This window comes from Leptodactylus fuscus, chromosome 11 (assembly GCF_031893055.1).
Source record: "Leptodactylus fuscus isolate aLepFus1 chromosome 11, aLepFus1.hap2, whole genome shotgun sequence".
In the NCBI taxonomy this organism is placed as follows: Eukaryota; Metazoa; Chordata; class Amphibia; order Anura; family Leptodactylidae; genus Leptodactylus; species Leptodactylus fuscus.
The window spans coordinates 81,665,806-81,730,741 of record NC_134275.1 but is presented as its reverse complement, the minus strand read 5'-3'; the positions used below and the strand labels follow the sequence as shown (position 1 = coordinate 81,730,741).

Below are 64,936 nucleotides of genomic sequence, written 5' to 3'. Positions count from 1 at the left end.
TGAGGAGTCTCTAGGACTGGACACCGCGCACTGGATGGCTGCCATATTCTTATTTATTCCTCCCATTTCTCACAGGTTTTGCTGATTTTAGGTTTTCTGGTCTTTTCCTGATATTAATAGATGTAAATATTGTGACTGAGAATAATAAGAAGGATAAGAAGACATTTCTGGTGGTCTCCAGCAGGGAAGTGGTTAATAGTGTCTGCCGGCTTGTTGGGTAGGGGGTGTCCGGTGGTCTGTGGTGATGAAAGGGTTAAAGTGCTCCCCTCTCCACATTAGGCTCAGTTCACACCAGGGATTCCGTTCCCCTCTCTGCTTATAATATGTCGCACTTTTCTCGCCACGTTTTTTGCTTTTTTTTTTGGCGGAAACCGCACAGACCACATTATATTCTATGATGGGTATTTTGCAATACATTAGCAGAAAATGCAGAATTTAAAAAAATAAAAAAAAGTGAAAAAATATTTAAAAAAATTAGAAGTTCAAGTCACCCCCCTTTCCGTAGAACACATATAAAAGTACGAAATACTGTGACACCTCCACATTAGGTCTCCCTGTGCCGAAATCGCCGGCTCTACAAATCTAGAAAAATATTTTTCCTGTATAGTAAACGCCATAGCGGGAAAAAAAGGTCAAAAGTGTCAAACCGCTGGTTTTTCACTGATAAAAATTTGAATAAGAAGTGATCAAAGCAATAACGATTCCCCAAAATGGTAGAACTAATGGTAGTACACCCGGCCCCGCAAAAAAAAAGGCGCCCTATATATCCCTGTACACGGAAGTATCAAAAAGTTACGGCTGACAGAATATGGCGACTTTTAGAACAAAAATCTTTTAGCACAGTTTTGGATTTTTGTTAAGGGGTTAAAATGTAAATAAAACTATAGAAATTCCCGGAACCGTACCAAAACACAGAATACAGGGGACAGGTCATTGTGGCTGTGCAGGGAACGCCGTAAAAACGAATCCTGTAAGAATGTCGCACAAATGCATTTTTTCTTCAGATCCCCCCCCCCATTCTGATTTTTTTTCCTGCTTCCCAGTACATTGTACAGAATAATTATTGGCGGCATCAGGGAGAACAATGTGTCCCGCAAAGATTAAGACCCCATATGGCTCTGGGAGCGGAGAAATAAAAAAGTTATGGGGTTTAGAGGAGGCGAGTCAAAACCGAAAATCAAAATATGCCGTCAGCGGGAAGGGGTTAAGGCCCCACGGGATGATCCGCAGCGCTAAAGCACTGCGGGGAAAAACGGGAACGCATCACAGGTTCTTCACGCATCGCAATGAACAGCCACCGGTGTTTCCATAGATATAAAAAAATTTTGTAGATTGTGAGCCCCATGTAGGGATATATATATATATACAGGAATCACAATGTACATTTTTTTTTTCCTATCAGTATGTCTTTGTAGAATGGGAGGAAATCCACGCAAACACGGGGAGAACATACAAACTCCTTGCAGATGTTGTCCCTGGCGGGATACGAACCCAGGACTCCAGCGCTGCAAGGCTACAGTGCTAACCACTGAGCCACCATGTTGCCTGTTTCCATAGATATAACTGACATGTTGCAATTTCCAAAACCGCACTGATTTTTGAAATCGCAGTGTGTCCGTGCTACAGTTTTCACAACAAAGTGGGCATGGAAGTCGCAGGAATCCCATTCATTTTGAAATTACTGTAAAATGTCACGATTTTTCCCGCGGAGTTTCCGAAATGTGCTGCGGGAAAAACTGGTGGAAAGCAGCACTTTAACCCCTTAAGGACGTGGCCATTTTTTGGTTTCACGTTTTTCCCTCCTCACGTTTCAAGAGCCATAACTTTTTCATTTTTCATTTCACAGAGTCACATGACGGCTTAGTGTTTGCGGGACAAATTGTACTTTGTAATGGCGCCATTCAATAGGCTGTGCAATGTACTGGGACGCTGGAAAAATATTCAGAATGAGGTGCAATTGGAAACAAATGCATTTGCGCCATTTTCACATGGGTTTAATTTTTACAGCGTTCACTGTTTGGTACAAATGACCTGTGACCTGTGTTCTACGTGTCAGTACGAACACGGTGATACCAAATTTATAGAGTATTTTTAATGTTTTAATACTTTTTAAAAAAAAAAAAAAAAAGTGTGTCGTCATGTTCTAACACCTGTAACTTTTTCATACTTACATGTATGGAGCTGGTTGTGGTGTCTTTTTATGCGGGACAAGATGACGTTTCTATTGATACCATTTGGGGAAAGATCTGATGGTTGGATCACTTTTTATTCAATTTTTTATAGGAGGCAAAGTATTAATAAAATGCTATTGGGCTATTTTTTATTTTTTTTTGCCGCTACGCCGTTCATAGTATGGGATAAATGTTTTAATATTTTAATAGTTTGGGCATTTTGGAGCGCGGGGAGACCTAATATGTTTATTGTTCTTTATTTACTTTTATATCTGATCTAGGGCAAGGGGGGGGATTTGAACTTTTATATTTTTTTAATACTTTTAAAAACTTTTTTGTTTCGTCTTTGACATTTATGATCAGACCCCTTAGGTACCTTGAAACCTCGGGGGTCTGATCGCTCATACAATACAACAGTATTGCAGTGAATAGCAAATTGACAGCAGTTCTATTAGAGGCGGCCTCTGGCATCCTGCAATTGAACCGAAGCTATGACAAGGCTGGGAGACTTCTATAGGCTTCGAGCTGTCATAGCAACTGATCGCCGCCCTCTGGTGACGTTCAGGAGAGAAGCAATCGGCGGAAAATGGCGGTGCCCGTGCCGCCTGCACAGTTTACACGTGGCAGTCGCATTTGACTACATTTTGTAAAGGATTAACAGCAGCGATCGGTGCTGTTAGCGGCAGGTCCTGGCTGTACTATGTATTATACAGCTGGCATCTGCCCTGTATGGAGTGAGCTCGCTCCATACATCCCCATGCGACCCATGATGTAATACTACGTCAAAGGTCGCCAAGGGGTTAAACGGAAAGTTTGCGGAGTTTTCCTCCATGGACTTTTTGTTGCAATTATACCCATGGGGAAACCGCCAGCATTTCCGTAGATATAATTGACATGCTGCGATTTCCAAACCCATGGCAGTTTTGGAAATCATTACTTCTGGCGTTTTTTTCCCAATGTTCACCATGTAGGTTAAATATTGTTCCAGTTTAATTGTACAGCTTGTTACGGACGCGGTGATACCAAATAGGTTTTATTAGTTTTTAGGGGTTTTTATATAGGGAATTTCGGGACTTTATTCCTTTATTACATTTGGTCATACACTTAAATGTTTTGGGTTTTTCCACTTTTTTCTTTGTTATATGTCCCACTAAGACCCCTGAAGCAGTGATGTCCTGATTGCTGGTTCAATAGACTATAGTATACACATGTATCGCAGTCTATAGAGGAGGGAAGCTTATGGAGACATATAGGCCGACGTCCTGCATCGGAGACAAAATCAACCAGGTAACGAGGGCTCTGAGCAGCTGGGGGTCACTAAGCAGACCTGGGGATGCCGAAAGTGCAAAACAGCATCCCCCTGATCTCGCTGCAGCAGCCAAAGGGTTAAAACCCCCGATCGGAGCCCAGTTCCAACCAAGGGTTAATGTGGCGTTAATGTTACAGCCAACATCCACTCCCGATGCTTCGCACTCAGTCAGTGAGCGGCAGCCATGACAGGACGTACTGTTATGTCCATTGCAGAAAGTAGCAGCACTCAGGACTTAATAGTAGGTCACATATTGGCAGAGGGGTTAAGCTGAGCGCTGAGGGTGAGTCTCTGTCCTCGGCTTTTTATAATCGCGTGCCAGGGGCTTAGTGATGTATGAGATTTCGTTAAGTACAGAAAAGCCAGGATCGGCCCTGGTCAAGTCACAAAAAAGAGGTGTGAGCAGGACATTGTGGGTTCAGGTGACAAAAAGGAGCCGCAGGACTTTACTAAAAGTGGCCGTGGCTTTATAAATATTTTTGTGGCCTCCTTTTCACACCAAGACTCCCAGACTTCATCCTTGCCCAGTATGATTAGCGTCATGTGGAGGTGTCCAGTACGTAGCACTGTGAGAGATAGAATGAAGGGGTTTTGCATTTGACAGGGACTTCTTTCTTAAATGGGTCTAGTATGGGAGGGATCGCAAACATAACTTGTACTCAAAAGTGGGTCCTGCCTTCAGAAAGTAGACAAAACAAGCCAATGAACACAATATTGGAGCCACGCCAGCGGCAGGAGAAGAGAGCGGAGTCCTAAGAGCTAGTTCACATGGAGTTACATGAATTCCGCGTATACACATCCCGTCGCGGCATTCCGCTCTGTATTAGGCCCAAATGAATGGGCCGGAGCCTCGTACCGTGGCTGATTCAGCCGTAGAATCTGTGGCAAGATAGTGTAGCTCGCTGCCAAAAGACCCCGTGTGAACTAGCCCTAAGTCCTGAGATCTACGGTCCTGTAGTAACTGATAAGCACTTGGACTGGTAGTGATGGAAACTTTCATTGATTTCTGGCAGGCCTGGCAACCGTTCAGCCAGCGCTCTTCTGATAATGATCATATAGGAGAGCGGTGTCTGCCAGGGTCGGTATGGCGGCTGTTTTCACCATGAAATTAACCCTTTGTGTAAGCCCCTGGCTATGATACTTGTCCTCTGATGCTCAACTTCACGCAAGTGCACCATTTTATTCATGTTAAGTAGAGAGGAGCGAATCGAAGCTGACGAAGTGGAATTTGTTCTGAATTTCAGGAAATATAACACTTGGGGCAAAACATGAAAATTCAGGCTCCTGGGTGACCATGCCAAGTGCTGCCTGAGGAATAAGCAGGTAAGTAGCCTGCAGGAATGGGCATCTAGAGCACATGAGAAAGTGATCATGTGGGCGATACTGGTGTGTACATTCCAGGTGTAAGCGGAGGGTCACCTTAAAGAGGTTCTCGGCCTGTATCAGGTTTTCTAGTTGCTATTTCTAATAAACTTTCACTATATATATATATATATATATATATATATATATATATATATATATATATATATATATATATATATATACACACACACGTAGAGTCCATCTCCAGCACCGAGGCCTACTCACCAATCTGCAAATCCTTGGAGCTTCTGTATTTGCAGATGGTGAAGAAGAAGATAATGATGATGAAGATTTCGGCCACTAGATGGCAGTCACTGAATTCACATTGTGTAGGGAATATATTCAGTGGAAACTTCAGAGTAAATTCACACGGCAGAACTTTTGCTCACTCATTTCAATGAGAGGCCGATGCTGCTTTCTCCAATAGATGACAATAATCCGGTAAAAAAAAAAAAATTGCACTGCCCAAACCTGCCATTGATGGGAATGAGAGCAGGAAATCTAATGGCAGGAGGATTTCCATGCGGAGTCCTATCACAAAATTTACCATGTGAACTTTCCCTTCCAGACAGTTCTCGACCCCCAGATATTGGCCGTATACAAAGCTGGGGGTGATACACAACTCCTCACTAATCTACTGAAAATCTGGGATGAATTATGACTCCTAAGTCAGGACAACCCACCATTATGGGGTTACTGGGACAATTCTTCTAAAATTGGGGTATCCTACGCTTTTACCATGACTGTGAATGACTCCGGCCTGATCCTGGAGCTTTGTATGTAAGACCGTGTAGAGAAGTATTTTATTCCGTATTATACAACCAGATGAATATACTATAAAGACTGACAGCCTATTGTTGTGTGTTCTGTCCTCTGTGTGTCTCATCATTGAGGTGTTTTCTGGATTGACTATGGATAGGTCGGCAATCTCAGATTAATAAGGGTCCAACACCAAGCACCCCCACTGATCAGCATTTGATACTCAGGGACTGGTGCAGGAAGTAGACAGCGCCTCTTTCTATGTAGTGATCAGACCAGGTACTGCGGATCAGCTCTCTGACCACGACACAGAACAGCGCTGTCTGCTGCCGGCTCCATTCTCTGTATCAGCTGCTGAAAACCGCCTATATTTGGGGGTGCGGAGTGTTGGACCTGCATCGATCTGATATTGATGACCCAGCTATAGAACAGATCAATATCTTTAACACTGGAAACCCCTTCAAGAGGACCAGACACCTTATAGCTGCTAAATGGTCAGCAACAGCTTTTCCTACTGATTCCCTGCCTGGCAGACTCCTCTATTAGCAGCTTTAGCTCTGGTCATCACAGGGGTTTAGACATGTTAAGCTTTAAGGGTAAATTCACACTTAGATTTTTATTTTTTTTTTGCAGACAGAATCCACCTCCAAACTCATTCATTTCCATTGGAGTCAGAAGCAGATTTTTGCAAAGCCCAGGTGATGATAAAAAAAAAAAAAAAAAAAAAGGCAAAAAATAAATAAATCCACCATCATTTATTTCCATCTCCCCTTCATTTCAATGGGACTTTCAAGGCAGAATCCTTTTTAAGGGTAAGTTCGCACAGAGTTATTTGGTCAGGCTTTTGAGGCCATATTCACCTCAAAATTCTGACAAAAAAAAAAAAAAGACGGCTCCCATAGAAATCAAGCGAGAGGCTTATTCTTCAGGCAGATGCACCTCGAGATTTGGCCTGAAGACACTCCTGACTAGGCCCATTCATTGGACCTAATGTGGACCGGTGTGCGAGACTGGATTCCCTGCATCGGCATTCACTCGCAGCTACCCAGTTTTTGGATAAAACGTGATAACCAGCTCCATCCAGGATGATAGTAGACAAATTCTCACGGTAAATTAAAATTTAACTTTTATTCAATCATTGAAAATAGTTACATAGTAACTGTTAGAGGTTAACCAGTCTGAATAGCATTTTAAATGAGTGAATAAAAGTTAAATTTTAATTTACCGCAAGAATTTGTCTACTCTCATCCTGGATGGAGCTGGTTATCAGGTTTTATCTGAAGCTTCCCATGTTAAAAGTTCTCCTGCATGCCGCTCTCTCCAGGAGAGGTTTACTTATATGGATATGGTGAGCTGAATACATATTTTTCTTATTGCTGATACCCAGTTTTTGCTCCAGAGCCTGAGGCGGCCTGCGCCTTATGTTTTGGACCAAAAAACCCCCGTGTGAACTTACCCTAACTCTTGCTGAAGGAGAAAAAAAAACATGACATGAACTAGCCTAATTCTTCCTCCTCCCCAACATAAGCCACTAGGGGGCGTTGTAAGAACCCTCCCTCCCCTTTATGCACATTACATGGGCAGCAAGTCCCACAGAGATTGGTAGAATTGGGCTGTGCTGATGTAATGTGCAGAGACTATAGGGAGACATCACAAATAGCTGATCTGTCACCACAATACAGTGAGAAGCTGCAATATCCCCTTTAACCCTTCATTTCTGTAACATTTCTCAGACACTATGGAGAGGCGGTTCCTTGTTTGCTCATATAATCAGTAGACATCTAATATCCCGACAGAGAATAAACTACAAACAGATTTAGGAAAATAAACATTTATTAAATAACAAAACAATCCAACATAAATGTACAAAAAAAATGAAAAGTTTTTGTAGCCATGAATCTCAGAGTGTGGATTACAGAATATGACTCTCTCTGCAGTCTCTTAGTAATAACACAAATATCAGATCCAGGGTGAGGAAGAACAGGAGGCAAAAATCAGTCTACAGTCAGTCTGGGCAACAGCTCAGGAGCAAGTCCATGTCCATTCTGTGTATAGGTGGAATCTCATATAATAGTCCTTAATCCACCTCCTCAATGGTGGGCCCAGAGCCGCTACCTTGTCTGGCCTGCTGACCACAGCTGGAGCCGGGCATACCTCCTGGCATACCTCCCTGGTACATCTTGGTGATGACAGGTTGGCACACCTTCTCCAGCTCCTTCTGCTTATGGGTATACTCCTCTTTCTCAGCCAGTTGGTTGTTCTCCAGCCAGGAGATGGTCTCCTTACACTTGTCTGAGATGATCCTTTTATCTTCATCACTGATCTTCCCCTTCACGTTCTCGTCTTCCACCATGCTCTTTATGTTGAAGGCATAGGACTCCAGGGAGTTTTTGGCAGCAATTTTCTCTCTCTGCACATCATCGTCAGCTTTGTATTTCTCGGCCTCTTGCACCATCTTCTCGATCTCCTCTTTGCTCAGTCGGCCTTTGTCGTTTGTAATTGTGATCTTGTTCTGTTTGCCGGAGCTCTTGTCCACAGCAGACACATTCAGGATACCATTGGCATCTATATCAAAGGTCACCTCAATTTGGGGTACACCACGAGGAGCTGGGGGGATTCCAGTCAGTTCAAATTTACCCAGCAGGTTGTTGTCCTTGGTCATGGCTCTCTCCCCCTCATACACCTGAATGAGGACACCCGGCTGGTTGTCAGAGTAGGTAGTGAAGACTTGGGTCTGCTTGGTGGGGATGGTCGTGTTGCGTTTGATGAGGACGGTCATAACGCCTCCAGCTGTCTCCAGACCCATAGAGAGAGGAGCCACATCTAGTAGGAGAAGGTCCTGCACATTCTCAGACTTGTCTCCCATGAGGATGGCAGCCTGGACCGCTGCCCCATAAGCCACAGCTTCATCTGGATTGATGCTCTTGTTCAGCTCTCGTCCATTGAAGAAGTCCTGCAGCAGCTTCTGCACCTTGGGGATACGGGTGGAGCCTCCCACTAGGACAATTTCATGGATCTGTGACTTGTCTAGCTTGGCATCTCGCAGGGCTTTCTCCACAGGCTCCAGGGTACCACGGAAGAGGTCAGAACACAGTTCCTCAAAGCGGGCTCTAGTGATGGAGGTGTAGAAGTCAATGCCCTCATACAGGGAGTCGATCTCGATGCTTGCCTGGGTGCTGGAGGACAGGGTACGCTTGGCTCTCTCACAGGCTGTCCTCAGTCTCCTCAGGGCCCTCTTGTTTTGGGTAATGTCCTTTTTATGTTTCCTCTTGAATTCCTCCACAAAGTGGTTAACCATTCTGTTATCAAAGTCCTCGCCACCCAGATGAGTGTCACCCGCTGTGGCCTTTACCTCAAAAATACCATCATCAATGGTGAGGATGGAGACGTCAAAGGTGCCACCTCCCAGGTCAAAGATGAGGACGTTGCGCTCCCCACGAGATCCCTTGTCCAGACCGTATGCGATGGCGGCTGCTGTTGGCTCATTGATGATTCTCAGCACATTGAGTCCGGCAATGACACCGGCATCTTTGGTGGCCTGGCGCTGGGAGTCGTTGAAGTAGGCTGGCACGGTGATGACGGCATTGGTGACTTGATGACCCAGATAAGCCTCTGCCGTCTCTTTCATCTTCAGCAGCACCATAGAGGAGATCTCCTCAGGGGAGAAGGTCTTCTGCTCGCCTTTATACTCCACCTTCACCTTGGGCTTTCCTCCATCGCTTACCACCTGGAAGGGCCAGTGCTTCATGTCAGACTGCACCACGGCATCATCAAACCTTCTACCGATCAGTCTCTTGGCATCAAACACCGTGTTCTGGGGGTTGAGGGCCACCTGGTTCTTGGCAGCGTCTCCGATCAGTCTCTCGGTGTCGGTGAAGGCCACGTAGCTGGGGGTGGTGCGGTTGCCCTGGTCGTTGGCGATGATCTCCACCTTGCCATGCTGGAAGACCCCCACACAGGAGTAGGTGGTGCCCAGGTCAATGCCAATGGCCACTCCAGTAGGTGCCATCTTGTGTCAGGACGAGTGTGGTGAAGAGTCAGAGGAATGAGTGCAGGTCACGGAGCAGCTTCTTGGTGAGGGCTCAGCCGGGAAGATCTTCTCCTGAGCTTGTGCTTTACAGCTCTGGTATCAGCGAGTGTTCTCAGTCACTGCTCCTCCGGGCTGCACGGCGGCTATATATCTGGCTACACTCTAGTGACGTCACCTGCCTCCTAACCAATCACAGCGCGCTCCTCACCACGCTCCCCGCATCGCTTAGCAACTCTCCCGAAGTTTCCCGAGTGTTCCCTGCAGAGCCGGCCAATCACAGCGCAGCGTCACTGCTACACGGCGGGAAGATTCGCGAGCCTTCTAGCCGGGCTGACACTGCTCCAATCAGCGGCGGCGGCTGTCGGTGACGTCACAGCTCCGCGGGAACATTCCCGAGAGTTCTAGTCAGAGCTGTCAGTCAGAGAAGTGCCCCGCCCATCAGCGCGAGGAGGAGGGGGCGGGGCGTGCGAGAGACCTCAGGAAGAGTCTAGAAAGTGGCGGCTCCGGAGCTTGTGTGACAGGAATCAGTCAGGGATGTGATCTGGAAGGTTCTGGCTGCGGTGGCAGGTGATATGACTGTAGACTAGTCAGGGCGACCTCTGTGTCTGTACTGGGACATAGATCACCGGACGGACTGACTGCTTTTACCACAAGGGTCTGTTCACACTGAGGAAGTTGCCGCTGATTGTGAGGGCGATTCTGATGTGAATGAGTCTCCCATGTTAATCAATGAGACTGAATAAAAGGAAAAAGGATCCTTTTCAATTTTTCTGCCGATGCAGCTGCAAAACTGGGGCGAGAGACGCAAATCAGCGAGTAAATGGTTAAATTTGCCTCAAATTCCTCTTCATTCTCTGACATTTGAATGTCCGGTGATGTCACCACCCCGGAGTCATGTGATCAGATGCAGCATGCCTCAGCACCGGGGTTTATTGCCCACATGATGGGCGTCCATAGCATGGAGTATCTGAAGGCCTCTTTTATTCATGAAGTGGAGGTTTTTGAGGCTGTGAGGTCATCCTGGGACGCATATTGTACTTTACAAGGTCTCTGACTCCTTTCCCCTTCCCTTGTTCCTTTGTTGTCCCTCCCACGCCCCGTATTTTTTTGTTACCAGTTGTAAAATTTTTGTGTGTATTTATTTCTGTTTCTATATCGTTGGGTGTTCCGGGCGCATGCTGTGGTGTTGCGACGTTGTCGTCCTATTTCATTTTCATTTCGTTGTTGTATAATTTATTAAAATTTCAAATAAAAATTTCAGATTATAATAAACGTGGTCCGCATTCTCAGCCGGCGCTGCATTCCCTCTCATGGGATTTGTGGAACAGTCACCCCTGTAGAAGTGAATGGTGGTCGTGTATGTCCGTTCACATGGAGACAGAGGAAGGCCACGGGTCCTGGTAGGAGAACTCCCAGTCATCAGACTAGGTACAATCAGGTCTGCCGTGGATCCAGTAGGTGGCACTGTCTCATGTGACTCAGTATGAGGCACCACCTGCTGTGCCCACTTGTAACCAGCCAGGTTAGGGTTACAGATAGGAGGGGCAGAGTTCAACAATGTAACAGCTGAAAGGCTTTGTCACACAAGCTAATACTCTAGAACCTGACATAGCGCCACCTACTGGATCCACCTGATTTAAACCACTTCATTCTAGACTCAATCCTGTGGCGGGGGATTAGTGTTACTGATGGCACATGGCGGTGTTATTAGGTGTATAGGCGGGTACATACAGTCCTATGAAAAAGTTTGGGCACCCCTATTAATCTTAATCATTTTTAGTTCTAAATATTTTGGTATTTGCAACAGCCATTTCAGTTTGATATATCTAATAACTGATGGACACAGTAATATTTCAGGATTGAAATGAGGTTTATTAACTTCATTTTCATTTCGTTGTTGTATAATTTATTAAAATTTCAAATAAAAATTTCAGATTATAATAAACGTGGTCCGCATTCTCAGCCGGCGCTGCATTCCCTCTCATGGGATTTGTGGAACAGTCACCCCTGTAGAAGTGAATGGTGGTCGTGTATGTCCGTTCACATGGAGACCTGATTGTACCTAGTCTGATGACTGGGAGTTCTCCTACCAGGACCCGTGGTCTTCCTCTGTCTCCATGTTTATTAACTTTATTAACTTAGGTTTACTAACAGAAAATGCGCAATATGCATTAAATCAAAATTTGACCGGTGCAAAAGTATGGGCACCTCAACAGAAAAGTGACATTAATATTTAGTAGATCCTCCTTTTGCAAAGATAACAGCCTCTAGTCACTTTCTGTAGCTTTTAATCAGTTCCTGGATCCTGGATGAAGGGATTTTGGACCATTCCTCTTTACAAAACAATTCAAGTTCAGTTAAGTTAGATGGTCGCCGAGCATGGACAGCCCGCTTCAAATCATCCCACAGATGTTCAATGATATTCAGGTCTGGGGACTGGGATGGCCATTCCAGAACATTGTAATTGTTCCTCTGCATGAATGCCTGAGGATTTGGAGCGGTGTTTTGGATCATTGTCTTGCTGAAATATCCATCCCCGGCGTAACTTCAACTTCGTCACTGATTCTTGAACATTATTCTCAAGAATCCGCTGATACTGAGTGGAATCCATGCGACCCTCAACTTTAACAAGATTCCCGATGCCGGCATTGGTCACACAGCCCCAAAGCATGATGGAACCTCCACCAAATTTTACAGTGGGTAGCAAGTGTTTTTCTTGGAATGCTGTTTATTTTTGGACGCCATGCATAACGCCTTTTTTTATAACCAAACAACTCAATTTTTGTTTCCAAAATGAAGCTGCCTTGTCCAAATGTGCTTTTTCATACCTCAGGCAACTCTATTTGTGGCGTACGTGCAGAAACAGCTTCTTTCTCATCACTCTCCCATACAGCTTCTATTTGTGCAAAGTGCGCTGTATAGTTGACCGATGCACAGTGACACCATCTGCAGCAAGATGATGCTGCAGCTCTTTGGAGGTGTCTGTGGATTGTCCTTGACTGTTCTCACCATTCTTCTTCTCTGCCTTTCTGATATTTTTCTTGGCCTGCCACTTCTGGGCTTAACAAGAACTGTCCCTGTGCTCTTCCATTTCCTTACTATGTTCCTCACAGTGGAAACTGACAGGTTAAATCTCTGAGACAACGTTTTGTATCCTTCCCCTGAACAACTATGTTGAACAATCTTTGTTTTCAGATCATTTGAGAGCGGGCTGTCCATGTTCGGCGACCATCAAACTTAACTTGAATTGTTTTGTAGAAAGAAATGGTCCAAAATACCTTTATCCAGGATCCAGGAACTGATTACAAGCTACAGGAAGCGACTAGAGGCTGTTATCTCTGCAAAAGGAGGATGTACTAAATATTAATGTCACTTTTCTGTTGAGGTGCCCATACTTTTGCACCGGTCAAATTTTGGTTTAATGCATATTGCACATTTTCTGTTAGTACAATAAACCTCATTTCAATCCTGAAATATTACTGTGTCCATCAGTTATTAGATATATCAAACTGAAATGGCTGCTGCAAACACCAAAATATTTAGAACTAAAAATGATTAAGATTAATAGGGGTGCCCACACTTTTTCATAGGACTGTAGGTCATGGCCCTGGGACTGATCCAGCACCGCGTAGCTCACACTCTGGCGGGCACAATACTACCCGGGGTTATACATGAGTCCCCCTTTGACAACAATAACAAAGGATTATGTCCCGCCCTTCCTATTTCCGGTCGAAGATCTCTTTCCGGTTTTGAGAGTTTGCCATGTCTAGCAGGGGTATAGGCATACTGTTTCGTGGTTACGACGAGCCTGCTGCAGAACCTCATTTGCTGAATGCTATACAGTATATATATTCATTTGCCAAATGCTATATATATGTATAGCATTCGGCAAATGAACACTGATTCTGCAGCAGGCACGTCCTTGCTATGGGCAGGCAAGAGTTTTTCTCATTGGAATGAATAGTCCGATGTTAGACTCCGCCTCCTCAGACGAGCCTCTGGCAGAACCAGCGTTGATTGGCCAAATCACTGGCCACTGGCCAATCAACGCTGGTCTATTCATTTCAATGAGAAAAAGTCAACTGCTAACAGCATACTTACCTGCTCGTAGCAAGGACGAGCCTGCTACACAATCAGCCTTCATTTGCCGAATGCTATACACTGTATAGCATTCAGAAAATGAGGTTCTGCAGCAGGCTCGTCGTAACCCGAGGACCATACCCTGAAGTACATACCCAGCCCTGGTTAATTCACTAAGGACCCGGAAGTTTTCTTGCCGCCCTTCCATTGCGCATGCGTCAACCGGAAGTTCGCAGGGGGACTCATGTATTGGGGGGCTCAGTGATGTCAGTGGGGTCTTATAGAGAAATAACATGAGGTGATGAAGCTTCGGCGGCCTCAGACACTGCTCAGCTGTCACCACCTCTGGGGCTTCACATTCTGAGACTTGTAGTTCTCTACTGGAGATGCATCATGGGAGTGACAGGGTTAAAGGTCATGTGACTTCCAGAGACTTGTAGTTCTCCAACAGCAGCTGCTCCAAATCTCCCGTCACATCCAGATTTCTGAGAGACTGTAATGAATGGCTGCAGCACTACAACTCCTTCCTGCTCCTCCTCCTCCTGGGAGTTGTAGTTCCGGCTATGCAGAGTATATACTGTATACCGTCCATCTAGCAGAGACTCTACCCATCACACATCAGCCAGCAGGGGCCGCACTACACAATGGCGGAGGATGAGGAGATTCTCTCACTTGGTCTCAGTCACAACATCTTCTAGACTCTTCCTGAGGTCTCTCGCACGCCCCGCCCCCTCCTCCTCGCGCTGATGGGCGGGGCACTTCTCTGACTGACAGCTCTGACTAGAACTCTCGGGAATGTTCCCGCGGAGCTGTGACGTCACCGACAGCCGCCGCCGCTGATTGGAGCAGTGTCAGCCCGGCTAGAAGGCTCGCGAATCTTCCCGCCGTGTAGCAGTGACGCTGCGCTGTGATTGGCCGGCTCTGCAGGGAACACTCGGGAAACTTCGGGAGAGTTGCTAAGCGATGCGGGGAGCGTGGTGAGGAGCGCGCTGTGATTGGTTAGGAGGCAGGTGACGTCACTAGAGTGTAGCCAGATATATAGCCGCCGTGCAGCCCGGAGGAGCAGTGACTGAGAACACTCGCTGATACCAGAGCTGTAAAGCACAAGCTCAGGAGAAGATCTTCCCGGCTGAGCCCTCACCAAGAAGCTGCTCCGTGACCTGCACTCATTCCTCTGACTCTTCACCACACTCGTCCTGACACAAGATGGCACCTACTGGAGTGGCCATTGGCATTGACCTGGGCACCACCTACTCCTGTGTGGGGGTCTTCCAGCATGGCAAGGTGGAGATCATCGCCAACGACCAGGGCAACCGCACCACCCCCAGCTACGTGGCCTTCACCGACACCGAGAGACTGATCGGAGACGCTGCCAAGAACCAGGTGGCCCTCAACCCCCAGAACACGGTGTTTGATGCCAAGAGACTGATCGGTAGAAGGTTTGATGATGCCGTGGTGCAGTCTGACATGAAGCACTGGCCCTTCCAGGTGGTAAGCGATGGAGGAAAGCCCAAGGTGAAGGTGGAGTATAAAGGCGAGCAGAAGACCTTCTCCCCTGAGGAGATCTCCTCTATGGTGCTGCTGAAGATGAAAGAGACGGCAGAGGCTTATCTGGGTCATCAAGTCACCAATGCCGTCATCACCGTGCCAGCCTACTTCAACGACTCCCAGCGCCAGGCCACCAAAGATGCCGGTGTCATTGCCGGACTCAATGTGCTGAGAATCATCAATGAGCCAACAGCAGCCGCCATCGCATACGGTCTGGACAAGGGATCTCGTGGGGAGCGCAACGTCCTCATCTTTGACCTGGGAGGTGGCACCTTTGACGTCTCCATCCTCACCATTGATGAGGGCATTTTTGAGGTCAAGGCCACAGCGGGTGACACTCATCTGGGTGGCGAGGACTTTGATAACAGAATGGTTAACCACTTTGTGGAGGAATTCAAGAGGAAACATAAAAAGGACATTACCCAAAACAAGAGGGCCCTGAGGAGACTGAGGACAGCCTGTGAGAGAGCCAAGCGTACCCTGTCCTCCAGCACCCAGGCAAGCATCGAGATCGACTCCCTGTATGAGGGCATTGACTTCTACACCTCCATCACTAGAGCCCGCTTTGAGGAACTGTGTTCTGACCTCTTCCGTGGTACCCTGGAGCCTGTGGAGAAAGCCCTGCGAGATGCCAAGCTAGACAAATCACAGATCCATGAAATTGTCCTAGTGGGAGGCTCCACCCGTATCCCCAAGGTGCAGAAGCTGCTGCAGGACTTCTTCAATGGACGAGAGCTGAACAAGAGCATCAATCCAGATGAAGCTGTGGCTTATGGGGCAGCGGTCCAGGCTGCCATCCTCATGGGAGACAAGTCTGAGAATGTGCAGGACCTTCTCCTACTAGATGTGGCTCCTCTCTCTATGGGTCTGGAGACAGCTGGAGGCGTTATGACCGTCCTCATCAAACGCAACACGACCATCCCCACCAAGCAGACCCAAGTCTTCACTACCTACTCTGACAACCAGCCGGGTGTCCTCATTCAGGTGTATGAGGGGGAGAGAGCCATGACCAAGGACAACAACCTGCTGGGTAAATTTGAACTGACTGGAATCCCCCCAGCTCCTCGTGGTGTACCCCAAATTGAGGTGACCTTTGATATAGATGCCAATGGTATCCTGAATGTGTCTGCTGTGGACAAGAGCTCCGGCAAACAGAACAAGATCACAATTACAAACGACAAAGGCCGACTGAGCAAAGAGGAGATCGAGAAGATGGTGCAAGAGGCCGAGAAATACAAAGCTGACGATGATGTGCAGAGAGAGAAAATTGCTGCCAAAAACTCCCTGGAGTCCTATGCCTTCAACATAAAGAGCATGGTGGAAGACGAGAACGTGAAGGGGAAGATCAGTGATGAAGATAAAAGGATCATCTCAGACAAGTGTAAGGAGACCATCTCCTGGCTGGAGAACAACCAACTGGCTGAGAAAGAGGAGTATACCCATAAGCAGAAGGAGCTGGAGAAGGTGTGCCAACCTGTCATCACCAAGATGTACCAGGGAGGTATGCCAGGAGGTATGCCCGGCTCCAGCTGTGGTCAGCAGGCCAGACAAGGTAGCGGCTCTGGGCCCACCATTGAGGAGGTGGATTAAGGACTGTTATATGAGATTCCACCTATACACAGAATGGACATGGACTTGCTCCTGAGCTGTTGTCCAGACTGACTGTAGACTGATTTTTGCCTCCTGTTCTTCCTCACCCTGGATCTGATATTTGTGTTATTACTAAGAGACTGCAGAGAGAGTCATATTCTGTAATCCACACTCTGAGATTCATGGCTACAAAAACTTTTCATTGTTTCATTTTTTTTGCACATTTCTTATGTTGTATTTTTTTGTTATTTAATAAAGGTTTATTTTCCTAAATCTGTTTGTAGTTTATTCTCTGTAGGGATATTAGATGTCTACTGATTATATGAGCAAACAAGGAACCACCTCTCCATAGTGTCTGAGAAATGTTACAGAAATGAAGGGTTACAGGGGATATTGCAGCTTCTCACTGTATTGTGGTGACAGATCAGCTATTTGTGATGTCTCCCTATAGTCTCTGCACATTACATCAGCACAGCCCAATTCTACCAATCTCTGTGGGACTTGCTGCCCATGTAATGTGCATAAAGGGGAGGGAGGGCTCTCACAACGCCCCCTAGTGGCTTATGTTGGGGAGGAGGAAGAATTGGGCTGGTTCATGTCAGTAGCAGATTTATTTTTTTTTCTCCTTCAACAAGTGTTAGGGTAAGTTCACATGGGTTTTTTTGGTCCAGAACCGAAGGCGCAGGCCGCCTCAGGCTCTGGAGCAAAAATTGGGTAGCCCACGACGTAAAGCTGGTGCAGGACATCCAGTCAAGCACAGCGGTCCACATTAGGTCCAATGAATGGGCCTAGTCAGGAGTGTCTTCAGGCCAAATCTTGAGGTGCATCTGCCTGAAGAATGAGCCTCTCGCTTGATTTCAATGGGAGCCGTCTTTTTTTTTTTTTTGTCAAAATCCTGACCAAATAACTCTGTGTGAACTTACCCTTAAAAAGGATTCTGCATTGAAAGTCCCATTGAAATGAAGGGGAGATGGAAATAAATGATGCTGGATTTTATTTTTTGCCTCCAATTTATCTCCTTGTCTTTGCAAAAATCTGCTTCTGACTCCAACTGAAATGAATGAGTTTGGAGGTGGATTCTGTCTGCAAAATAAAAAAAAAAATCTCAGTGTGCACTTACTCTTAAAGCTTAACATGTCTAAACCCCTGTAATGACCAGAGCTAAAGCTGCTAATAGAGGAGTCTGCCAGGCAGGGAATCCGTAGGAAAAGCTGTTGCTGACCATTTAGCAGCTATAAGGTGTCTGGTCCTCTTGAAGGGGTTTCCGGTGTTAAAGATATTGATCTGTTCTATAGATGGGTCATCAATATCAGATCGATGCAGGTCCAACACTCTGCACCCCCAAATATAGGTGCTTTTCAGCAGCTGATACAGAGAATGGAGCCGGCAGCAGACAGCGCTGTTCTGTGTAGTGGTCAGAGAGCTGATCTGCAGTACCTGGTCTGACCACTACATAGAAAGAGGCGCTGTCTACTTCCTGCACCATTCCCTGAGTACCAGCTGCTGATCAGTGGGGGTGCTTGGTGTTGGACCCTTATTAATCTGAGATTGCTGACCTATCCATAGAACAAGTCATCACTATTTTAAATCCAGAAACCACCTTAATGATGAGACACACAGAGGACAGAACACACAACAATAGGCTGTAAGTCTTTATAGTATATTCATCTGGTTGTATAATACGGAATAAAATACTTCTCTACACGGTCTTACAAACAAAGCTCCAGGATCAGGCCGGAGTCATTCACAGTCATGGACAAGTCATGGTAAAAGCGTAGGATACCCCAATTTTAGAAGAATTGTCCCAGTAACCCCATAATGGTGGGTTGTCCTGACTTAGGAGTCATAATTCATCCCAGATTTTCAGTAGTTTAGTGATGAGTTGTGTATCACCCCCAGCTTTGTATACGGCCAATATATGGGGGGGTCGAGAACTGTCTGGAAGGGAAAGTTCAAGTAGTAAATTTTGTGATAGGACTCAGCATGGAAATCCTCCTGCCATTGGGGTAAGTTCATACAGGGTTTTTTGGACAGGAACTTGAGGCGGAGTCCGGTCCCAAATACGGGTAGCTGCAACTGGAGCATACTCTGCTCTGGATTAGTCCCAAATGAATGAGCCTAGTCGGGAGGGAGTGTCTTCAGGCGGATGTTACGAGGTGAATCCATCTTTTTTTCCGGGAGATAGAATAAACTGGTCTTGGAAAAAAGAACTGACAGTCTCCTATTGATTTCAATGGGAGCCATCTTTTTGGTCAGGATTTTGAGGCGGATACGGCCTCAAAATCCTGACCAAAAAACCCTGTGTGAAGTTACCCTTAGATTTTTTACTCCCATTCACATCAGTAGTAGGTTTGGGCAGTACGATTTTTACTATTGGTAAAAAAAAAAAAAACTATTGAAGAAAGCAGCATCGGCCTCCCATTGAAATGAGTGAACAAAAGTTTTGCCATGTGAATTTACTCTGAAGTTTCCACTGAATATATTCCCTACACAATGTGAATTCAGTGACTGCCATCTAGTGGCCGAAATCTTCATCATCGTCTTCTTCATCTGCAAGTACAGAAGCTCCAAGGCTTTGCAGATTGGCGAGCATGCTGGAGATGGAATCTACGTATAAAATAAAAAGAAATAGCAACTAGAAAATCTGTAAAACCTGATACAGACAGAGAACCTCTAGAGCCCCGGATCTGATATTGTGTGACCCAGGATTAGATCCAGCGCAGAAACCCGAGGTTCATCCCAAATAGAACCAGGAAGAAATCGTTTAAACCCCCCCGAAGAACCCCTTTAAGACTGCCACCATACACCTACAATGGCTGAAGCTGAATACCCAGGAGTAAGTCATATACTTTTACAGTGCACGGCCCTAAACAGACGAAGGGTTTTGGTTTTTGAAGCTTCTTCTCTGCAGACAAATATCTGACGTACCTTTAACAACAGGAGGACAATCCGCTCTGGATTCCTCTTCTGGTCTCTGTTGCTTTTCGTTGCCACTTTCTATGGACTGGATGGCTGTCATTCGGTTTTTCTGGTATAATGCAAAGATCCCTTCCTGCCGGAGAGTTGCCTGAAGGGAAAGTGCAAAAAATGTTTTTGTGTCATCAAAAAACAAACCTAACCTTTTAAGGATGAGACTGGGTTCACTTCTGTGTCGGAATCTCCAGAATAAAGTCTGTATGTAGGACATTTCTCTCTGCCACTTTCCGTTTAAAAACTATGGACACCAGGGGCCACACGGTGGCTCAGTGGTTAGCACAGTAGTCTTGCAGCGCTGGAGACCTGGGCTCGAATCCTGCCAAAGACAACATCTGCAAGGAGTTTATATGTTCTCCCCGTGTTGGCGTGGATTTCCTCCTATACGCCAAAGACATACTGATAGGACCCATTGGGGTCTGCCGGGCTCCACGTGTAACCACTGCTTGAGCAATCTGCTAGTGTGAATATGGAGTCAGCTGTCATATCTGTACTATAAGTTCCATCTCAAATTCTCAGAGCTACAATCTGACCCTTCAATGAGCTGCAGTCAGTCTTGGAAGACCAATAATAAATGTACAATGCACAGATTGCCAGACAATACAGGGAATCAGAAAGAAGAGCAAAGAAGTTTATCCAGTCCTAGTGTGGTGAGGATGACCTGTGTGACCCCCTGGTATCTGGGCCGACCTGTGTGACCCCCTGGTATCTGAGCCGACCTGTGTGACCCCCTGATATCTGAGCCGACCTGTGTGACCCCCTGATATCTGAGCCGACCTGTGTGACCCCCTGATATCTGAGCCGACCTGTGTGACCCCCTGGTATCTGAGCCGACCTGTGTGACCCCCTGGTATCTGGGCCGACCTGTGCGACCCCCTGGTATCTGGGCCGACCTGTGCGACCCCCTGGTATCTGGGCCGACCTGTGTGACCCTCTGGTATCTGGGACGACCTGTGCGACCCCCTGGTATCTGGGCCGACCTGTGCGACCCCCTGGTATCTGGGCCGACCTGTGCGACCCCCTGGTATCTGGGCCGACCTGTGCGACCCCCTGGTATCTGGGCCGACCTGTGCGACCCCCTGGTATCTGGGCCGACCTGTGCGACCCCCTGGTATCTGGGCCGACCTGTGCGACCCCCTGGTATCTGGGCCGACCTGTGCGACCCCCTGGTATCTGGGCCGACCTGTGCGACCCCCTGGTATCTGGGCCGACCTGTGCGGCCCCCTGGTATCTGGGCCGACCTGTGCGACCCCCTGGTATCTGGGCCGACCTGTGTGGCCCCCTGGTATCTGGGCCAACCCCCTGGTATTTGAGCCGACCTGTGTGACCCCCTGGTATCTGGGCCGACCTGTGTGGCCCCCTGGTATCTGAGCCGACCTGTGTGACCCCCTGGTATCTGGGCCGACCTGTGTGGCCCCCTAGTATCTGGGCCAACCCCCTGGTATCTGGGCCGACCTGTGTGACCCCCCTGGTATCTGGGCCGACCTGTGTGGCCCCCTGGTATCTGAGCCGACCTGTGTGACTCCCTGGTATCTGGGTCGACCTGTGTGGCCCCCTGGTATCTGGGCCAACCCCCTGGTATATGGGCCGACCGGTGTGACCCCCTGGTATCTGAGCTGACCTGTGTGACCCCCTGGTATCTGGGCCAACCTCCTGGTATCTGGGCCGACCTGTGTGACCCCCTGGCATCTGGGCCAGGTCACAGCTACGACCCCTATAGATACACCAGTGCTAACAATACATATATCCTGCAACCAAAGTCTCAGTATAGAGCCAAAGAGGAGACCTGCCGAGTATATATTTTAGTAGTCAATGCACCTCACGGATGTTACATATTGTGACCTCAAAACGTTAGTTTATGTAGAGTTCTCCTTTAACAAATCGTCAATGGTTATCAGTGTAGATACATTTGCAGCAGTCACACTCACCATCATCAGATTTTTATCCCTTTCCGTGTCTCGGAGTTGGCGGGTAAGCTGTTCCTCTCGTACACGAGCTGCATCTTCTAAGGTTGTTATGGTCTCCTGGGTCCGTGTCTTCTCTCGTTGCATTTGGCGCTCCGTCTGTCTCAAAGCCACAACTGGATGGCGAAGACCAGTATTACACTTGAATTAAATAATAGCGCAATAGTGTACACTCCATACACACTCTACATAGCAGATTCTGCTTCTAAACAGTAGCATGGAGCAGGCGGTCTAGTAAGGAAGACAACAGTGCTGGATGTGATTCTATAGTGTATGTGGCTAGAAGAACATGGCGGCTCCAGGACCAGGCAATACAGTTCAGTGCCATAAGACTGGGCTCCCATCCATCCTTAATGTGTGACCTAGCAGGTACCTGCTTTAGTGTGCTCTCTTCTGGCCTCATGTAGATGCTTCTCCATCTGCGCCAGCTGTTGTGTTACGATTTCCTCTACAGCTCTGACTTTTTCCTGAAGCTCTTAGAAAACAAAATAGATAAAATTCAATATTCACTCTATTGAACCTTTATTTTCCTGCAAGATGATGACTTCAGACAAAGTGAAAGACGCCCAACAATGACCTAAACCAGCAATTAGTTTTCGCTTTGACATGCGAAAGGGAATGTGATATGGAGAGGATATGAAATGGACTTGCCGGTGTCTGACTACTGGGAACCCCACCAAGCACCAGAATGGGGATCTCTGCGCCCATTATGAATGGAGGGGAAGGCCATCCACGGTCATTGCCAAGCTAGCACTGTACCTGGCATCTTTTCATCAGACCAATAGAGATACACGGAGGTGCAGCACGTATATGAGACCTGTTCTCCGGTCATACAGGACACACGACTGTCCTCATGATCACGGGCGTCCCATTGGTCTGATCCTCACCCGGCTGTTATTCCCTGTACTGCCGATAGAGGATAACTTGTCATTTACCCAAATACCCCATCGGTGGAGGGACTTTGTGGCACATAAACCTACCAATGGTGACATAATGGAGAAAACCCCATGTCATTGCCCCTTCTGCCCTTCCCATACAATGTCTATCCTAAAGCTGCACCCGTCTGCCTCTCTCCCGCTCTGTACCTTTCTCATATTCCTCCTTCTGATCCCGCAGTTGCTCTTGTAGTTGTGTCGCGGTCTCACAAGCTTCCTGAAGTCTCCTCTCAAGGTCAACAACTTGTTGTCTCAGATCTCGCTCCCTCTCTTCTGTCTCATGGAGTGAAGAGCGTAGAAGAGCTGTGGTGCGGTGACAAGTCTCGATTTCTGCTTCCACTGCATATAGGAACACAGAGGAGGGCGATTGTAGCCAAATTGTCAATTTTTCTGGCAAAGACCAAATAGTTTTCACGACTGGCTGCGGGATATAAAGCAAAGCTTGTCTACGCCAATGTCCCACTTACATTTTTCTCTGGTCTCGGTCACTCTTCCCTCTAGGATTAGAGCGCTGCGCTTCAGCTCTGCACTCAGGCGGTCTCGCTCCTCATTTAGGAGATTCACCTCAGCTCTTAAATCCTCATATGATGGACGACATCTGCAGAGAGAATATCCCCTTACGCTTAGCCTTGCTGGTCAGACCCCTATAGGCATAGACGGTATATGTAACTGCTATTCTATCAATGCCTCCCAAACCAACAGCAGTTCAGCGTAGAGGCCTTTAATGCCAGTAGAGACCTTCTTCTATTTCCACCAATGGATGAAGCAATGCAGAGATAATCTTTTTATGGATATGAAAATCAACCTACGAGTTCCTCAGGGGCGGGGCCTGTTGTATGAGATTTGCCTACAAACAAAAGAGACGCAGACAAAGACTGAAAATGTCAATCATGTCTAAAGGGTACGCACTGGGAAGCAATTTTAGAGGACACTCAGAGAAAATCTGGCTATCTTATGGCAAATCAGGGCCCTTCTCCCCTTGCACTTGCAGGCTGATTTGAATATCAATACATTTTTCCTCTCCATCGCTTCATTATATAGTGGCCAGGTATGGTGCTGCTCCTATAGGGCATTGGAATTGGTTGGGAGTAGGGTTGAGCTGATCTTGACTTTTAAGGATCGATTTTGAAATCCGATTTCCGGTCATTTTTCATTCGAACCCGATCTCGATCCCAATTCCGATCCCAATGCAAGTCAATGGGATTTTTTTACTAATCGGTGATCGGATTTTAAAAACAATCCTATTCACTTTACAACATGGAATCTAACAATTGAACGCTTTGTTAGAATCCACGCTGTGTAGTGAATCACTAAGTAGCCAGAGGATTTTTTTTTTAATCCTCTGGATACTTAGTCCCCCTGGTGACCACTTACCTGCAGAGATGGCTGGTCCGGTGCCCGGTGTTCTTGTTCTTCTTCGCCTCGCTGCCCCCGCCTCCCAGGTTAGGAGAGTGTGGGCGGGTACAGGGCGGGGAGACATGACGTTTCCCCTCCAAGTACCCGCCCACACTCTCCTAAGCCACAAGCCCCGCCTTCTTCCTAGCTCTTTAACACTAACCTGGGAGGCGGGGGCAGCGAGGTGAAGAAGAACGAGAACACCGGGCACCGGACCAGCCATCTCTGCAGGTAAGTAGCTACTAGAGATGTTAGCTAGTCTCCCATTAGAATGAATCTACGCAGCCGGCGCGCAGGGAGTTAACGCTGTGTGCCGGCTGCTTCCATTCATTCCTATGGAACCGCAGCGGAGCCTTCACACTGAGTATACAATACTCAGTGTGAAGGCTAACATTGTTAGCTTTTCCCACAATGCTTGGCCAGTAGCAAAGCATTGTGGGAAATAATCATCGATTTCGATCCCACCTAAAAAGATTGTGTTCGGAATTCCGATCGTGATCATGAAATTTTCTCGATCGCAATCCGATCTTTTCCGAACACGATCACTCAACCCTAGTTAAGAGGCATAATAAACCTGACAGGCTCCCTTTAAGTCTATAGATACTACTATAGATTTTTTATATATATTATGTAGAATTTTTTCTTAAATCACACATGGCCCCTGGCTCACCCCGTACACTATTCATCATCACTTACATGTCTCCATCAGTCACAGCATTACTGGGCTCTTCTTCTTCTTGCCTCAGCTTCAGCAGAGCCAGTCTCTGCACCATCAAACCTGACAATGGTGAAATACAACAAACCGTTACAGCGTACCGGAATATCACCTGTAGGTAGATCTCTATATACTATAATAATAATTAAAGGTGATGCGCATAAAAAAGTGAAGCAACTTTGCACAGTCTGGATTACAAACATTCCATCAAACCGTGTACGCTCTCCCATGCAGACTTATGTCTCCCCATGCCGACAGATTACCCATGGATTCAAATCCTGTAGTCATGTGTCACTTCTATCTCGACGTCCTTTTACAGGTTTGCAAAAAGAGGGGTCAGATGGAAGGGTCCAAGGCTCTACTCTGAGATTCCTCAACACACTTCAATCTGTAAAAACAGGTGCCCCAAATGTGCAAAATGGAGATTTTTCATGGCTATTTTGCACTAAGGTTGTCCAAGCAGAGCCTAAATAATTGACCACAATCCTAATCGCCATAATACACCATCCCTTTAAATCTTTATACCCAGTTGTCTGCAATGAAATAAACAGTTCATTCCCTGATGAGAGTTCCCGTCATAAAGCTCTGGTATAGGAGTGAAGGTTATGCCGCCATTTTCATGTTTAGTTTACAGCATCGGTTTGGTTTACGGCACTTCAGCCCATTTACTATGATAGAGAACACAATCCTGCGTATTAGACCACAGTACAGACTGTGGACAAAAACTTGTCATGGATAAATGGAACGTCAGCTCTCTATAAAATGTATAAGCGCTCCTCACCCTGTATAGTGTCCACTCTCTTGGTAGCAAACGTGACTCTCTGTCCCAGTGTCACCAGCCGCTGCAAGGCTCCCCGCAACGAGTTTTCTTGTGTATAAAAAACCTGCACAAAACTGATAATACAACCGCCATTAAACGTAAGTCACTGCTATGTAATGTTAGGATCAGTGTTGTGCAGAGTAATAATGAGAATTGTCCAGGACTATGATATGGATTGCTGTGGCCATACATTATATATGGTATTGGACTGAGTCGCAGCATTACCACATGACCAGTGAATGTGATGTCACTGCCGGTGAAGGTTATATCATAATCCGGATAACTCCTTTAAAGAGGACCAATAAGGAGCACTGGTCATACCTGTCTATCATTTGCTTTAGATGTAGCCCAGTTCGTTCAGCTTTATCGGCTCGGCTGGAAAGAGAAGCGGCCATGTCTTGTGCGGCTGTCAGCTTGTCCTGTAAACACTAGGAAAGTGGACGACATTAGAGATTTCACCCTATATACACTATATAGTCGCTGTAGAGTGCATGAATGAAATATTACAGCCATGAACATGTTAAAATCCGCTGCCTGGCCCTTCATCAGCTGGCCGTCTGTGGGGGGAGGTGTGAGGAGATGGCCATAAAACAGGAGAGCAGTCCAATCCTGCCCATGTTGGTGGGTTAGGCTCAGCGTAAGGTACTTACTTTATTCCGGACCCTCTCCATCTCTAGCTCCGCTGTGTGGTCTTGCATGGCATGTGAGTAGAGCGCCAGCTGCTGACTGCTCTCCTGCAGAGAATTTTCCAGAGAAAGAATCTAGAAAAAAAAAAATGCATAAGAGAACTAAATTAATGGATGACAATGGTATTAACCCCTACTATACATATCCCCCATTGCCTGCCCACACCTGTGTGCCCAATCTGCTCACCTTGTCTTGGATCTTCCTATTGTCGTTCTCCTTGTTTATATCTTCTGATTTTAGCTGAACCATCAAACTGAACACCTTCTCCCTCCAGAGTCTGAGCAGCTGCTGAGTCTTCTGTCCGTCCAAGTGTTTCTCCTTAAAACATATTACATATAAATGTCTATGGAAGCGAATAGGAGGCTACCGAGTCTGACTGTAAGAAAATCATTTGTACATTAAAGTGAACCTATAAGGGGGTTTGTTCTGCCCTATATGATAGCAGGGTATGATAAAAGGAGAGAAGCTGAGCTGTGTGATATATAGGGTTATAGGATAGAGAGAAGCTGAGCTGTGTGATATATAGGGTTATAGGATAGAGAGAAGCTGAGCTGTGTGATATATAGGGTTATATGATAGAGGAGAGAAGCTGAGCTCTGTGATATATAGGGGTATATGATAGAGGAGAGAAGCTGAGCTGTGTGATATATAGGGGTATAGGATAGAGGAGAGAAGCTGAGATGTGTGATATATAGGGTTATAGGATAGAGGAGAGAAGCTGAGCTCTGTGATATATAGGGTTATAGGATAGAGGAGAGAAGCTGAGCTGTGTGATATATAGGGTTATAGGATAGAGGAGAGAAGCTGAGCTGTGTGATATATAGGGTTATAGGATAGAGGAGAGAAGCTGAGCTGTGTGATATATAGGGGTATATGATAGAGGAGAGAAGCTGAGCTTTATATCACAGAGCTCAGCTTCTCTCCTATCTAAGCCTGAAAGGTTCAGTTTAAGTAAAGAATAATGGAATGTCCTAAGCCTAGGAAGACGTTGCGTCTCTTGTAGTCCCTTCTCTAAAGCCTCTTATGCTGATGGACGCCGTTTGCAGTGAAATCTATTTACACATTCTGGAATTCTTCATAATAGGGGATAATTAGTAAAGAGGAGGTACAAGTCGTACTTACTGCTTTTTTGCAGAGATCACTTTCCTGCAGAGATAAAATGTGCGTAAGTGACGACAGTCGGGTCTGGAGGAGCGACATAGAAGTCTGCAGAGCATCTCTCTCTTTCTCCAGAAGCTGAAATCATCCATAAGGACAGATGTAAGTAAAGCTGCGAGCTAACACATGTAACCATCAACCACTCGCATGTTGCCATGACTTCTTCACCTCTATTGTGTTCTTCATTTCGGCCTTTTCCCTCCTCTGCTCTTCCACTTGTCGATTATCCGGAACAAGCTCACCTATGTACGTCCTCAGCTGCAGCACTAAGGCATTCTGGGACTCCAGCGCTAACTGGGACTGACTGGGAGCAAAAGCACAAAAAGGTATTAACAGTTGTATCTACCCATAATTCCTGCTAAAGGGGGCAGAAATATACACTGTACGGAGGCAAAAGCAGAATGTTCCGTCCGCTATGTAACGGCCAGGCCTAGACACTGTAATCCTATTCAGTTGTATGTAGACTTTTTCTGTGCCCGAGTCAGACACAACTCATGATATTATTCTGCAGTAATTGCATTAATTGAGCACCTACATTCTGAAAGAAAGACTACCTGCATACCTCAACGTTACCCCCAGAGCCTCGCTCTTTTCATTGGCCATGTGAAGCTCTTCTCTCAGCCGCTTTACTTCCGATGTTTTCTCATCCCGTTCTTCTTGCAGCTGAGATTCCAGGGCGCACGCTCTGATCTTCATTTTGTCACACTCTGTCTTGTGACTGTCTGCCAACAACTGCAGCTGTTTAGGAGAATATGAGGCGGCATGATAAATGTGACATACAAGGAACTAGATCGCAGCAAAGGGCTTGTGCACTTGGAAAAAATCTATCTGCATTCGGAGTTTTTTAGACACCATAACGAAGGCACCCTGTCACCGAAACAAGCCCAGTCCTTCTGTGGTGGTGAGGATGAGCTAACAGCATCACAGTGCTCCATCATGCTATAAGTTCAGGCCTAAAGACCCACGTGGTTAGATTCAGCTCAATAAGACACTACATATATGACCGGATTAAATGGGTTATTTGAGCTGATGCAAAATGGGCCCCCTGGCAGGAGATGGTTTAATGTAACAGCGGTGTTGGCATTTGTTGGCACCAATGGCACGTGAATGCTGCAGCCCATCACTGGCCTTACAAGTATACAGCTGAAGTCGGTTATTGGCTGCAGCAGTCACATGTCAGAGATACAACATAGCATCGTCAACAATTATAGACAATAAATGAAGCAGTCGCAGTGCTAGCAGCAAATCCGGAGTTTTATGCTGGCGGATTTTGATGTGGAATCCGCCTCAAAATCCACCTAAAAAAAGCCTCCTATTTATTTCACTACCATTTTTTTCTGCTAGCGGGAAAAAAACCCAACATGACCCATCTTCAGGCGGATTCGGTGACGTCCACGGCTCGAGACTCCCTCCTGACACGGCCCATTCATCCAGGCCTAATCAGGAGCGGGAGGCCTTGACGGAATGCCGATGCACTGAGAAAAAGCCGGCGTCGGAAAAGGAATTTCCTCTTCCTTTTCCACTGTGTGAACAGGGCCTAAAGGGGTTTTCCAAGATTAATAGTTAACAACCTATCCTTATTAAGGGGAAAACCCACATCATTACAGCAAAGGCCTCTGGGAAGGTCGGGCATGATGTTAAAGGCAGCTCCCCCTAGTGGGCAGCATGACTGAGGCACTGTCTCCCCTATTTACATCATGGGAGACAGATTTGCATAACCTGGTGATTATGTGACGTTCGGCAGGGGTCTGACACCCAAGACACAGACAATCAGTTGTTGAAGAGATTGCACCAAACACAGCAATATACATTGGTATCACAGGCCATGTGACTGATAAACATGATGTTGATAGTCATGTAACACACTGCAAATTGCTGATTTACGGGTGCCGGGTGTCCGCCCCCACCAATCTTCGATTACTAAATCCCTGAAAACCCAATAATGTGCAAAAATAACAAGTCTTTAAACAAGCAATTGCAGAATGTAACGGGACAGGAGCTCCCAAGTCCCTGTCACTTGCCTCCTGTAGTTTCTGTATTTCAGCTGCTTTCTCAGCCCGTCTTTTCGTCTCCTCTTCTTGTCTTCTTCTCTCTTCCGCCTGCTCAGCCTCACTACATGCACGCTTTATTGCCTCCATTTCTTGCGCCATTCTCAGCATTTCTTCCTCCTTTTCTTGAGCAATAGCTAATGCTTTTTCCAGTTTCTGGATTTCTCTCATCTGATGGGCAATAATTTCTAATGCCTTAGACTCTGATGGTGGATCCTGTGGCGAGTGACGATCCAGAGACCTGTAAGTAACATTAACAAAGGGAATAAGGATATGGCTGGGAATATCTCTTAAATATCTGTCTTACAGCACCTAATACTTAAGATTAATGTACAAGCCTTATCCTTCCACATTGTAAAGGCCAATACACGTATCCATACATTAGGAGTTAACGCTATAAATACCTGGCCCTCGCACCATCCTCTTTGCGTTGTCTCTTTTTCAGCAACTCATTTTCCTGCTTCAGTTTTGCCAGCTCAGTTGTCAGTTCTGCCAGGAGCTCAGGATCAGTAGATGGAATAGGTGAGGAGGTTGGAGGAGGCGATGGCTGCCGACGGGCTTCAAAGTGAGAAGGTGGAATCAGTCCAGTGGCCGCTGTGCAAGAAAAGCAAGCAGAAAGATATAAGATATGCTTCATGGCAAAACTGTATGAAAAGGAGTCTGGTCAATGTCTTGAGTTATGAGAAAGAGGTGTAAGTTTAGGGTGAGCAAGTTGGTCCCTAATACCAAGGGACAGACAGACCCCTGATAATACAAACAGAAACAGCAGCACTACATATGGCGTCACTATGACCTAGGGTTGGGCAATTAACCAAAAAATAACAAAGTCAGCCCGGATAACCAACGTGATTTTGTGCACGCCGGTTATATCGATTTGTTATTTACAATATTCACGAGCTTCTACTTGCAGTTTCATTTAAACCAGAACTGCTTTTATTATACTGTGGGGTCTTATAACTGGAAGCCCAAACGAGGTGATTGATCGTGGAAAACAAGTGTTATTCACCTCCCATGGGCTCCAGTGCAATCCAAGTCCTCTTTGAGGTTCTTTCGCCCTCCTGACTGACAAACTTTTAGTAATTCTGTAGGTGCGTTAAATCTTAAATCTACACCAGATGGAAACTGGCATGGAATTGTAATACGAGTCACTCCAGCTTTCTGGCACAAGTTATAATAAATCTTTCTGACCTAAATTACCATCTCGCTCTGTCCAGAGTTTAAAAGAAGTGTCATGTGGGGCGCAGGAGCTGAGGCAGCCATAGTGTGCACTTTTGGCCACTCTCTAGGCACAGTCATGTTAGGGTAAGTTCACACAGGGTTTTTTGGTCAGGGTTCTAAGGCCGTGTCCGCCTCAAAATCCTGACCAAAAAGACGCCTCCCATTGAAATCAATGGGAGCCGGTCATTTGTTTGTTCTGGCTCCCGGAAAAAAGAAGCAAGGTGCTCATTCTTCAGGCCGAGTCGCCTCGCGATTTGGCCTGAAGACACTCCCTCCTCCTGTCTAGGCCCATTCATTGGGCCTAATCCGGAGCGGAGTGCGCGACCGAAAGCCGCTGCACTGCACCATCATCCAGTCACGCACTCCGCTCCGCTCAGGTTCCAATCCAAAAAACCCAATGTGACCTTAGCCTAAGGCCTCGTTCACATCTGCGTTGGTTTTCCATTCAGGAGAGTCTGCATGAGGACCCTCCCCGCGAACGGAATACTGAACGCAACTGCAAGCGGTGTGCCAGTGAAAGCACACGAACCCCATAGACTATAATGGGGTCCGTGTGCTTGCCACCAGATCTCCGCAGGGATCATGCGGACAGGAGAGTACTTCACAATCTACTTTCCTGTCCGCATGATTTGTGCGGGCAGAGCGCGGCAAGCACACGGACCCAATTATAGTCTATGGGGTCCGTGTGCTTTTACTGCACAGCGCTTGCAATTGCGTTCGGTATTTTGTTCGGGCGGGTCCCCATTTGGACTCCCCGAACGGAATACCGAACGCAGATGTGAACCACGTTATGTGTGTCAAAGTGTATTGGGAGGATTTCCTGTGGAGAGCGTGCAGTTATACAGAATAATATAGATAAGTATGCTATTCTGTACAATGAGGGAAATAAACTGTACGGCAGCCTGAGGTCACACAGGAAATCTTTAAAGACAAAATAGAGAGACAGCACCGAGCAGTATCTGGTGTAGTAGTTTTGGTGAGGGGAACCACAGTACGTGTCCAGTAAACTCTCACCTGAGGGATTCACAACTACCGTTTCCTCCTAGAAACCGATTAAAGGGGCTTCCTCCCTTGTGAGGGGCAGCTGCAGATTCCTTGTCACCGGTGGCGAGTGAAGGCAAATACAAGGACCGAAGTAAAGAATCCGCGCTTCACCCAGTAGATGATTAACAAAACCTTGTATTAGTTCGGGACACACAACGCGTTTCGGGCAGGGATTGCCCTTTTTCAAGTGCATAAGAACTGGACGTGAACTGGACCAACAAAAACCAAGTTCTTATGCACTTAAAAAAGGGCAATCCCTGCCCGAAACGCGTTGTGTGCTCCGAACTAATACAAGGTTTTGTTAATCATCTACTGGGTGAAGCGCGGATTCTTTACTTTGGTCACAATATGGGAAACCTTGGCCTCAGTCTGTTCTATTGGGGCCCCTGAAAGCTTTTCACCTACACATCAATTAAATGCACCAAAACAGCGACAGAGCCGGAGCCCAGAGGGGTCCGCAGATGATTGTGGTTATTACCTGACCCCCTGGATGGCAGGAACACCGGTGGCGGTGGGATTACACTTCTCTTCTCCATTACTCCTCAGGATCCTGCAGAACATCAGGCACTCGGCTTAGACCTAATTCACACCAACATCAAAAGTGAACGTTTTTTGGAGCTGCAGTCACTCGGTCATTTCTATGAATCCCTCTACAACAGAAATCTGACGGCTCTCCAGCTGTGGGAGAACTACAACTTCCAGCATGACCTGACAGCCACAGAAGTGCATTGTGGGAGCTCAGATGGCAGCCATAGACAGACGTGTCTTACCTTTCCATATACTCGTCACCTCCAGACTATATACACGTTCTATATACCAAGCAAGCGGGCTGTGGACCCGGGAAATACAACTGAAAAGGCCGCCATGATTGTTTTTCCCCCTCCCCTTAGCAACCAAACAAGGTATAGCAACGTCAAGCCATTTGTCGGCCAATGTTTAGGACAATAAAGTTTATTCAAGAGAACGTGTCACCAGACACTGACCGGTGTCAAAAAAAGAGGGCGTGGTTAGATCGCCATCCACCAATCACCAACTGCAACTGATACGCGGTATGGCTTGCCACAATTGGCTGTGTATCTGAGAGGCGAGCCTACGGAAACCAATCACAGGTCGAGGGGCGGGGTTTCTTGATCGCGGGAGAATCTGTGTGAGAAGACAGCTGCGCGGTGGGCGTGGTCACAGGCAGTGGGCGTGTCACACGCTGGGAAAACGCGCCAAATTTCAAAGGCGCGCTTCTTTCCTCTGGCTTTCCCGCCGTTCTCCCGGCGCTAGTGAGCGGCGGCGCTGGTTCCGTGAGCTCTGTGACGTCACAGTCGGGGGTCTCTTCACCTGTAGCATCTTCTTCCAACCCCCTGCTGGGTATAGTGTAGTGACCTGGAGTCCTGGAGAGGGGGTCGGTTCCTAAATTGGAGGTCTAGCTAGCTAGATACGCTGACGTAAGCAGAGGTACAAGCCACGCCTACTCTGTATTTTGGGGTTCTTTCTAAATTGAGGGGGGAGGTCAAGATGCTGTTCTGAGGGTCTGGTTTGACCTTTGTGACCTGGGAACCCCAAAGGTTGCAGGCAGCCATCTTAGTGGGTTATGGTCTTAGGGTGTAAGGTTAAAGGTCATCACTGCGGTAGACGGTAATTTGTGGGTCAGGATTCTAGCCGCCATGGTGGGGTCAGATGCGTCCATGGTGCAGCCCTGTTTCCAGCTGCTTCGGATGGGCTCCGACCTTGGGGTGATCCCGACGTCCTCGCCCGGTGCCCCCTCCCAGGACCTCTACACCTTCCTGCCGGACTCCTCCAGGTGCGTCTACAGGCTCGGAGCTCGGCCAGACATGTGTGATGTTCCTCTTCCCGGGAAACCTCAGGTCCACGCGGAAATCCACGCAGAGCGAGAGACCAACGGAGACTGGCGGGTGAAACTGGAGAGCTGCTCCAACTGTGGTGACTATCTGCATGTCTGTGTGTCTGTCCGTCCGTCCGTGTCTGTCGCTGCGTTTCAGTCCACCCAGTCCTCAGGTGCGGTCAGTGACCACAAGGTGTGTCCTCCCGTGTCCGTCATACTATCAGTTCCTGAGGACTTGGTGGTCTGATCTGCCCGGGACCATCTGCATTTTATAGGAAAGCTGCCGCAGCAGAAAGACCCCCAGAATCAAGGTTTTTGGGGGGGGTTTCTGCAGGACTCATTCAGGCTTAAAGGGGTTTTTCGCCGCTAATGACTTCTATGGCAGATCCACAGGATAAAAGCCTGATGGGTGCAGGTCCCAGAAATGAACGTCATCAACCCCCGGCTCTTACCTGACCCCGACCTCGCTGGCAGTGTAGTCAGTCCTTCATGGTCTAGCAATATCCATAAAGCTTGCTCATTGAGGACTGCGCTGTAAGTGGGGTTGTGGTCCAGTATGATTCTAGGGGGGGTCCTTATAGAGACGGATGCATCCCCAACTTCTAGGACCATTTTTGTGGGGAAACCTCCTTAAGGTCCCATAAACACGAGGATTCTGGACTGGATAACTAGATCTGTTCATTGGCCACATTTCCCAGACTGATGTTTGGTGCAGAGAGTCCCGGCCTCCTCCCGATTTACCGCTCGTACTATATACAGTACTGGGTGCTGAGACTCCCGGCATTATAGAGGATGCACCGACTCCTGATCTCTTGTCCAGATTTAAGCTGGGAAATGAAGGGCTGATCCACGACTGGATTTTCTGCTCCGGATTCCCCTGTGTCCTTGGGGACGTAAAATGTATCCCGCCTAAATCTCCTTTTGCAGGAGAGGAGGTTTGTTGGTGTCTTTTGTAGCAATTTTTTTCTATCCAGATGTAAAATCCACAGAATATTTTTTACGTGTGAACATAACCTCCTACGGGCTGTAAACGCAGCGCTTTGAACAGTAAGTTTGCAGAGTTTTCCTCCGCTGACTTTCTGTTACAATTATATCTATGGGAAAGCCGCCGGCGTTTCCGTAGATATAATTGACATGCTGCGATTTTCAAAACCGTGACGGTTTTGGAAATCGCATCATATCCGCGCTGCGGTTTTAAACGCAAAGTGGGCATGGGATTCGCAAGTACTGTATAACGCTGCGATTTTTTTCCTGCTGCGTGCAAATCGTGGCGTTTACGGCCCGTGGGGGCTCGGCCTTAAAGGGTTTTTCTGTTACTGACATTTATTCCCTATGCAGAGGATAGCTGAACACAGACTTGTATGGAGGAGTCGGTAAGAAGAGGTTTCAGCTTTTTAGTGGTGTACGGATGACTTAAATATCTGATGACTGGGAGTCCCAGGAATCACAAGAAAGAGTCCCCCAAGTGCTCCATGTAAATGAGGCTGTGGTGCCCGTGCTTGGTCATCGCTCTATTCACTTCTGTCTAATAGAGATGAGCGAGTACTGTTGGGATCAGCCGATCCGAACAGCACGCTCCATAGAAATGAATGGATGCACCTGGTACTTCCGCTTTGACGTCGGCCGGCCGCTTAACCCCCCGCGTGCCGGCTACGTCCATTCATTTCTATGCGAGCGTGCTGTTTGGATCGGCTGATCCCAACAGTACTCGCTCATCTCTACTGTCTAACAATTGGCATGGCGATCTCTGGCTTTTCTACAGAAGTGAATGGAGCCCTGACCTTGCCCCACCGCTTCATTAACATCAAAATATTGCATTAGAATATTCATTCTGTCCAACCAGAGTTAGGGAGCCTTCACACGGAGTAAACGTGCGTGTATTTTTGCAAAATATGCGTGTAAAAATAAGACTCCCATTGACTTCAATGATATTTTTTACACGTGTAAAAATACGCCTGTAAAATGTCACTGAAGTCAATGGGAGTCTTGTTTTTACACGTGTATTTTGCAAAAATACACGCGCGTTTACTCCATGTGAAGGCTCCCTCACTGTGTAGCCTTAGGGTATGTTCACACGGCAGAAAATGGCTTCCGCATGTAAACGTGCCACACATCTATCTGTGACGATATGCAGTGCACCAGCACCCCATCGTGTTATGCCAAATGAATGGGCCTAATCGAGAGGGAGTCTTGCACCACGGCTGAGTCAGCTGCGGCATCCATGCCAAGAAGGGTCAACTTGCTTCTTTTTTCCCGCTACTAGTTAGCAGAATAAAGTGAGCAGCTCCCATAGAAGTCAATGGGAAACGTTTTTGGCAGCAGATTCCGCGTCAGGATCCGCTGCCAAAAACCTCTGTGTGAACAGACCCTTAGAGTCATCCTACTTAGCTACCGTTATATCTGCAACCCCTGCATTCTGTAGGTATATATGTTTATTTCTGCAGCATAGGTGACAGTCTTCTGAAATATAGGACACCCTTTATGCTAAGGCCCCGTTCACACTGGGCAAGAGGGGGTGGATTTTGGTGTTGAATCCACGTCATAATCAGCCCCTTCACAATAGAGGTCTGTGTAGACCGCTAGCTTACGTTTTTCCGTGAGCAGCACGTTGCGAGCTGCACTTTCTTCAGGCTGATTCAGCCCCGGCGTCCGCCTCACAGCAGCACACTCCAGCCCATTCATTTGGGCCTACTGCGGACCGGAGCGCTGCAACTGTCAGAAGTCGCAGCAGGCGAATTTTGGTCCTGTTCTGCCGCGGCTTCCTGCATCAAAATCAGGACCAAAATACGCCCCCCCTTGCCCTGTGAGAATTAGGCCTAAGGCCCCAAATAGCAGACCACTGCAAAAATGTGCTGTGGGAAAAACTGCATCATGGTTTTTCCCTCAGCACTTTTCACAGAAAGCCCGCAGAAGTTTCCTGTGCAGACGTTCTCCTTCCATTATAGCTATAGGGAAACCGCCTGCAGTTCTGTAGTTATACGTGACCTGCTGCGATTACCAACACCGCGGCCTGTCATGTCAATTCTAACAGGTCGCTAGAATCCCAGCCACTTTGCAGTGACTGTAAAATGTACTCGTACACCAGTTGCTGGATATACAGGGCTCCCAATACAAGTATATAGATTATGAATGCAGCCACTAGAATGTGCCCTATGTGGGGCTGGTCTGATATATTATTCCCAACATTCCCCTCTCTGCACCAGTCAGTTACATCAATTCTTGGATCTTTTCTTGATTCTCTATCTTTGGCGAGGTGACCTAGGATATTAGATAACTATTGTCCTATTCTCACCTACCTGGAGGTTTTCTTGGACATAATCCATTTCTATGTAGCGGTCTTAAGGGTACATGCACACCCTCAGGATTGACATGCACCAAAATCAGCATGAATATGGACAGAAATCCGTGCAGATTTTCATACACTCTGATGCAGATTTTAAAATCTACACCATAGGCCAATTTCCTGCACAGAAGAAAAATCCACATTTGCATAAGAACAAGAATTTCTCATTGACTTTACTGCTAATGAATTCCGGTGCAGATTTTCCACTTTCACACTTAAAATCGCACATAATTTTGATGACACGCATGTGGCGTTATACTGTGGGTGGAGGCACAAAGGAGCTTTATACAGTTGGTGGGGGCACAAAGGAACATTATACGGTAGGGGGCATTAAAGGGACATTACTGCCCCCACAAAGTTTAATGCCCCATGATTGCGCCTCCTCACAGTATCATTCCTTATTCCAAACTGTGATCCCTTAAACCAAGCGGCCATTGTCCCTGTTGCCTGCGCAGGCTGCAGAGATGATTACCGATCCTTATTGCCACTAGCACAAGGGATCAGGGCTTGGGGGGTGACGGCAGGGAGATGAAAGTTTCTCCCGCTCTGTCATACTGATATTGGCAGGAGGCAAGGGTCAGGATAGGTATCATCTGTGATCTGCTGATTGAGTATCCTTGCACTATAGAATACGATATAAACCGATCACCCTCCTCCACAAGGCTTTCCGTGATTCTGCACATTCATACACCTCCTCTCTCTGTTCTATCACCCAATCCTCTATTATAATCTCCAAGACTTCTCCCGAGTTGCGCCACTTCTCTGTAATGCTCTACCCTGCACAGTAACGCCCAACCTCCACGGTTTCAAGCAAGAATATGTTGACGCTATAATAAATAAAAATTCTTCAATCCAGACTTTATATTTTGTACCAAACTTTGTACATTTACCAATTGCTCTCTATTTTCATTCTAGGTATATATATTAATGAGGTTCAGCTTCCCCGTGGCCAGAGAATAGAGTTGTCCGATGGAGACCTTCTTTGCTTCCAAGTGGGCCCCACTTCATCATCCTCTCCTTCTGCATCTCCCGACACTTACTTCCTCTTCCAGCGTGTTCGTGTTCGACCTTTGGACTTCAGCGCCATCACATCACCGCGTGCCCAGACCGCCTCCCTCGGTTTCACCCCTGTAGTTGGAACGCGAAGTCTAGGGGGGGAACGTGGAGTGTCTCCGCATTACACAACTGGAGCCACGGTCATCCTAAACTCCATTGGAAGTATTAGCAAGATGAAGCGTGAGAGGATGCACAGTGGTGGACTGATGGGAGGGATAGTGGAATTGGCAAAGCCCCCTACTCCTGATCTACCGCTGCCGTCTCGTACGGGTCTGGAGAGGAGGAGCAGCCGCAGGAAAGCGCAACACAAGGTCCTGTGTGAATTGGATGAAGATGAGGAGGACAGGCAGGTGGAAGAAAACGGGAAGAGGAAAAGGAAAAAAGGAAGGCGGAAGGAAGATGAGAAAAGGGTTGCCCAGCAGCTGGAAACGGGAAGGTGAGGAGTTTGATTTAAAGGGAACTGTCAGCATGATATAGCCTCTAAACATGTCCTCAGTATCTGCGTCAGGACTAACGTGTAAGTGATGTCTCCAACCTTAGATAAATAACTTCTCTCCTATGTAGAATAGGTATTGGAAGTCGAGCCCCCTATGCCCCATCTTGTCCCGTGATTAATTCCCCCTCCTTCCCCAAGGTATCAGGAAATCTTACACATACAAAATTAAAGTGACCGTCAGCACTGAAGTTGGGTATACATCTTCGTATTCAGGTCTTCATTGCAAACGTGCCGGGGGCTTTGTGACGACATTGCTTAGCCAGATCACTTCTACATTTCACATCACACTCTGTGCTGACCCCGACTTACTACCTGTATTGTACTTAGGAGCTTCACTTACTAACCAGCTGATGAAGTCAGTCTGCCCAAAAATATACATGTACTGGTCCGAAGTTATAGTCTGCAGTCCACAGCCGTACTCCCTCCCGACTAGGCTCATTCATTTGGGCCTAATCCGAAGCGGCGTGCGTGACTGGATACCGGTGCACTGCATTGGCACCCAGTTGCAGCTACTCGTATTTTGGACCAGAACCTGAGGTGGCCTCCGCCTCAAGTTCTGGTCCAAAAAACCCTGTGTGAACTTATCTTAAGAATAGGAAATAGTAGAGGGAGAGAAGCTGAGCTGTGTGATATATATGTCAGCTTCTCTCTTTGGGGATATGATTTGGAGCAAGTATAAAGCAGAGCGACTCCTGACAGGACTCTTAGGTTAGTTCTATTCCCTCATGTCACTTCGTTCCTTTTGCAGGAAGCCTCGTGGTCGGCCAAGAAAGAACCCGGCTCCTCCGTTGGTTGTGGCCCAGACTATCTCCAGTGCAGAGCCTTGCGCCTGGCGATCCTGCCGCCTCCCACAAGAAGACACGGTCAGCTGGGTACAATGTGATCGCTGTGATTCCTGGTATCACGTTGTGTGCATTGGGCGCAGCCTGACTTCCCTGCAAGACACAGACTTCCATTGTGGCTGCACGTGACCCGGCCTTGTGAACACCTCATCTCTCGTCCTCTCTTTATTTCCACCTCTGTTTTCCCAAATTTTTTCCATCTTTTCCGCGTATTACTTGAGCTGCGGTTTATCTTGGCTGCAGCAGATCGCACATTACAACCTGAGACGTCTCAACGGTTTTGTGCATCCTTCAAGGCATTAGACTCCTCAGGCTGTCAGATCTGTCTATGCAGGTTTTAGACGTGCACTATAGGGACCTTATTGTATCTTACACTCAATTCCCTTCATTATTTAACCCGTTTCCTGGGCCAAGTCCAGGCGATCCTCTTGCACCCTACAACCCACCGAACACATACAAGGCTTCGAATACCGGACAGATCTGCAACAAAGACTTTTTAATGAGATTTTCTTACTTTGTACAGCTCCTCTGGTTTGACATGGGCAGGGAAACAAATCAACAGGTCTATTTTACCACTCAATAGAGATTCCTAAGGTTCTATCTAAGCTGACAATACATGAAAGTGCAATGTTCTGTACAGGACTGGACCTAAAGAGGTGTCATGTAAGAACTGGCACAGGTAAGATGTCTGGGGTTCCTGAATGTCTGGTTGGTTATGTGCAGTCTTGCCACATTGGCTGTGCTAATTTTTAGGCATGAGGCCTTATATCGCACCCAGGAGCCATTCTGTCCTAGGTAGGGACTGTCTAGATTTTATCAGCTGTTAGATCAGCGGCGGTCACATCTCCATGGGGGCGTCAAACACTGAATGGCATGTTGGGTGGACAGTAATGAGCCCTGTTAGGCTATAGCTATAATGCGTGGCACCCTGTTTGATCAGTTGTTTGCAGAGGGCCAGGGTGAGCTTCATGGATGGCATGTATCTGTGCTTGCATCCATTTCAATGGGAGCGTCCAAATTTAGCATGGGGCATGCTTACATTCAGCATAGCTGCATTCCCAGAGAATGACGGGGGTTTCTAGGTTTTGCCACAAAACGTATTTATTCTCTAGCCATAGGATAGAAGAGAAATACCTGATTGTCGGGGTCTGACCATTGAGACTCGCCGTCGATCCTGAGAATGGAGGATCCTTTTTCCTAAAGCCACACACAGTGCATTTAGTATTGGAAGCCCCAGAGACAGCCAAGTGCTGCACTTCACCTATCCCTGGTGGTCCTATAGAAGTGAATGGAAGCGCTGTCTAACACCAATCACACTGAATGTGCAGCGGAGTCTAAAGACCCCTCCCCCTATTTTATGGACCCCTCCCCCTGGGGCTCTGTGTTCAGGCCCCCGCAGATCAGGTATTTATCATCTCTTCTATGGGTAGAGACATCGCCCATTCCTCCCCAGTTTGACACCCTGCAGTCTCCTTCGGGGCACCCGCAAGGCATTGAATATATTTCTCACTTCTAAGTGACACTTAACACTAAACCGATGGTTGCAAAAATCTTTTCTACAGAATGTGGGCGTCTGTAAGTAGCAAGGAAGGGATCGGATCCTTGGGATTTAGGAGTGGACTCCTCTAACAGTAGCAAATGTTCATGATGGATGAGGGTGAACAGGCAGACTGGCTCCTGGAAATTGGCCAGACCTGCACCAAGACGGCGCTGTCGTCTTATATTGCAAGAAATAACAGATTTCCCCGACCCCTGTAAGTAAGTTGGATGACACGAGGTGTGGGGTTAACCTATTAACGACCAGCACACGAGGCACTAAGTGATGATGAATAAGCCGGAGCTCCCCCTTGTGGCTACTCCGAAGGAAGCGTTGGCAAGCTGCAGGCAGTGAACGGATTTTAATTTTGTAAATGGTAAGAATATTTTTCTTTTAAAGGGATTGTCTGGAGAGTTACATTTACCTTCTTTCCTCCAGCAGTTTCTTCACACTAGACCAGGGGTAGGGAACGTATGGTTCTCCAGCTGTTGCAAAACTAAAAATCCCAGCATGCATACTGGCTCTGCTGTTCTGGGAACTCCCATGGAAGTGAATGGAGCATGCTTGGAGTTGTAGTTTCACAAGCAGCTGGAGAGCCAAAGGTTCCCTACCCCTGCACTAGAGGGGAGGGTTCTGTCCCCCGTGTCCCTGAGTCGCTCCTGATCACTATGGGGGTTCGCTTTATTATAGGCAGCTATCCCCCATAGTGCAGGTAACTACCTACATGTGAAATCAGGAGAGGAGGGAGTGTAGTGGAGCACCCAGGGGTCAGGGTTTGGTTCTGAACATGTGAGCCAGGGTGGGATCCAAGCCAGCAAGAAGGTCAATTTTAACTCATGTCATGTATATTATGGCTATACGGCAAGTTCGTGATAAACGTGATGGCTGCATTTTTATGACCAAATAATCCTCAGCAGAAATCACTATGGTGTTGTTGGTTTGGGTCAGCAGGGTCGCCTTCTGGCCAAGACACTCATTCATTAAAGGGATCCTGTCATCCAGCATATCATCCCGGCCTTGAAGATAAGTTTGAGTCGCCTAAATCAAATGGTGTTTTACCCTCACGAATCGCAACCTCGGTGCCTTGATATTGCTGTTTGTTGTCAATATGCAAATAAGCTCTTTGGAGTAATGAGGGCGTGGCCACTTGGCTCTTTGGAGCCTTTGTTGCTCCAGAGACATCAGAAATGGAGACACTGATTCATTTGGAAAAAATTGCATGTGATTCGGGTGACGCTAATCTATCCAAAGGGCTTTTAATAAAGATTTTAGATGGATATAATAAACCTGACCTGGATGGAGGCCACCATGATATTTAGTATGGCGGTAGGTTTGGGCAGTCACTTGTGAATACTTCCTGTGGGGTAGCCCCATAGTGTTCTCCTGTAGCACGGTGCGGGGAAATCCAGCAAACACTATGTATGGGGGAGCTCTGCAGATACTGGCGAGCAGCGTATAGCCTACTGGGCCTTAGTATGATATGTACATTATTGGTTTTACCTGTGCAGTTTAATGAACATCTCCAGTATTGAGATCTCGGCAGTGTAGATGAAGAATAAGGAGCAGATTGTAAAGAAGGTTATATGTTTAAGCAGATCCTACACCCCCTCCCCTTTGTGTCTTGTTCAGGGGGTTGAATGTCTGTAATTCCTGCTCGGATTAATATACAGTATGTTCCCTATTTTGGGTGAGGGATTCCCTTCCTATACATTGCAATAAATGCCAAGCACTATTTACTAAGACTGGTTGTGTTTATTGCAGGTCTTCTAAATGCCGTTCTTCTCTATTGGCTCTTGTGATGGGAATATTTGTGGCTGTTTATGTGAAAAGGGCCCACACTGTCGATATGGAGTTCTTGGTATCATTGTAACGGTTATGGTGTAACATTGTCCAAAACAGCAAAAAAATTTTTTATTGAAAGCACAATTGACATATTTTTAAATAAAATTTTTGCATAAAACAAAATTGTGATTTTTTTTACCCAAATATGTTTTGGACTATTTTCTCTATAATTAGTATCGACGATCTGGGCCCTTTTCACGTAAACAGCCACATTTGTCTAACTGCAATGTGTAAGGGTAAGTTCACGTGGGTTTTTTTTGGTCAGGATTTTGAGGCCGTATCAGCCTCAAAATCCTGACCAAAAAAAAGACAGCTCCCATTGAAATCAATGGGAGCCGGTCAGTTCTTTTTTCTGGGAGCCAGAAAGAAAAAGAAACGAGTTGCTCATTCTTCAGGCCGATTCGCCTCATGACATCCACCTGAAGACGCTCCCTCCTCCCAACTAAGCCCATTTATTTGGGCCTAATCCGGAGCAGAGTGCGAGACTGGATGCCGGTGCACTGTCCCGGCATCCAGTCGCGGCTACCCGTATTTTGGGCTTCAGCCTCAGGTTCTGGTCCAAAATACCCCGTGTGAACATACCCTAAAGGTCTGAGGTCCCCCGGTCTGATCCCTCTTTCTGTGGCAGAACAAGCGGCACCTATTTCCATAATAAACAGCAATCCAACAGCATGGAGGTTGTGTAAAGTTTCGGTTTAATGTCTCCAACCTTCACACAGCACCGCATACGGATATAACATGGTGTGCCGACCATCACGGCCCAGGATCCTTAAATCGTTCCTGCTTCTTCCCAGCATTAGACACGGGTCCACTTGGCTACTAGCTAGCCCTACTCTGGCGTTCGCCCCCTTTATTATTTGACATTGTCTGCATCAGAGACATTAGACCAGAACATTACACGACGTCTATTATTGGACTGCCATTTTTATACTAATAAATTCCACGCCATTGCTACTATATGAAAGGATTATCTAGGAGATGGATCTTACTCTGCCCTAACCATAGTGGACTGACGTGCCGCCCTACCATCATCTCTGTAATAAAGTACGGCTCATCTCGGTGGCCACCCTGTAATACTATATTTCTCCAGTAGGGGACCTTTGGCTTCCCAACGGAAATTTAGCCCTTTGCCAGGATCTTAAAGGGAACCTGTCAGGTGGATATGTGATACTAAACCACCCATAGATCCTTATGGACTGGGAGTCCTGTGTAGGCCTGCTGCAAAACCAGCTGTGCCCTAAAAAACCCCTAGAGAAGAGTCCAGTGGGTCCGGTCGGACTCCTCTCTGTGCAGTCCATAAACTCCTTTGGGTTCCCTTCAAGCTGACCGTACACATGAGATTTATCTGCAGATCATTGCCATCTTCTGCACGATTTCAGTAACATTTGGGGACCATGGCAGAAGTTTTGCCTTTGTAAATGTCCGTATCTAATATGTTACACGTGCCGCTCCTTGCACTCGGTGCAATAAAGTCATTACAGAAGATTAGATTATACCAGAGATTATTAGATTATATTAAGTTATATTGAGGAAGTTCAAGCGGTGACTGAGGAAAAGCTTGTGCAGGATCGACAAGGCCGGGGTATGGAAATCACTACATGTCCACTATACTGAGAGTTTAATGCACGCAGTCGGGGAACACTTGCAGATACACTTTATAAATGTCGCCTATAGGATACATGATGTCCACCTGGTTCGCTCTCACTGCTTGGTCCGTGACGGGTCAAACAAGGGATTGTGGATTTCCATCTCTCCTGTCTATGGAGGAAGAATAGACGCGTCAGTGTATGGAGGTGTGAGGATAGCGGTGGTTTTTATGGAAAGTTACTCCGCTTTACGTACCGGGGCGAGTCCAGGACACTCATAGATGGCGAATTCATCACCATCTGCCTCCGAGTCGGTGGATAGCTGCTGGCAAGGCTTCTTTTCTGAGCTGTGTAATGGGAGGTAGAAGAAGAAGACAATGAAGCAGAAGTGGGCCAGAGACTGGGAACCGTTCACACTCTGCTTCTTACCTCTCCTTTGCCTGGAAGTGTTTCTTCTGAGCGCTGTAATGTTGCATATAATGAGACATCTGATCCGCCGACTGTAGGGAAGACATGAGGCAAAATGGTTGGTCCGGTAACTCTTTATACACAACAATGGCCAAGGTTGTAGCGTAACACAAAGGTCCAGAAGGATCCAGACAATTCAGATTTACATTAGAGCGGGTAAATCTGACTTGTACATCCATTAGGAGGTCTGGCTGAAGGCGTATACATGGTATACGGCCATTAGGAGGTCTGGCTGAAGGCGTATACATGGTATACGGCCATTAGGAGGTCTGGCTGAAGGTGTATACATGGTATAAAGCCATTAGGAGGTCTGGCTGAAGGTGTATACATGGTATACGGCCATTAGGAGGTCTGGCTCAAGGCGTATACATGGTATACGGCCATTAGGAGGTCTGGCTGAAGGTGTATACATGGTATAAAGCCATTAGGAGGTCTGGCTGAAGGTGTATACATGGTATACGGCCATTAGGAGGTCTGGCTGAAGGCGTATACATGGTATACGGCCATTAGGAGGTCTGGCTGAAGGTGTATACATGGTATAAAGCCATTAGGAGGTCTGGCTGAAGGCGTATACATGGTATACGGCCATTAGGAGGTCTGGCTGAAGGTGTATACATGGTATAAAGCCATTAGGAGGTCTGGCTGAAGGTGTATACATGGTATACGGCCATTAGGAGGTCTGGCTCAAGGCGTATACATGGTATACGGCCATTAGGAGGTCTGGCTCAAGGCGTATACATGGTATACGGCCACTAGGAGGTCTGACTGAAGGTGGATACATGGTATACGGCCATTAGGAGGCCTTACTGAAGGTGTATACATGGTATACGGCCATTAGGAGGTCTGGCTGAAGGTGTATACATGGTATACGGCCATTAGGAGGTCTGGCTGAAGGTGTATACATGGTATACGGCCATTAGGAGGTCTGGCTGAAGGTGTATACATGGTATACGGCCATTAGGAGGTCTGGCTCAAGGCGTATACATGGTATACGGCCATTAGGAGGTCTGGCTGAAGGTGTATACATGGTATAAAGCCATTAGGAGGTCTGGCTGAAGGCGTATACATGGTATACGGCCATTAGGAGGTCTTACTGAAGGCGTATACATGGTATACGGCCATTAGGAGGTCTGGCTGAAGGTGTATACATGGTATACGGCCATTAGGAGGTCTGGCTGAAGGTGTATACATGGTATACGGCCATTAGGAGGTCTGGCTGAAGGTGTATACATGGTATACGGCCATTAGGAGGTCTGGCTGAAGGCGTATACATGGTATACGGCCATTAGGAGGTCTGGCTGAAGGTGTATACATGGTATAAAGCCATTAGGAGGTCTGGCTGAAGGCGTATACATGGTATACGGCCATTAGGAGGTCTGGCTGAAGGTGTATACATGGTATAAAGCCATTAGGAGGTCTGGCTGAAGGTGTATACATGGTATAAAGCCATTAGGAGGTCTGGCTGAAGGTGTATACATGGTATACGGCCATTAGGAGGTCTGGCTCAAGGCGTATACATGGTATACGGCCACTAGGAGGTCTGACTGAAGGTGGATACATGGTATACGGCCATTAGGAGGCCTTACTGAAGGTGTATACATGGTATACGGCCATTAGGAGGTCTGGCTGAAGGTGTATACATGGTATACGGCCATTAGGAGGTCTGGCTGAAGGTGTATACATGGTATACGGCCATTAGGAGGTCTGGCTGAAGGTGTATACATGGTATACGGCCATTAGGAGGTCTGGCTCAAGGCGTATACATGGTATACGGCCACTAGGAGGTCTGACTGAAGGTGGATACATGGTATACGGCCATTAGGAGGCCTTACTGAAGGTGTATACATGGTATACGGCCATTAGGAGGTCTGGCTGAAGGCGGATACATGTATACGGCCATTAGGAGGTCCTACTGAAGGAGGATACATATATACGGCCATTAGGAGGTCTTGCTGATAGTGGATACATGGTATACAGCCATTAGGAGGTCTGGCTGAAGGCGTATACATGGTATACGGCCATTAGGAGGTCTGGCTGAAGGTGTATACATGGTATATGACCATTAGGAGGTCTGGCTGAAGGTGTATACATGGTATACGGCCATTAGGAGGTCTGGCTGAAGGCGGATACATGGTATATGACCAGATGGAGTTCTGCTCTTATTGAAGTGAATCGGATGCCACTGCTACATTGTACGGTCCTGTCCACTGTCGGACTGGATTTGTGGATGCAATATTGACAGTCTGAGAAAGACCTCACTACAGCAGCACCATATAAGCAGTCTGAGCTATGACTTACCCTCTGGCATGGGTGCTGCCTGCTGCCCTTATATGCTGTATATGCCATCTCTTGTGCCAGCCGCACTTCTTTTTGCAACCTGAATAAAAAGAGTAATATACACGGTATATAAAATCCCTAAACATAGCCATAGATACGATATAACTGCAGAACAAGCAGATTCGATGCTTTTATTTAAGACCTTATTCAGATGCGTCTGATGCAGACAACATGAGAGACGCCTATAATGCTGTTAGATTAGTTATGAGATTCACTGTTGGGTTGGAATCCGTGGTCGTGGCGTGGACAGTGAGATCCTGACATGTTGCGACTCTCTGAATACGTTACATATAATATTGTGAATATTTGCTATTTTAGTATTTTACTTTTGCCTTACCTACCTGTACCAGCACATTGCCACGACAAGTACCCCCGAAAACGCGGTCAGGCTGCAGATGACTATCAGCGCTAAAACAGAACATACAAGACATTGTGATAGAAATAATGAGCTTAATGTCATGTTATGGAAACCCATGGATACATTTGGCTAGAAACATTTTCCCCAAATTATCAAAGGAGGGGGTATATGGTTAAAATATGGCTCCTTTTTTCCACAGACAGAGCCACTGTAGTCTGCATCTGGTATTGCAGCTTAGCCATATTTGCTGAAGGTATTTTGTTATTGTGTCAAGAGGCGTTTGGTGAATGTTTTTGTAATATACTTACTTAACCTATCTAACTTCCTTTTAATAGAAAACAGGCTGTAAAGTTTCCACTAGCAAAGCTATAAGAAAGCACAAGAGTGAAACTCTGTCTGAAAAACGGAGATATCCCTAGTTGAAAGTGCAGCTTTCTTGCAATACCTGAACCATTGTTCTAGGTGGTATAAAACTGGAGATACAGCCATTTCAATTCACCTTTTCCCCCTTTGGCAAATACTACAGCTCTACATACTGGTGATGCAACGGTGTACGGACATTCCCTGGTAATAGCTCGGTTAGAGGCTTGCTACGGAGAACTTTAGAGCCTGTTTTCTATTACCGGTAAAAATAAGTTAGATAGGTTACAAAAATGTTAACCAAACACTCCCTGACACAATAGCAACCACTGTACAACCACTATAATACTATTGCCTATCTGGTGCCAAGACCAGGACTAGATCTCATCATGGAAAAGCTTTCCTACACAATCTTGTATTACCGTGTGATAAAAAGCTGGGTTCTAGGTATCACAAAGCCACTAGGCCTTAACTAGTGTTTTTCAGTACAAGTTTAGGGCAGCAAACTCAACCCTTGCCCCATGTGAAGGAAAGTCTACCCATGACTCCGCCTTCTTTGGGGTGACAGACCCAGGTAGAGTGGTAATTACTTAGCGACATTGTCTGGTTCATCTCACTCTTCCTCCTCCTGCCCAGTTTACGATCTTTCATTTGGGGAGGCAATGTTGAGATGAGTAGCGATGAGACCCGGACATCGGAGCTACCGTGGAGAAGTTTAGGTTTATCTCCATTGGATGTAAGATACGGGGAAGAAACCGCAATGGTGGTGGTGGCGGCGGCGGCGGTAGTGGACGCTGCAAGAGAATGTGAACAAAGATATATGAGCAGGACCAAAAACAGATGGAAGAAACAACTAAGAATGCATTGGACAGGAAGAATTGGGTGGTGGTCATCATATGTAAGGAGATTGTACTTTGTCCCTTTTATATGGATTTTATCTAATCCTCCCAAAATGCACTTTAACAGGAATTCCTAGGCAGGTAGCAAAGGTAACCTATTACCTTTTGTAGGGGGTGTTTTGGTGTACATATTGTAATATAGTATATTAACCTATTGTATGTCCTTTTAATACAAAACAGGCTCTAAAGTTATCCCTAGCAACACTCTAACTAAGCATTGCCAGGGAGAATCTATAGACATTGTGTATCGCAAGTATTAACAGATGTACCTATTGCCAAAATTGACAGGGTCACTCCTGGATTACACCACCCCAAACAATTGTAATGTAATGAAAGCTGAGATGAAATGTTGCATGTAAAGTTATAACAAGTGATATTTCTGCTTTCATATGACACTAGGATCGCTCTTCTAGATTTCTGTTTAGGCACACAGATGGATTGTGAGGTGTACACATCATCATAAATTTAGGTGCAGACTCAGACAGAACAGGGGCAATGAAGATCTCATTGGAAAATACCAAAAATCAGCCCCATTATCTACAGATTTTTTCCTGGCAATGCTTTGAGCGTTGTTAGGGAGAACTCTAGAGCCTGTTGTTTGTCAAAGGGAGGGAAGATAAGTTAATAATGTATAGCACAAAAATGTTTGCCGAACAGTCCCCTACACAATAATGTAAAAAAACAAAAAAACTGGTTGGTGAAGAACATACATCCGTGGTATACTTGTGTACAATTGATTTAGGCAAAGAACATTATTACAATAGGTTCACTTTAGTAGGGTTCCTTTATACCGACCTGTTGGGTTTACTTTATGTTCTTTGCTCATCCTGTATTGGATAAAGTCAATCAGGGAATCGGGCCCCATGAACTCCAGCCTCCTGCTCACTGGAAGAAAAATATATCAAATGCACAAATACTGAGCGACTCTAGTATAATTTACAGATCAAGGGTGTAGGTTATACTAAGGGGTTAAACACGTATGCACCCTGTTGATTGGATGTGATGTGTAATGTACCTATAATGTGTAATGCACGATGTTCAACTGCAGGGCAGTGAGGTAAATGGAGATGTGGATGCAGGGCAGTGAGGTAAATGGATGAAGGGACATGAGGTAAATGGAGGTATGGATGCAGGGCCGTGAGGTAAATGGAGGTATGGGTGCAGGGCAGTGAGGTAAATGGATGAAGGGACATGAGGTAAATGGAGGTATGGATGCAGGGCCGTGAGGTAAATGGAGGTATGGGTGCAGGACAGTGAGGTAAATGGAGAAATGGATGCAGGGCCGTGAGGTAAATGGAGGTATGGATGTGGGACAGTGAGGTAAATGGAGAAATGGATGCAGGGCCGTGAGGTAAATGGAGGTATGGATGTGGGACAGTGAGGTAAATGGAGGTGTGGATGCAGGGCCGTGAGGTAAATGGAGGTATGGATGCAGGGCCGTGAGGTAAATGGAGGTATGGATGCAGGGCCGTGAGGTAAATGGAGGTATGGATGCAGGGCAGTGAGGTAAATGGAGGTATGGATGTGGGACAGTGAGGTAAATGGAGGTGTGGATGCAGGGCCGTGAGTTAAATGGAGGTATGGATGCAGGGCCGTGAGGTAAATGGAGGTATGGATGCAGGGCCGTGAGGTAAATGGAGGAATGGATGCAGGGCTGTGAGGTAAATGGAGGTATGGATGCAGGGCTGTGAGGTAAATGGAGGTATGGATGCAGGGCAGTGAGGTAAATGGAGGTGTGGATGCAGGGCCGTGAGGTAAATGGAGGAGTGGATGCAGGGCAGTGAGGTAAATGGAGGAATGGATGCAGGGCTGTGAGGTAAATGGAGGTATGGATGTGGGACAGTGAGGTAAATGGAGGTATGGATGCAGGGCAGTGAGGTAAATGGAGGTATGGATGTGGGACAGTGAGGTAAATGGAGGTATGGATGCAGGGCCGTGAGGTAAATGGAGGAATGGATGCAGGGCTGTGAGGTAAATGGAGAAATGGATGCAGGGCTGTGAGGTAAATGGAGGTAAATGGATGCAGGGCTGTGAGGTAAATGGAGGTAAATGGATGCAGGGCTGTGAGGTAAATGGAGGAATGGATGAAAGGCTGCAAGAAAGGCCTGTGACGTCCATGATGGTCATTGTAAATTAGGTTCAGAGAGGCCGCTACGCTGTGTCAGGCGTTACTATACAGCTGGGTACAGAGTTGAATTCAGTGACTATAACTGCTTAAAAGCTAGGAAAAAGGACCGGCCCACATGGGGTATGGTCTGGGGTCTATAGCTTTATAGGGGGTCTGTGTACATGAAGGGGGGGGGGGGGGCATGTGCTCTCTGAGATTCAAATACCATAGAGTGAAGACATGGGCAACGAGACCCCTTACCCTGAGAAGTAAGTGCATAACCTGTTCTGTACCCTGCGTTGTACAGAGATAACTAGTTATACTCTTAGGTTTTAGTTGTTACACCCAGGTTAACAAAGAAGCAAAAATATAGTATTATACTGCCCCCTATAGGCCAAAATACAAGTAATATCATGCTGCCTCCTATGGTGTATATAATCTAATATTACCTTTGAATTCACATTTTCCATATTTTGACTCCTCAAAGCCGGGCATGCAGGGGCCGCACTTCTGGCTGCCCGCAGGGCACATTTCTCTGTTCTTCATCACACAGTCCAGGTTGGAGAGACAACGCCCGTGCACTATAAGCAGACGCAACGTATAAGATCACAGCCATCACTTTATATGCTCATTATGTCCTTGCTGTAATAGATCGGCACTCAGTGTGCAGTCTTCCTGCTGTGCATATACAGTATAAGGGGTTGTGCTTATACCCAGTATACAACCAGAGCAGGTAAAGCTGCAGTGTAAAGTATTACGGACTTATAGAGGAGCATGCTGTGTCTATGACACCAGACATGGATGACACTGATCGACTCAAGTATAGCGAAAATGGAGTCACTTGTCATAGCCATGATCCACAGGATTGTAAAAGTGGAGACTGGAGCCTCTTCAAACAGCTGATCAGCTAGGGGCCAGGGTGTCAGACCCTTGCACATCTCTTATACATCTGAAGACACGCTATTGCTGCAGATTTACTAATATTGTCTAAGGTTTGCAATCTAAATCTTCATACATGTGATCAAGTGTGCAGGTCAAGTCTGTTCCAATGAAGGTGTTCGATGCTCCATTACATTCCGATGATTATAGAGCATGTCCTATCCTGCTCTGTGACAACAGAACAGAATCTCGCAGTGGTGTCCAGTTGCACGTCATCCAACTGCACCCCCTCGGCCAGTTATCATACCTACCCACCTACCATACAAGGCACAGAAACTGAGAAATATGGTGCAAAGCATGTAATATTTGTGCGAGAACTCTGGCACGTTTTCATGTTAAATCTGCCAATGTCCTTCAAGCACAGTAGGTGCGAGTGGAGCAGTATCACACATCTGTAAGGGAGCCTTCACAAGGTGTAAACACGCGTGTATTTTTGCAAAATATACATGTAAAAATAAGACTCCCATTGACTTCAATGACATTTTACAGGTGTATTTTTACACATGTAAAAAATATCATTGCAGTCAATGGGAGTCTTATTTTTACACGTGTATTTTGCAAAAGTACACACGCATTTACTCCGTGTGAAGGCTCCCTTAGTCTGTAAAACATCTCCAAGATACAGAGGTTATAGTTCATGGCATATTGCATTGTTATTCCATCTTGAAGCATTGCCTCTAGGGTAAAATATGGGTTGTGACAAAATACTATATTTCATAAGGATCTTTTTGTTGCCCCCCACCTTCTTAATGTGGACCCAATAGGTAGTGCTGCCTTGGTTCTGGGTGTGGCACTTGCAGCTTGTTACAGCTAAGGCCGCATTCACATTGGTGTTGGAGACTCTGCTGCAGATTCTGCCTACAATTGGTGCAGAGAAAAGTCCTGCACGGTTTTAGTATAAAACTGGTGGAAACCTGGCAGACCCCATTATAGCCTATAGGCTTGCAGGTAACTACTTTGTAGGCAGATAGGGTCTCCGTCTATCAGGTTGTGATGTGGACCCAAACACTAGTGTGAGCCTAGCAGACCACATCCTCCGCCTCGAGATTTCTTATTGGAACATGGGCCATGTTAGAGGGACTAATTGTACCTCTCCTAAATGCAACCTAAACCTAATCTGCCTGGTTGAATCTGGACATGGGGAGTGATGCCTAATGCTAATGGTCACCAGTGTGGACATGGACACGGGGAGATGCCTAATTCTAATAGTCATGGGAGTGAATGTGAACACGGGGGTGCTAATACTAATAGGAGTGGACATGGGGAGGTGCCTAGTATTAATAGTCACAAATGTGGGTGCGCACATCGAGAGTGCCTAAAACTAATAGTCATAGGAGTGGATGTGGACACATGGATAGTTCACACGGGCACAGAGGGGGCAGATTATGGCGCGTAATCCACGTCATAATCCGACCCCTCACAATGGTGGTCTATGGAGACCGTCAGCAACATGCCGCTCACGGAAAAAAGAAGCGAGCTGCTCTTTCTTCAGGCGGAATCCGCGTCTCATTGAGGCGGCAGCAACCTCTGGACTACGCCCATTCATTTGAGCCTGCTCCAGAGGGGGAAGCCACGACTGTCGGAAGCCGCAACAGTCGTGGCAGCGACGGGGAGCCACGTCACTCTCGGTGCCAAAATCCGCCTTTACGCTCCCCGTCACAGGTGTGGACATGGAGGGTGCCTAATATTAATAGTCCAGGTGTGGATGTGGACACGGGGGGAAGGACGGGGGTGCCTAATACTAATCGACGTGGGGTGATGCCCAAACAAAGGTCCTTATGTAGTATGTTATCTGGCCGCCATCGTGAAACATGCCGATAGACTATGCAGCACCTCTAGGTCCATAATAAGGATTCATAGTAAGTTTACTCTCCTCCAATGGTTGGGCTCTGATATTTAGATCTATTATACGCTGATGTTGTAGCTTTTTGCACCATTGCATTTTAGGAGATGTAGTGCACCAACCCCTGGATTGCAGATCGTCTCCAGTTTCCATGGTGCTTTTTCATCGACCCTTGCTAATACAACCCGACTTCCTTCATCTGAATAGCGTCACTCCAGGCGTACTAAGCAGAAGGTAATGTACTTTAACTTATTAGATTCTGCCTGGGGATGACGTTTTTTGCATTTCCTTGGCAACAGCATCACCGCTTATATACAGGAAATGGCTAGTGAGGTCAGAAGAGGAAAGGAGGGGTGCAAAAAGGAGATAGCGCCCAGGTAAAATAACACAAATCCCTGGTAAGATAAGCAGAAAAGCAAGACTTACCTGTGACGGCGACCAGGAGCAAAATAACATGAAGTCCTGCGATCACCATCCTGTCCTTAGACTAACACATGAAGATGACTTCTCGACGATACACTATGGCAGTGCAGATCTATAGTGCCCCCACCGCTACGAGGTGACCAGCCGTATACTGCATGGAGCAAATCTATAGGAGCATGCAACAGGTGACGGTCTGCAGGGCAACAAGGCTGCATGCGATGTACTGCACCCAATAGGTTTGCATGCACTATAAGGGCTAATATGCAAATGTCATTGCATAAAGTGGGCTAATTGTACGCTGGAAGTAATACAGATGTTAGTACGCTAGTTTTATACGAGCGGTCTCTTACTGCAACCTTCCTAGAAGTCTCTCTCCGAGTGACATACTCCTGAGCTGATGCCTCTTTGCCTCCCTTGCTCTGTGGCTCCCTGCTCTTTCTCTGGAGTCCTGGTGAGGAGTGTTTGTGTATCCCTGGCTCTGCGCACTGCTATTTCTTTATGAATGGAGCGATGCGTGGGAGGGGGCTGTGTGTCTGTTTGCAGAGCCTTGTGTCATCCAGGAGACAGGCCAATGGGAGCCGGGATACAGCAGAGTGGATACAGACCTGTGGCTACCCCGCCGCTCTGCTTTACAGACGGACTGAATCACTTAACAAGCCTCTTCTTCTTTAATACGGTAAATATCGCTTGCGTGCGGTGGAATTATTCAGACTTGACTATGGGAAAACTGGGTAACCACTGAATTATGCTACGCTCCCTCCATAGAGAGTCCATCAGAAGCCCCGGATGACAAAGTCCCACAAGCCGGACTTTTTCATCCAAGGATGTCTGTGCGAAAGTAACACCATCCATGTCCGTACCCGTTGTTATCCACCTGGACTGGTTTCCAATTCTTCATTTCTACAACGGACCAGACTAATGGAAACATTGGCACAAATGACTCCGCCTTTCACCATTAGGGTAAGTTCACACATAGTTTTTTGGTCAGGATTTTGAGGCAGTATCCGCTTCAAAATTCTGACCAAAATGACGGCTCTCATTGAAATCAATGGGAGCCGCTCAGGCTCCCGAAAAAAAGAAGCGAGGTGCTCGGCCTGAAGACACTCCCTCCTCCGGACTAGGCCCAATCATTGGGCCTAATCCGGAATGAAGTGCACAGCTGGATGCCAGTGCATTGCACCTGGTTTCAGTCACGGCTAACCGGCTTTTGGACCTCCGCCTCAGGTTCCGGTCCAAAAATCACCGTGTGAACTTGAACTTACCCTAACAATTCCTTCAAAAGTTCTTCTTCCGGTTTCCTAAGGTACCGATATATATACAGGTCAGGTTGGTTCACACCAGCGCCCGAATTCCACTCAGGGTTTCCATCCCTGAATCGCTTAGAAAATGCAAGCAGGACTTTTCTCTCCGCATAATACAACATTTTTCGGGTGGAAACCCATTATAGTTGATGGGGTCCGCAGGTTTCTGCAGGTAACCACTTTTTAAGCATCTTAGGTTTCTGTTCTTCCAGTCCCCAAACGGACCCAATGAAAGTAAACCCAGTCACAGGTGTTAACCTAGTGTCAGCCCAGCTCTATGATCCAGGTAGACTGGCGCCAAATGGACTGGACGCTCTGTACATATTCGTTTGCACTGACGATAATGAGGTTGCTACAATATACGTCAAACAAAACTTCTACTTTACTAGTAATGGTCTCTGTCTTAAAGGTGTAAGCTAAAATAAAAGAAAAAAGCAATATCTATCCCCATTGCACTGGTTGGGTCGGAACTGAAGCAACCTCAGTGGTCTCATGTTGGGTCCTGGTGTTGTATTAGCAGTGGTCTAATGACTTTGGCTGTGACTTCCATCACCAAAGATTATTGTGTCTCTCTACGACTCTTTCCCTTGGAGGGGTCCACGACCATTATGTATAGTCACAAAAACGTTAAACATGGTTCGGCTTTTATGTGACTCACAGGGCAACACTGCAATGTTTGCTTTGCGTAAAGTCTGAATTCAGCGCACTGTTGGCTTTCCCGTTATGTGCCCCAGGGCAAGAGCTATCGGTGCTGTTACTGATAGCTCTTCACTGTCAGAAGGGCGTTCTTGACAGTCTAGCTGGGAATGCCCCTCCGGACAGTACTGTGTGTAGCACTATACTGTGAGGGGGCGTTCCTTACCACCCAGCCATGAAGCTGACCTGTGAGGAATAGCCCCCCCGTAATAGTCTAGACTGCCTTAAAAAGGGATTATACAGGATTATTTTCATCTATGAGATGAGACTCAATTGTATGAAAAGTTACTGACCACTTAATCGCATAAGTGTGGGGTTGTTTTGGCTGGCCTGACACATGGTGGAACACTTACATGGTGGTGTCCCTGGATGCGTAAAGTAAAATGATGATTCACCTATGGTGTTATGGGGTCACCAAGCTGGTGGTAAGGACATGGATTAGACTGATCAATGTAACCAAAAAGAGAAAAATGCATGGCCCCGCACATCCCAGTCTTATACATTGATCTAGTGCTTCTCAGCAAATTCTACAATACTGAACATGAGCAGTGGCATAACTACCGCCATAGCAGCAGAGGCAACTGCCACAGGGCCTGGGACATTAGGGGCCCGGTGACAGCCGCTACCGCTGCTATCATTATACTCGGGGGGCTTTTCGGACCCCCGAGTATAATGATCGGCAGACCAGGAGAGGTAAGAAAAATAAAAAACACTGTTACTTCGGTAACACTGACACTGGTCAGGCTTCGGCCTAGACGTCTGACGTCTCATGACCCCGGCCTGCGTCCCAGGTCATGTGATGTCTGACGTAATTGAAGATGGACTACTTCGGAGACCGACAGCGTAGGAGCTGGGAGATAGGTAACAGGTTTTTTTATGGTTTTCTCCCCCTGGGTCTCCGATTATTATACTCTGGGGTCTGAAAACCCCCCAGAGTATAATAATTGTTTATGGGTGTCCACAGTGGGACATAATACTGTGTACAGGGGCCACTATTGGGATTATTACTGTGTGCAGGGGCCACTATGGGGGATAATACTGTGTGCAGGGGCCACTATGGGACATAATACTGTGTTCAGGGGCCACTATGGGACATAATACTGTGTTCAGGGGCCACTATGGGACATAATACTGTGTTCAGGGGCCACTGAGGGACATAATACTGTGTGCAGGGGCCACTATGGGGCACAATAGTGCGTGGGGGAATGTGGGGGGCTGATTGGTCATGGTCTTCAGCATTGGTCTGTCGGGGGGAAGGGGACATATCAAAAGTTTGCCATGGGGCCCCACCATATCTAGTTATACCTCTGTAAGGGTGCATTCACAGTAAGTATACGCTGAGCTGATTCTGAACGTAAAACACGTTCAGAATCAGCGCGTACAAAGCAGACCCCATTCATTTCAATGGGAGCCGGCATACGTGCGCTCCCCATTGAAATGAATGGGCTGCTTTTTTCCCTATTGGTTTCAATGTGATATGCGCGTATTAAGAGGACTCTTTAACTATATAATATAGAAAACCACTGTTCCATGGAATATTATTATCATACAGGCTCTATTACTTTCTGTTATAAGAAATTTTAGAATGGGAAGAGTCTGAAACATCCATGAGCATAATGCATGTACATATCACACGTGTGACTGATGCTAGTGTCTTTATTGTAAGTGTATGGCTCCTTTAAGACATGAGCAGGATCAGCAGGACATGGACTATCAGCTTGTGGATGGAAAGGCCGACTACGCGGGGCAAAGACGTAAGATAAAGACATAAATAGAGCAGTGAAAGGAGAAAATCTCGCGTCGTGCTGTGTGCGGAAGTCACAGGAGAATAGAAGAGCGGGCCACGAGCTGTCCCATTATAACAACTCAGTGGGGAACATCAGGACGGCAGAACCATCACAATGGGTAATAATAAGCTCCGGCTGAGGAAGCGGCGAAATCTTAAAAATTGTATGAGTGGAAAGGGAATGCTTAACTAAACTGGTAAACTGTAATTAAAGGAACGTTCCAGAATAAACTGATACATCGGGTAGAAAACGGCTGCTGAAAAATGAAAGCTGTGCTGTGATTGGTTTCTTTATAGCCATCCAAAAAAAACTATACAGTGTGCTAAATCCAGTCGCTGCAGCTCCAGGTATCAGCTATTCCAAGTGTCAACCCCCACCCAAAGATCTGGTGCTGACAGCCTGTCCTAAAGAACATTAAAATCTCAATCGTAAATTAGATCAAGCAAAACATACAAAGTTATAGTTGGAATCACCTCAGTGTCTCGATATCCCTAGTACATACTTGGTATAGCGTCCTCTGGTGGTCGTTTGATTCCCTCTAAGAAAGTCCACCTACTGATGATGGTCACACATGCTCAGTCCAACCACCCAAATCAATTTCACCAACATTAGACATATTTGGTGAATGGAGGGAATCAAAAGAGCAGCAGGGGGCAGCGTAACAAGTACGTGACAGCAGTTGCAAGGGTTTAGTAGTAAAGTACCTGCTGCATAAACCCACTAACATGTCCCTTTATTCAGTCATTTCATATCCCATTTTGGAGGACTTAGCAAAATGATGTCTTGCTGGGATATTATAGAGTTGAATACAGCGCACTGTCAGCTTTCCAGCAGTATATAGAACTGCCTGTGCCCAAACCCATGAGAGGTCCTCTTTAACTATGCCTATGCTGCTCTGCTACACTGATTCCATAGCGCCTATCCTCCTCCAGGAGCTGTAAGAACAGTATAAAGCAGGACTGCTCGGATGTCATTGTAAGTCCAGGTCTAGGGTCTTAGGGGGAGTTCACACAGAGTAACATGCCGCGTGATGTGGCACGTATACGGCGTGTGAGACTTTGAGCACTGTATACGCTCCCATTGATTTCAATGTGAGTCTGGATCGTATACGCCGCGTTATTTTGCGGTGTATACGATCCAGGCTCCCATTGAAATCAATGGGAGCGTATACGGCGCTCAAAGTCTCACATGCTGTATATGTGCCACATCACACGGCACGTTACTCCGTGTGAACTCCCCCTTACAGTGTTAGTTCACACATAAATAACGTGTGGCTTATCTTGGCACCGGATAAAAAAAGCTTCCTAATTAGGAAGCTTTTATTTGTAAAAACAGCTTTAAAAAAAAAAAAAAAAAAAGCCAGGCTGTTTTCCCCTCTTGTAAAGTGAATGGGCTGAAAAAACTGCATTGCTTTTTTTGCAAAAAAAATTGCGTTGCTTATTCTTGCAAAAAAACGCGCAGTTTTCGCCTCCCATTCACTTCTATTGCTTTCTTCAGGTGGAAAACCCCTGAAGAAAGGTCATGTCGTTTCTTCTTTTTCTCTGCTAGCAGTCTACAGACCACTATTGTAAAGGGGCTGATTTTGAAGTGAAAGCCGCTGTCAAAAATCAGCCTCTTTGCCCCCCTGTGAACTAGCCCTAACAGTCTAGGGGAAGAGTTATTCCCATCTCAGCAGTGCTATGCCACTTCATAGCGTCAATACAAAGATAGAAGAGTAAAGAATAAAAGGTTAGGGGTAACAAGTTGTTTTATGAAAACCTTGCATATTTCTATTGCTAAGGATACGCCTGTACTATTCCTAGAACAGCGCCACTACAGTCCATGGGCTGTATCAGGTATTGCAGCTCAGTCTCATGAAAGTAAATACTGAAACACCATATACAGCTCATGAACAAGAGAAAGATTAATATAAGTAGTGTAAAACAAGACTACAGTTTATAGATGTAAGATACACAACAAGAAATAATAGATTTGCATGAAAAAATTTATTAACTTAAATTAAACAAGACATAATGCAGAGTCGCTACTAGTAACCCAGCTATAGTAACATGGACTCTGGAAAATGCTGAAAAAAAAAAAAAAAAAAGAAAAAAAAAAATCCCAAAATAACAGGTCTTCAAATAAATATCTATCTAGAACGTTCTCCTATAGAAATAATCTGTTAATGTCCATTAATAACAGTTAATATAAACAATGGAACCAAAGAGTCCGTCATCAGGCTCGGAAGCTTTCAGTGTGAAAAAGGAAGTCAAGTCAGCTCAAAGTCCTTAATCCACCTCCTCAATGGTGGGCCCAGAGCCGCTACCTTGTCTGGCCTGCTGACCACAGCTGGAGCCGGGCATACCTCCTGGCATACCTCCCTGGTACATCTTGGTGATGACAGGTTGGCACACCTTCTCCAGCTCCTTCTGCTTATGGGTATACTCCTCTTTCTCAGCCAGTTGGTTGTTCTCCAGCCAGGAGATGGTCTCCTTACACTTGTCTGAGATGATCCTTTTATCTTCATCACTGATCTTCCCCTTCACGTTCTCGTCTTCCACCATGCTCTTTATGTTGAAGGCATAGGACTCCAGGGAGTTTTTGGCAGCAATTTTCTCTCTCTGCACATCATCGTCCGCTTTGTATTTCTCGGCCTCTTGCACCATCTTCTCGATCTCCTCTTTGCTCAGTCGGCCTTTGTCATTTGTAATTGTGATCTTGTTCTGTTTGCCGGAGCTCTTGTCCACAGCAGACACATTCAGGATACCATTGGCATCTATATCAAAGGTCACCTCAATTTGGGGTACACCACGAGGAGCTGGGGGGATTCCAGTCAGTTCAAATTTACCCAGCAGGTTGTTGTCCTTGGTCATGGCTCTCTCCCCCTCATACACCTGAATGAGGACACCCGGCTGGTTGTCAGAGTAGGTAGTGAACACTTGGGTCTGCTTGGTGGGGATGGTCGTGTTGCGTTTGATGAGGACGGTCATAACACCTCCGGCTGTCTCCAGACCCATAGAGAGAGGAGCCACATCTAGTAGGAGAAGGTCCTGCACATTCTCAGACTTGTCTCCCATGAGGATGGCAGCCTGGACCGCTGCCCCATAAGCCACAGCTTCATCTGGATTGATGCTCTTGTTCAGCTCTCGTCCATTGAAGAAGTCCTGCAGCAGCTTCTGCACCTTGGGGATACGGGTGGAGCCTCCCACTAGGACAATTTCATGGATCTGTGATTTGTCTAGCTTGGCATCTCGCAGGGCTTTCTCCACAGGCTCCAGGGTACCACGGAAGAGGTCAGAACACAGTTCCTCAAAGCGGGCTCTAGTGATGGAGGTGTAGAAGTCAATGCCCTCATACAGGGAGTCGATCTCGATGCTTGCCTGGGTGCTGGAGGACAGGGTACGCTTGGCTCTCTCACAGGCTGTCCTCAGTCTCCTCAGGGCCCTCTTGTTTTGGGTAATGTCCTTTTTATGTTTCCTCTTGAATTCCTCCACAAAGTGGTTAACCATTCTGTTATCAAAGTCCTCGCCACCCAGATGAGTGTCACCCGCTGTGGCCTTGACCTCAAAAATGCCCTCATCAATGGTGAGGATGGAGACGTCAAAGGTGCCACCTCCCAGGTCAAAGATGAGGACGTTGCGCTCCCCACGAGATCCCTTGTCCAGACCGTATGCGATGGCGGCTGCTGTTGGCTCATTGATGATTCTCAGCACATTGAGTCCGGCAATGACACCGGCATCTTTGGTGGCCTGGCGCTGGGAGTCGTTGAAGTAGGCTGGCACGGTGATGACGGCATTGGTGACTTGATGACCCAGATAAGCCTCTGCCGTCTCTTTCATCTTCAGCAGCACCATAGAGGAGATCTCCTCAGGGGAGAAGGTCTTCTGCTCGCCTTTATACTCCACCTTCACCTTGGGCTTTCCTCCATCGCTTACCACCTGGAAGGGCCAGTGCTTCATGTCAGACTGCACCACGGCATCATCAAACCTTCTACCGATCAGTCTCTTGGCATCAAACACCGTGTTCTGGGGGTTGAGGGCCACCTGGTTCTTGGCAGCGTCTCCGATCAGTCTCTCGGTGTCGGTGAAGGCCACGTAGCTGGGGGTGGTGCGGTTGCCCTGGTCGTTGGCGATGATCTCCACCTTGCCATGCTGGAAGACCCCCACACAGGAGTAGGTGGTGCCCAGGTCAATGCCAATGGCCACTCCAGTAGGTGCCATCTTGTGTCAGGACGAGTGTGGTGAAGAGTCAGAGGAATGAGTGCAGGTCACGGAGCAGCTTCTTGGTGAGGGCTCAGCCGGGAAGATCTTCTCCTGAGCTTGTGCTTTACAGCTCTGGTATCAGCGAGTGTTCTCAGTCACTGCTCCTCCGGGCTGCACGGCGGCTATATATCTGGCTACACTCTAGTGACGTCACCTGCCTCCTAACCAATCACAGCGCGCTCCTCACCACGCTCCCCGCATCGCTTAGCAACTCTCCCGAAGTTTCCCGAGTGTTCCCTGCAGAGCCGGCCAATCACAGCGCAGCGTCACTGCTACACGGCGGGAAGATTCGCGAGCCTTCTAGCCGGGCTGACACTGCTCCAATCAGCGGCGGCGGCTGTCGGTGACGTCACAGCTCCGCGGGAACATTCCCGAGAGTTCTAGTCAGAGCTGTCAGTCAGAGAAGTGCCCCGCCCATCAGCGCGAGGAGGAGGGGGCGGGGCGTGCGAGAGACCTCAGGAAGAGTCTAGAAAGTGGCGGCTCCGGAGCTTGTGTGACAGGAATCAGTCAGGGATGTGATCTGGAAGGTTCTGGCTGCGGTGGCAGGTGATATGACTGTAGACTAGTCAGGGCGACCTCTGTGTCTGTACTGGGACATAGATCACCGGACGGACTGACTGCTTTTACCACAAGGGTCTGTTCACACTGAGGAAGTTGCCGCTGATTGTGAGGGCGATTCTGATGTGAATGAGTCTCCCATGTTAATCAATGAGACTGAATAAAAGGAAAAAGGATCCTTTTCAATTTTTCTGCCGATGCAGCTGCAAAACTGGGGCGAGAGACGCAAATCAGCGAGTAAATGGTTAAATTCGCCTCAAATTCCTCTTCATTCTCTGACATTTGAATGTCCGGTGATGTCACCACTTCGGGGTCATGTGATCAGATGCAGCATGCCTCAGCATCGGGGTGCCTGTGTAACCGGCGCTCTGTTCAGGGCTCCATAGTAGTGAATGGAGCGCTGGTGATACAAGTGTGCACTGTCGCACCGGTCACAAGGAGGTATCAAGGACCCCCCCCCCCCATCAAAGTAAGTTCTGCCCTATCCACATAAGGGAAATGGGGTTCACACCTGAATTCGGGTTTCCGTTCGGCGAGTCTGCTTGAGGAACTGAACCCTCCCTTCCCAAAGGGAAACTAAAAAAAACAAAAAACTTGATAGACTTCAGGAGTTGATAATTATTAGTTAGCCATTAAAAAGGTATCAACTCCTGAAGACTATCAAGTTTTTTGTTTTTTTTATATTTCAATGGGAAACGTAAACACATTAAAATAAGTTGTTGTTACCTAAGGAAACCACGCAGACCCCATAGACTGTAACAGGGTCCGTGTAGTTTGCGCAAGAATCATGCAGAGAGAAAAGCGCTGCTTGAAAGCGAGCAGAGACCACACGGACCTCATTATAGTCTATGGGGTCCATGTGGTTTCCCAGGTAAACGCATTCTAGGGTTTCGTTCACACGTAAATAACATGTGGCTTATTTTGGCACCGGAAAAAAAAGCTTCCTAATTAGGGCTCGTTCACACGTGAGCACAGGGGAGGTTTTTGACAGCGGATTTCGCGTCAAAAACCTCCCCTTTACAATGGTGGTGTATGCAGATCGCCAGGCTTCTTTTTTCCGCTAGCGGCGGGCTGCGGCTAGCAGAGAAAAGAAGCGACATGCCCTTTCTTCCGCCCCCGGCAGCACCCTCCTATGTCGGCTCATTCATTTGAGCCAACAGCGGAGGGGAAAGCCGTGACCGCAATGGTCGCAGCAGGCGGGTTTTGACCAGAGAGAGACGCGGCTCGCCGTGTCTCTCTTGGTGTCAAAACCCGCGCGGGCAGTTCACATGTGAGCTAGCCCTTAGGAAGCTTTTTTTTTATTACCTTGCCAAGTTTTTTTTTTTGAGCTTTTTTTTGTAAAAACAGCTTAAAAAAAAGCCAGGCTGTTTTCCACTCCTGTAGTGAATGGGCTGAAAAAACAGCTAGCGTTTTTTTCGGTGCGTTTTTTGGCAAAAAAAAAAAGCGTGTCGCTTATTTTTGCAAAAAAACGTGCGGTTTTCGCCTTCCATTCACTCCTATTGCTTTCTTCAGGCGGAAAACGCCTCAAGAAAGGTCATGTCGCTTCTTTTTCTCTGCTAGCTGTTCACATAGGGCTCCATTGTAAAGGGGCTGATTTTGAAGCGAAATCCGCTGTCAAAATCAGTCTCTTTGGCCCCGTGTGAACTAATGCCTATAGGTTTTCATTCAGGGGCTCCCCAAGAAGACCTTCTGAAAGCAGATGTGAATAGAGCCTAAGTTTTAGCACACAGCTATTGGATAAGATGCAGAAGAAGTCGCCTCCCCTTTATAGATCAGTTTTCTTCTCAGATGAGCTCTCTGGACAGCACCCAGGAAAGGAATGGAACATGGAGACAGATACAAGATGGCATCCTGCACCACATGTAGATCTTTAAAGAGGACCTGTCATATCCTCAGTGTGCAGTGTTATATACCATTACAAAGCAGACGGTGTGCGGAATTCAATGCGCTTTTGGCTTTCCCAGTATGGGCCCTGGTTGAAGGAGATGTCAGGGCTCAATTAACAGCACTGATATCTTCTCATCGTCAAAAGGACGGGCCTTACAACCTAGCGTCATTGCTGATCTGTGAGGAGCAGAGATGAGCGAGTACTAGGAGCCGGGACCGGCGTCCTGCCACTTAACCCCCTGCACGCTGGCCGCTCCCATTTATTCCTATGGGAGCATGCTATTCGAAACTACCATTTGGAATAGTTCTCACTCATCACTAGTGAGGAGCAATCTCTCCCTGACTGTACTATAACATAGCCTTGTACTGTCAGAGCCTTCCTCCCAG

At 46.9% G+C, this 64,936-nt stretch overlaps 6 protein-coding genes across 6 annotated transcripts; 2 read left to right on the top strand and 4 right to left on the bottom strand.

Annotated features, from left to right (window-relative positions):
- Positions 1 to 7,546: 7,546 nt before the first annotated feature.
- HSPA1A (heat shock protein family A (Hsp70) member 1A) lies at positions 7,547 to 9,946 on the bottom strand. Its single transcript, XM_075260447.1, has one exon. The coding sequence runs from the start codon at positions 9,611 to 9,613 to the stop codon at positions 7,682 to 7,684; it is 1,932 nt and encodes a 643-aa protein (XP_075116548.1). The 5' UTR covers positions 9,614 to 9,946; the 3' UTR covers positions 7,547 to 7,681.
- Positions 9,947 to 14,587: 4,641 nt separating this feature from the next.
- On the top strand, positions 14,588 to 17,033 carry LOC142185218 (heat shock 70 kDa protein-like). Its single transcript, XM_075260502.1, has one exon. The coding sequence runs from the start codon at positions 14,921 to 14,923 to the stop codon at positions 16,850 to 16,852; it is 1,932 nt and encodes a 643-aa protein (XP_075116603.1). The 5' UTR covers positions 14,588 to 14,920; the 3' UTR covers positions 16,853 to 17,033.
- A 1,519-nt stretch (positions 17,034 to 18,552) lies between these two features.
- On the bottom strand, positions 18,553 to 32,684 carry CCHCR1 (coiled-coil alpha-helical rod protein 1). The gene is made up of 18 exons (XM_075259409.1): positions 32,580 to 32,684; positions 32,288 to 32,388; positions 29,952 to 30,141; positions 29,521 to 29,788; positions 28,062 to 28,237; positions 27,668 to 27,803; positions 27,464 to 27,577; positions 26,528 to 26,659; positions 26,305 to 26,415; positions 25,976 to 26,082; positions 25,616 to 25,728; positions 24,816 to 24,897; positions 23,192 to 23,322; positions 22,875 to 23,063; positions 22,163 to 22,264; positions 21,754 to 21,905; positions 19,781 to 19,919; positions 18,553 to 19,459 (listed from the first exon to the last, which is right to left on the bottom strand). The coding sequence occupies exons 2-18, from the start codon at positions 32,343 to 32,345 to the stop codon at positions 19,368 to 19,370; spliced, it is 2,292 nt and encodes a 763-aa protein (XP_075115510.1). The 5' UTR covers positions 32,346 to 32,388; positions 32,580 to 32,684; the 3' UTR covers positions 18,553 to 19,367.
- Positions 32,685 to 33,464: 780 nt separating this feature from the next.
- TCF19 (transcription factor 19) lies at positions 33,465 to 39,539 on the top strand. Its single transcript, XM_075259215.1, has 3 exons — positions 33,465 to 33,741; positions 37,902 to 38,478; positions 39,287 to 39,539. Exons 1-3 carry the CDS (start codon positions 33,465 to 33,467, stop codon positions 39,507 to 39,509), a joined length of 1,077 nt encoding a protein of 358 aa, XP_075115316.1. The 3' UTR covers positions 39,510 to 39,539.
- Positions 39,540 to 44,260: 4,721 nt separating this feature from the next.
- Positions 44,261 to 54,382, bottom strand: LOC142185325 (neural proliferation differentiation and control protein 1-like). Its single transcript, XM_075260683.1, has 9 exons — positions 54,083 to 54,382; positions 51,324 to 51,455; positions 49,563 to 49,652; positions 48,459 to 48,662; positions 47,492 to 47,558; positions 47,112 to 47,190; positions 44,775 to 44,845; positions 44,602 to 44,692; positions 44,261 to 44,517 (listed from the first exon to the last, which is right to left on the bottom strand). Exons 1-9 carry the CDS (start codon positions 54,129 to 54,131, stop codon positions 44,461 to 44,463), a joined length of 840 nt encoding a protein of 279 aa, XP_075116784.1. The 5' UTR covers positions 54,132 to 54,382; the 3' UTR covers positions 44,261 to 44,460.
- Positions 54,383 to 59,902: 5,520 nt separating this feature from the next.
- On the bottom strand, positions 59,903 to 62,395 carry LOC142185133 (heat shock 70 kDa protein-like). Its single transcript, XM_075260391.1, has one exon. The coding sequence runs from the start codon at positions 62,060 to 62,062 to the stop codon at positions 60,131 to 60,133; it is 1,932 nt and encodes a 643-aa protein (XP_075116492.1). The 5' UTR covers positions 62,063 to 62,395; the 3' UTR covers positions 59,903 to 60,130.
- Positions 62,396 to 64,936: the final 2,541 nt, after the last annotated feature.

Bases quoted from the DNA above. Each gene is read 5' to 3' on its own strand.
- LOC142185325 (XM_075260683.1), bottom strand. From the start codon at position 54,131: ATGGTGATCGCAGGACTTCATGTTATTTTGCTCCTGGTCGCCGTCACA. The intron at 47,191-47,491 runs GTAGGTAAGGCA...CTTTTTATTCAG, and splicing joins GTGGCAATGTGCTGGTACAG to GTTGCAAAAAGAAGTGCGGC. The intron at 44,518-44,601 runs GTACGTAAAGCG...CTTCCTCCATAG, and splicing joins AGTGTCCTGGACTCGCCCCG to ACAGGAGAGATGGAAATCCA.
- LOC142185133 (XM_075260391.1), bottom strand. From the start codon at position 62,062: ATGGCACCTACTGGAGTGGCCATTGGCATTGACCTGGGCACCACCTAC.
- HSPA1A (XM_075260447.1), bottom strand. From the start codon at position 9,613: ATGGCACCTACTGGAGTGGCCATTGGCATTGACCTGGGCACCACCTAC.
- LOC142185218 (XM_075260502.1), top strand. From the start codon at position 14,921: ATGGCACCTACTGGAGTGGCCATTGGCATTGACCTGGGCACCACCTAC.
- CCHCR1 (XM_075259409.1), bottom strand. From the start codon at position 32,345: ATGGAGAAGAGAAGTGTAATCCCACCGCCACCGGTGTTCCTGCCATCC. The intron at 23,064-23,191 runs GTAAGTGGGACA...TCCTATATGCAG, and splicing joins GACCGAGACCAGAGAAAAAT to TGGAAGCAGAAATCGAGACT. The intron at 19,920-21,753 runs GTGAGTGTGACT...CTTTCCCTTCAG, and splicing joins GGGATAAAAATCTGATGATG to GCAACTCTCCGGCAGGAAGG.
- TCF19 (XM_075259215.1), top strand. From the start codon at position 33,465: ATGGTGGGGTCAGATGCGTCCATGGTGCAGCCCTGTTTCCAGCTGCTT. The intron at 33,742-37,901 runs GTGACTATCTGC...TTTTCATTCTAG, and splicing joins GGAGAGCTGCTCCAACTGTG to GTATATATATTAATGAGGTT. The intron at 38,479-39,286 runs GTGAGGAGTTTG...TTCCTTTTGCAG, and splicing joins CAGCAGCTGGAAACGGGAAG to GAAGCCTCGTGGTCGGCCAA.